The 71269-nt window shown below is 45.9% G+C and overlaps 2 protein-coding genes and 1 long non-coding RNA gene across 4 annotated transcripts; 2 read left to right on the top strand and 1 right to left on the bottom strand.

The window, feature by feature from the left end:
• The first annotated feature begins 20606 nt into the window (after positions 1-20606).
• Positions 20607-40839, top strand: Slc22a8 (solute carrier family 22 member 8). 2 transcript variants are annotated; one of them, XM_055613908.1, is made up of 11 exons: positions 20607-20701; positions 21332-21688; positions 34747-34850; positions 35358-35512; positions 35992-36160; positions 37914-38037; positions 38222-38337; positions 39258-39472; positions 39804-39912; positions 40043-40246; positions 40333-40839. In XM_055613908.1, the coding sequence occupies exons 2-11, from the start codon at positions 21356-21358 to the stop codon at positions 40412-40414; spliced, it is 1611 nt and encodes a 536-aa protein (XP_055469883.1). In that variant the 5' UTR covers positions 20607-20701; positions 21332-21355; the 3' UTR covers positions 40415-40839. The 2 variants fall into 2 exon arrangements, with proteins under 2 accessions (XP_055469883.1, XP_055469884.1); XM_055613909.1 differs by having other exon boundaries at positions 20651-20701; positions 21604-21688.
• A 1526-nt stretch (positions 40840-42365) lies between these two features.
• On the bottom strand, positions 42366-46960 carry LOC129682014 (uncharacterized). Its single transcript, XR_008720902.1, has 3 exons — positions 46916-46960; positions 46404-46493; positions 42366-43511 (listed from the first exon to the last, which is right to left on the bottom strand). It is a non-coding gene; the product is annotated as an uncharacterized LOC129682014 (long non-coding RNA).
• Positions 46655-56609, top strand: Slc22a6 (solute carrier family 22 member 6). The gene is made up of 10 exons (XM_055614243.1): positions 46655-47643; positions 48028-48131; positions 48358-48512; positions 50176-50344; positions 50784-50907; positions 51028-51143; positions 52641-52855; positions 52998-53106; positions 54835-55038; positions 55318-56609. Exons 1-10 carry the CDS (start codon positions 47275-47277, stop codon positions 55406-55408), a joined length of 1656 nt encoding a protein of 551 aa, XP_055470218.1. The 5' UTR covers positions 46655-47274; the 3' UTR covers positions 55409-56609.
• Positions 56610-71269: the final 14660 nt, after the last annotated feature.

Raw genomic sequence — 71269 nt, 5'->3', positions numbered from 1 at the left:
ACCAGAGAACACATCCAGAGAGTGGCCTGTGTTGTCAAAACCCTGAGGGCAGAAAGGAGCCTGGAATGACAGATGGATGGGAGAAGAGAGAGGGGACCAAGGCCACGGAAAGAGTGGGGGAGGGAGGATTTTAAACAGAAACATAACCCGACCTGGCTTCGTCTCTTAGGTATCCTGTCTACCTAACTGAAAAAGACTTGGTGGACAAATTACTCTCAAAGCTGAAGAACACTTTTAGTAAAGTGGCAGGATGCAAACAGTACAAAATTCAGTTACTGCCCTGACCCGAGGGACTTCAATGGGGTTCCTAAAGTAGGAGAATGGAAGGAATGGGGGGAAGGGACGAGAAGCGTGAGAAATGAAGGCCAAGTCTGTTCGTCTGATCAAAGCCTCGTTTATTAGAAATTTTTACCCAACTTCTATAGGGAGAAGGCAGGAAAGGGGGGAAGGTTAATTTACTGCTGCAGGAGATAGGAAGAGTGCTTTCATGGGTTAAATATTGCACCTGCAAGATACCCTAAGAATGTTTTCTTAAGCTATCTCACGGATGCTCTAAAACTAACAGATGGATGTCCTCACAATCTATCACCCATGATTTGGGGTCCTTTTAGGTCTCCACTAGATGACCTTTGCTCACTACTTGGCTTTAGCTTCAGTAAATAGCTTTGTCTCCATTAACTAGCTTTGGCTCACTGTTTGACTTTATCTTCAGAAAATAGTCTTGGCTCCCGGCAAGTTACCCCCATGCACACCAACACCAAACATGCTGTAAAAGACATTGGGGAAAGAATTCCATTCACAATAGACACAAAGATAAAATAAAATACCTAGGAAAAAGCCTAACCAAGGAAAACAAAAGTCACTGTGATGGAAGCCCTAAGATGCTCGAGAAAAAAAAAAAAAATTTTTGAAAAGGACACTTGAAGGTGAAAAGACCTACCATGCTCATAGATCAGAAGAATTAACACCGTGAAAATGGCTGACCTTTCAAAAGCTGTCTACAGAGTCAATGAAATCACAATCAAAATCCGAGGGCCAGAGTTCTCAGACATACAAAAAAAAAAAAAAAAAAAAAAAAAAAAGCTCAAAAGACAAAACATAGCTAACGCAATCCTGGACAACAACAAAAACTGCTGGAGGTATCCTGAATTTAAATTATCCTATAGATAACTGATAACCAAAACAGTATAATGCTGGGATCAAAATAGCATGTGATCAATAGACTAGAATAGATACAGGACCCAGATGAGTTTACACAGGTATAGCTGCCTGACTTCTGACAGATATACAAAAAAATATGTATTAGAGAAAAACAAAAACAAAAACAGCCTCTTCAACAAGTGAAACTGGGAAACCATACATCAGTGTGTGAGATAATGAAACTAAATGTTTACCTCTAACCCCACACAAAACTCAGCACCAGGGACTGGAGAGATGGCTCAGTGGTTAAGAGCAATTGCTGTTCTTGTAGAGGATCTAGGTTCACTTCCCAGCACATTCACAGCAACTCACAACAGTCTGTAAGTCCAGATTCAGGGCATCTGATTCCCTCTTCCGGCCTTCTCGGGTACCAGGCATGCATGCACATACATACATGCAGGCAAACACTCATACACATAAAAATTTTAAATAAATATATAAATTAAAAATAATTTAAGACCCGAACTCCAACTAGATCACAGACTTCGACATAAGTTCTAAAACTCTGAAGCTTCCAGAGGAGAAAGCAGCAAGCACGCTTCAGCCTGTGGACGGGTAAGGACTCTCTGAATAGTACTCCACAGCACAGAAAATAGAAGCAGCAAGCAACAAATGTAATCTCATATAAAGGGCTCTTACAAGCAAAGGAAGCTGTGAGATGAGTGAACAGGCAGCCCACAGAACAGGAGGAGATCTTGGCCAACAATATATCTGACACAGGATTCCTGTCGTAGAAGAAACAAAGACCTCGAAAACTAAACATTAAGAAAATAACCAACTCAACTGAAAAATGGACAATGGAACCGAAAAGGGAGTTCTCGAAGAAGAACTAGAAATGGCTAACCGATATTTTTAATCTTTTCATTATTTATCTTATGTGTGGGGTGTTTTGCCTGCAGGTATGCTGTGTGCCCTGTGTGTGCCTGGCGCCTGCAGAGGCCAGAAAAGGGTATCTGTAGCTCCCCTGAAACTGGACTTACAGATGGCTGCGAGATATCTTGTGGGTGCTGAGAATGGTCCTCAGGAAGAGCAGCCAGTGAGCCGTGTCTTCAGTCCCTAATAAACACTTTTAAAAGTGTTCAACATCCCTGTCTAGCAGAAAGACAGAGATTAAAAGTGCTTTAAGGTTGCATCTCACACCAGTCAGAAGGGCCACCTTTAAGAGCACAAATGACAACAAACGCTGGCACAGAGGTGAAGAAAGAAGAAACCTTCGTACACTGTTGGGGGGGGGGTAAATTGCTGCAGCTATTATGCTGGTCAGTCTAGGTGTTTCTCAAAGGACTAAAGAGAAAGCCACCATATGGCCCCACTGTGCCACTCCTGAACAAATATCCAAGGGACTCTGCCTTCTACTTCAGAGATACCCACATCCCCATGTTTATTGCTGTTCTACTCACAATGGCTAGAAAAATGGAAACAGCCTAGATGGCCATCTGAGGCATGGATAGCAAAATGCAGTACATATACACAGTAGAATATTACTCAGCCGTAAAGGAAAATGAATCACGAAATCTGTAGGCAAGTGAATGGAACTGAAATATATATATACTTGTATACTATATAAGTATACTATATATATATATTTATATATTATGTATAGTATTAGTATCTATATAATACTAAGTGAGGTGACCCAGGCCCAGAAAGACAGAGTCACATATTCTCTCTCATATGCGGATTCTAGCCTTTCATCTTTTGTTGTGTGTGCTTAAATCTGGAGTACATGCGGAAGCCAGGAAACTACAATCAGGTCACTGGGATACGTGCATTAAGGGAGGAAAAGTAGCAAAATGAATGTAAAAGGGAACTACTGGGGGCAGAAAGGTTCGAGCATGAAGCTAGGTAAGGGTAGGAAGTGAGAAGGTGGTCAAAGCTTAACCAGAATAAAGAATGCTTGAAAAAACTGTATAGAAGCCAATGATTTTCCAACCCAAGAAACAAAATTAATTAATGGGGACAGTAGAACACAGGCGACTTGAAAGGAGAAGAGAGGAATGCTTAAGGTTAAAAGTTTAGGTGAGGCTAGGGCTACTGGGGAGAGAACAAGGCAGGGTGGGTTAGCCAAAACTCAGGATACATCACTGATGAAAACCCACTAGTTTCTAAGCTAGTTTTTAATAACATAATAAATGTAAAAAGAAAAATTTGAACAGAAGTACTAAGCATGGGTGGAGAACACTATTCCCAAAGTCATGAGTTATTAAATGAAAATCTCAGTGCCAGGCACAAGATATCTCCCTCAGAGTTGCTAGTCAACAAGGCTCCAGAGATACCCAAAACAACACAAAAAAGTGGCAGGCTATTGCCACTGCTCTTGGCTCCCAACAGAACTAGATGATAAGACGTAACAGAAATGGGTGTCGGGAGGGAGGGGGTCTCTATTGCTAAAGATGCTGCTCATGCTTGTAGGAAACGTAAACAAAATGTACTATCTTTTCTATCAAAGGGTTAAATTAGTCAAAACTCTATTTCAGAAACATTGTAAAAAGACCCACTTAGCAAAATTTCAAATTCCTCTGCTCCAGCACTTCTTGATATCAAAACATATGCTCAAGTTTCATCTCTCCCTAGGAACTGTGCTGTTCCATATGTTAGAATGTGAAGCCTAGCTCAGACCACTCAGAGTGAGGCAAGAAACCATTTACATTAGGAACAAAAACCCAGCAGGACCCCCACACACATCCTGGGTGCGTGTGTTTGCTTAAGGGCAGTTAGGCAATTAGTAAAATGCTTGAGGGCTTTCGTTTGGATCCCAAGAACCTGTGGATTGTAAAACCAGGGTGCAGTGGCATGTGTCTGTAAACCAGCAGCAGAGACTAGCAGATCTCTGACGCTCACTGGGCAGCCAGCCTAGCTGCTTCAAGAGAGACCCTGTCTCAAGGTGGACAGCCCAAGGAGGATAACCAACACTGACCTCTGTCTACATAAACCAGCTCAAACTGCCTGCTCCTCACCACTTCACACCAGACCCTAAAAAGCTAACCTGTAGGTAATTTTCTTTTCCCACTAGGTTATGTTCTTAAGGGATAGCACTGTTTGTCTTCTGTATTTAAGAAAGTGGCAAATCATACATGAACATGCAAACACACACAGGAAATTGCCCATGATAAAAATGGCAAATGTCACTCTGTATTAATTCTATATTTTATTCTGCATTCATTAAGTTTGTAACATTTTACTTTATTCTTTGACATTTTTATACATTTGTACATGTTGCTCATATCCGTCCACCCCTACCACTAAAAAGTTCCTCTTAGTGCCTTCAGCCCTGTCTCATTCCTAGCTTCATGTCTTATTTTGTTTAATTGTAATTAATAACCCCAAGTCCAATTAGTGCTGCTAATATGCTGGGGGGCGGGGCGGGCAACTGGGGCATGGGCAACCTTCCAGAAGAAAGAGAAGTGACTCTCTCCCTCAGCAGCCACCAATTTCAAACTGCTCCTGTGCTGGGGGTGAGACCTCGGGAGCCCCTCCCATCCATGCCGGAATTTTGATTGACTTCATCTTGTGCGGTAACCACAGCTCTTTTGAGCTCCAGGGGTCTGCTATCTGGAGCAGATCCTGTAAAACCTAACGCCCTGGTTTTATCCATCCCAAATCCAAGTCATCCCTCAGCCCTGTTTTGGTTTTTTTGAGAGAGTGTCTTATGTCTGCTCCTGCCACCATTTCCGGAGAACTGGGATTGCAGGCATGCACAGACACCACGCCTTGTTTGCTAGTACATCTCCGGGGCATTCTGCATATCCAGGGTTGGGCAATGATCGCCGCTCTGCATCTCTAGAATGCTGTCATGGGAAACAGAATTCTATGCCTATTAAGCAGCAGCTCCCTTTCTAAGCCCTCTCATCCTGTGTAATACCTCTACTCTTATTCCTGCATATTTTAATTTTTCATTTTCTAGTGCTTCCTATAAGCAACATTATAGTTATCTGCCTTCCTTTTGTATCTTGTTTCACTAAGAAAAATATGTTGAGGGCTTATTAATGTTGTAGCATGTGATGAAATATACATACTTTTTAATTCTTAATAACTAATTCGATTGTACATATATCATAATATGTTTTTCATTCATCTGGTGTTAATGAAGGAACATGATTTTCCAGCCCCGTGGGAAGGCCAGTGCATTGACCCGTGAAGCCACTTGAGGGCGCATAGGGACCACGAGGCCGGCACTCTAGCAAGGGCTGTTGGTGGAAGAGGAACCAAAAGCCTAGCTTTGCACATATTAAGTAAGGACAGAATCCCGCGCGTGCAAAACAAGCTGGCCGTGTCTGGACGTGGACCAGAGAGGTAACCGGTCTTTCAAATCTGTCAATTGAATTCAGCTGGAGGAAAGAGGCACGGAGAAGCCACCCCTGCAATCCTCATCCACCACCATCACCACCACCACCACCCCCCCCAAAAAAAATGGAAAGACTCCACCGACCACCCACAGCTTTCCTGCAAGCTGTCGCCCAGGAGCCGCCCACACACAGGGAGCTCAGAGAGGAGGGTGGGGAGTGAATCCACCGAGGATTGAGCTTGATTCCTGCCTTTCCCCAGCAACCATGCTGTGGCTAACCTGTAGCTTGCACGTTTCACAGATAGGGAATGGGAGCTTGGTGCTGTCAATACAGTGTCCAGAGGAAGTGCAACAGGCAAGGTCTGAATGCCGTCCAAGGTGCTCATGTCAACTTCTCCAAGCTCAGTACCTGAATTTCTCTGTGATGTGAGTCTTGGGCCTCGTTATTCCCCACTTTATCACAGAATGGTATATGGCCCTTGAGATTGATCCACAGGGCCTCTGATAATGTCACCAGAGCTTGCTGCAGCTATTTCTTTGGCAGCCACCTCACATTGACCAGAATTTCCACTAGTGTAAACCCCTCCACACTTCTCACATGTGCTGGTACTGAGACAGCACACACACACACACACACACACACACACACACTGCATCCCTGTGCAGCTGGGTCTTTGGATCTGGGTGCAGGAACTGACATTTATCCCTGTCAAATTCATCTTGTTCATTCATCTGACAAACATTTGTTCAGTGCCCACGCAGTACCAGGTGCTGGTACTGAAATGAGAGACAAGTCCCCTGCCCTTAAGACATTCCCACTGACTTCAATCACGTCACTAGCCACCAGTTACTAAGGACCTACCCTGTGCCAGGAACACAAGGCTAGTATCATAACCATGAGCTGTCTCGTGGCCCCTCACAACCCTGCAGTATAGGCAGCATTGTCTGTGTTTTGCAGACGGGAAAGCTGAGATCCAGAAAGCTTATGTGGGCTGGGGAGATGGCTAGCTTGGTAAGATGCCTTCTATGCAAGCATAAGGACCTGAGTTCAGGTCTCCAACACCCACATAAAAAGCTGGGCACCTCTGTGCTGAAGGAAGCAGAGATAAGTGAATTCCTGAGACTCACTGGCAAGCCAGCCTAGCTGAATAGCTGAGCTTCAGGTTCAATGAAAGACCCTGTTTTAAAAAAAAAAAAAAAAAAAAGAGGAGGGGCTGGGGAGATGGCTCAACAGTTAAGAGCACTTGCTTTTACAGAGGACCTGGGTTCAAGTTCCAGTATCTATGTGGCAATTCACATCCATAATAACACGGTGGTTTACATAGGGGAAAAATGTTCACATACATAAATAAATCTTTTTTTTTTTCAAATGAATAAAGGTGAAGAGTGATTAAGGAAAGACACCTGTGCTTATCAGTAGTTTTGTCAATTTGACACAAAAGGGAGAGAAAAATGCCTCCATAAGCCTGGTCTGTAAGCAAGTCTTTGGGCATTTTCTTGGTTAATGGTTGCTGTGGGAAATCCTAGCCAGTCAGGGGTGGTGCCACCATGGGTCCTGAGCTGTACAAAAGCAGGCTGAGCAAGCCATAGAAAGCAAGCCAGGAAGCAGCATTGCTCATGACCTCTGCTTCAGCTCCTGCCTCCGGGTGTCCTGCCTTGGGTTCCTGTCCTGATTTCTGGTAAACAATGGACTACAACTAAGTAAACCTTTTCCTCCCCAAGTTGCTTCTGGTCATGATGCTTATCACAGCAAAAGAACCCAAATTAAGAACACACACACACACACACACACACACACACACACACACTTATGTGACAGGCAGGCAGTAGAAGCAGCTCAGTAGCAGGGCACATGCCTGATATGTGTAAGGGCCTGGGCTCCATTGCCATCTCTGAAAAAGAAAAATGTTAACTGACTTGTGGGAAGTGATAAAGCAACACAGTGGCAGCACTCAACCCTCCCATTGCTTTGGTGTCTGGTTCTCTCCTCCCACTTAGACACCCTCTCTCCCAGCCTTGGGGTGGCACCAAACTCAATAAAGCTTACTTATCTGAAATTTCATCAACAGTGTTGAAGAAACTGGGGTGAGCTCAGAGCCCTGAAGTGGACTATCAGGCTGAGACCCCATCTATGGTGATAGACTCTGCATCTTTAGCTATGTAAATTCACTAAGCTGCATGCCATGTGCTGTTCTACCACCCTCAGCCCCAGGTTCAGATGCCCTTCTTTGGTCCAGCATCTGTGAGTCTGGACCCCATTGCCAAGTCCTCCACACGTAGACTCCAAGTTTTGTCTGTCCTTGCCTTCATCATGGTCAAGTCGCTTCTACCAATCCACCTCACAAAGACCCCTTGCCTTTCCTAAAGGGAAACCTGAAGCCTAGGGACAGTTGAGTTGGTTCAGAACATCTTTTCTAGCATCTATGGCATCTTCCCTTTGATATCATCTGCTGCCAGCAGCTCAGCTCATCTTTGTCACTCAGCTCCTCTTTCACTGATTTCGCTGAGGGAGACCCACTGTGGAGTAAGCCTGTGCACTAGCCTCCGGCAAAAAGAAAGCAGGCTGGGAAAGCACACTGTTTGTTGGGGGAGGAGAATTGTCAGTAAACTTCAAGCTTCCAGTCAGGACCAAAGATGCAGGGACACGGAGAACCACCACAGGAAATGAGCTTACCACCACACAGCGCTCACAGAAGCACCCACCCTTCTCATAGCCCTTTGGAGCCGAAGCCACTGTTGCTGTGCCCATTTTCACACCTGAGAACGCTAAGACTCTGCTAAGACTGCATTCTAAAAACCACCCAAGGGCTTCCTGGCCCTCAAAAGGATGACAGAGAATTGGGTTCTGCTATCCACGTACTCCACAAGCAAGGGAGGTGACTGCAATCTTAAAAAGACTTTCAGAACCTTGTCTAAAAGCCTCCCACGTAGTCTTTTGTCCCCAGAGCATTTCTATTAAACATGAAACCACCAGATTCCTGTCATGAAACTGAACAGTGACATGTATACCAGAGCCAGACCCTGCCTTCACAGCCTTACAGTCCACAGGAGAAGGCCGGTGACAAGAAAACACATGACTTCAGGCATCCACGGATGCTCTAAAGAACATGCTGTAGCACACAAAAAGATGGAGGTAAGGGCTGCACCAGCCTGGTCTGGAAAGGCCTCTCTCTAAGGAAGTGACATTTAAGGAGCTTGCCTTGGGACCAAAGAATATGAAGATGCCAAGAAGGAGTGTATTCAGTGCCAAATCTACCCATCCCCACTGTAGATGGCATCCCGGAGTGAATTCAAGACCTCAGAGAGAAGGGAAGTATGCGGGAAGGTGTCTCTAGGGGGTCTACCACCTGGCACAGACTCCATAGTTCCTGTTCCCTCCCTTTTCCTTCTGCGGGTTTGTGAGCCCCCAAAGCGATGTTGCATCTTCTTCATTCTTCTGTCCATTTCTTCAATGCTCATTTCTTCAGAAATCCCAGCCCAGATGCTGGATAAATATTTAATCAGGTCATAATCATACCTAACAAGATAAAACTATCCCACGTACCACCAAAAATACATTATAAATTTAGCCAGATCATAATTACACCTAACACAATATAAGTATCGCTCGCACAACTGCAGATGTATTATAAATTTTAGAAAACATGGCACTGTGCCGTGAGAGACATTCTTTTAGCATCTCAAACTTAAGTATGATAACCACTGAGATTCTCTTAACTGGTGTTACATTACTCAATAAAGAAACTGAGGGGCTGGAGAGATGGCTCCGTGACTAAGAGCACTTGTCGCTCTTGCAGAGGGCCCAGGTTCCGTCTCCAGCACCCACGTGGAGGCTCACAGCCATCCTAACTCCAGTCCTGGGGGGTCCGATGACTTCTGATTTCTGTGGGCGGCGTACACACAATGTACAGATACATACATGCATACAGAAAACACTCACACAGTTGAAATTTTTAAAGATCTTTTATTTTAAAAAAGAAAAAGAAATTGAGGAAAGAAAACACAAATATCTGTTCAAACGCATTAAAGGATCTCCTACACTCTGGACATAAAATTTCTTACCTCCATTTCAGAGAAGCAATCCAGTTTCCCCATGGTAATCTGGATCAACCACTCCTCCTAACACTGTTATTCCTTTCTTAGCCTGTTGGCTTAAGGGCATCAGGAGTCCAAAGTGGCCAGTGGGGGGAAGGGGCTCTGAGCTTCCAGTTCAATGGAATATTTGTTGTGTCTCCTGGCAGGAGTGCTCCCTGCTCAGGAACTAAATTTATAGACCAGTAGAACTTAAGGTCGTGGGAACAGGAAGCAAATTTTTTCCTAGTGGGTCACTGAGGGTGATAGTGAGTGGAAGTACTCCCTTTTCCACCCCTTGATTCTTGAACCTGTGAATACTGGCTATCTGAGAAACCATATCACATACTGGGCAGTAAAGGATAACCCACCTCCTACAGAACCCCGCCGCTGCTCTCCACGCTGCTGCCACCTAACTGTCTCTTCAAAAGGCTACTCCTTCTTTCTGTCAGGCCAGCTCCTTCAGGATGGTGTAGAACATGGTAGATTCCAGGATTGTGGGCCCACTGTCGCACTTCTCTGCCCGTGAATGGTGGTCTTGGCAGAAGCACTACATGCAGGAAAGACAAATGCATAACCAGAATAAGTATCTACTGCGATAACGTGGGGTACAGGAACCGTGCCACCAGAAGAACTGGCATGGGACTGGCAAGGTGGAGCATGTTCAAACTCCAGAAATTTCAAACTTGAGATTTAAAATCTCATCCTGAGACAGGCAGGAATGGGATGGCTCCCTCCCTGTTTCCTGTGCCTGCCTCGGAGCATGGAGCACATGAACCTAACCCCCAACCAGGTGGTCACTGGCAGTCAGTCACGTAGCAGGCACCTGGATATATATAGGGCATCACCAGCATGCCAGCTGCAACCAATGGGAGATACCCTCAAAGACCCCTCCTACTGCCCAAGGTTTATAAAACCCCTGTTCACGTGGAATAAACACCTCACCTATCTCACCAAAGATTTTCTGAGACTTAGGAAACACTCATACACGTGAAATTTTCTGAGACTGGCTGTTTCTCATCAAGCTGTTACACTTGGGAAAGAAGGGCTCCCCTTCCCTCCGAAGAATTCATCGCTGGACCCCTGGACTCGCCTGATAGTCAGACTCTTGTCTCGACCACCACAGCCAGTCACGGCCACCCCGGGAGCTGCCTCTGAAGCTCACCAAGGCAGCAAGCTTCTGCAGTTTGTCAGCAATCTGCCATCACCTTCTACTCTACTCGCTGCAAAGCTTATCTGCAGTAGCCGGGCTGCTAGCTGTTCCCCAAGCAGCCAGTTTATTCGCCTAAGTCAGGTCCTGCTCTGCCTGGCTCGGTTTTGGAGCCTCGAGCTCTAGCGGTCACCAGACTTGGTGCCCGCAGCCCAGCTAAAAGAGCTGTGACACTATGTGTTGCAGAGAGGGTCTTTCTCTCCTGCATGCTTATCAAAGAGCTGTGATTCTTTGCGGGATAGATGATCTCCCACACCCCCGGCCGGACCGAAAATCCTGTAGCACGGGACCCCACTCTGCGCTCCATCCTTCTCAGCTCAGAGTTTGGCTGTGCCCGGACACACTCCAGGGAGAAGTGCATGCTTCCTCCCTCCCAACTCGGTGCCGGTGGCATCTCGGCACCTCAGGGAGAAGTGGACACACACAGTAAAGACAAAGCATAGCCCTTTTCATGGAGGAAGTGGTCCAATGTATTCAACCTGCCACCAAATCACTGGCTGGTCACCCCAGGGAATCCTGCCATATCTGGGGCTCAGGGTTGGTCTCTGCTCTTGACAGATCTGCACTCAAATGCGGGTGTAGTCTGGTTAGCTTTGGTGAGTGACAGTTCATGTCGTCAAGTCCACAAATAACTTCCATCTCTTCTACCACCATGGCCTCTTTATCCCTGGGATCACTGGGCAATGGCAAGGCTGGCTGGGGAAAGAGGCTGACTATCCATAGAATGGGTCTTCCTATCTAGTTGACTACTGAACTCCTCTCCTGCTGAACTCACTTTTTGGTAAACTTTTACACAGGACAGAAGTATCTTCACATCCTTTGCCCATTTCGAGAGATCTGTCCACATACTTCTTCCCCGGATGTCTTCCTCACCAATTTTCCAGTCATGTTCTTTCCAAAGTCCCAGCCAATCCACAATTACGTGCCCATGAATCTGTATCATGTCTGGAAACACTAAGACCAATTGATGATCCAGTACCAAAGGTCAATATGACTCATGCCTCTGGGACATTCACTTTGCCCGTGCTGCCCATTACAGGCTAGATCACTGTGGACATTGGTTTGCCTGTGCTGCCCATTTCAACAACTATGAGCACCTTGCCTTTGACAATTCACTGCTGCCACCCGGCCTGCTACTTTGAGACCCAATTAAACCCTTTGCATTTAGTTCGTCCAACTGAGCAGCAGTGTCTCCAACCCTAAGGTCTGGCACAAGAAAAAGGCTTGACAGCAAAACTCTCCAAATGTGCTGCTACCCCCTCACTATTTTGTGTCTTGTTGGATTAATGAGGGGCATGTCTTCTGAGCCTTCACACTGTAAAGGATTAGATTTTGTACAGTGTACTCACCCTGGCATTGCAATTTCCCTGAGCCTTAAAATCCCTAATCAACACTAATACCAGGCATCCCCAACTCCTTTTCAGTAGGGCATCTTTTGACAAATGCTTCAGCCAACCATTCAAACCAACTTTTGACACCTTTTAAACTGTGTGACTTCCATATTAAACTTAGAAGCTCCACTGAAAGGGACTGTATTAATAAACTCAGCTTGATCTAGTTTTATGTTCCTTCCACCATTATCCCACATATCTTCCCCAGACTTCTGCTTGAATGATTAGCAAACTCATTAAGCTCTTTAGAAGTGTAGTGCACCTCTGCATGGACTACACTTTCTATCTTCCCTCCATGAGCCTGATTATCCTTAAGTCTGATTGTAGGGCTAACGGTAACTATTGCTGGGCCCCGAGGGACCTCAGTATTGTCTTGCCTGGATTTTTTTTTTTTTCAGAGAAAGCCACTGCTGGTTTAGCAGACAATGAAGGATTAACTTCCTCAGTCAAAGGCAGAAAGGACAATATTTCAGGACATGGGGGTGTTCGTCTATCTTCTGCTAAGGGTGGAGAGTCCACTTTTTGCAGGTGAGATAAACCCTTGAGAATCTGATGTTCAAAGTTCTCAGCTTCAGCCAGACACAGTGGCACACACCTGTAATCCTAGCACTCTAGGAGGCAGAGGTAGGCAGATCTCTATAAGTTCAAGCCCAGCCTGGTCGACAAAAGTGAGTCCAAGACAGCCAAGACTACACAGAGAAATCCTGTCTCAAATAACAAAACAAAACAAAGTTCTCAGCTTCAATGGGGTCCATATATCTCTATCCTAAGTTACAGGATCCCGTTCTGTACCCATTAACATCCTTAGTTTTACTGCTAACACCATCTGCAGCTGTGAGCTGAATTTAAGCCAATGTTAAAACAAAGGCTTCAGTTTGACCTTCTGCAACTTGAGTTCTGTGGCTGCTGGAGAGAAGATTCTCTTCCAGGGCACACTTGGAAACCTTTAGATTTTATGCTCATTGGGAACCTGTCAGTTTTATCACTGAGCTCCTTGATTTTCACTGTATGCTCAGATGCTAGAAGTTGGTTAATTTTATCATAGAGAACATTCATTTCCTCTGTTACTTTATCCAGAGATTATAGGAGCAACCAACCAGCATTATCATCATTTTCCTTATTTTTCCAACATTTTCAAAAGTTTTGTATACAGAGTCACCAAATCTGTTGTCTCTCACAATTGATGGAAGGATAACCTAAAGCATTTTTTCTTTATTTATTTTTTATTAGTTACATTTTATTAACTGTATCCCAGCTGTGTCCCGCTCCCTCATTCCCTCCCAAACCCTCCCTCCCTCATCTCCTCCCTGCCCCTTTCCAAGTCCACTGATTGGGGAGGACCTCCTCCCCTTTCATCTGACCCTGTTTTATCAGGTATCTTCAGGACTGGCTGCAAAGTCCTCTTCTGTGGCATAGCAGGACTGCTCCTCCCTTGGGGGGTGGGGAGGTCAAAGAGCCAGCCATTGAGTTCCTGTCAGAGATAGTCCCTGTTCCCCTTACTATGGGAAACCAATTGGTTACTGAACTACCACCAGCTTCATCCAAGCAGAGGTTCTAGGTTATATCCATACATGGTCCTTGGTAGGGTGTCAGTCTCAGAAAAGACCCCCTGTGCCCAGATATATGTGGTCCTTGTGGAGCTCCTATCCTTTCCATGTCATACAAACTCCCCCTTCTTTCTTATGGTTCCCTGCACTCTGCTAAAGGTTTGGTCCTAAAGCATTTCTTTCCTTAAGTTTGTAAAATAGTTCACACCATGGACTTTTGGTACTCTCCAGCAACTGTAGGTGTTGGAAAATTGGAAAGCCTATTTCAGACACTCTAAAAATTCATCCTTATATCTTCAGTTGCTCTAGAATCATTTCTGGTACCAAAATGTGTAGGGAAATTTTAATCCAGCAACATGGCTTCTCTGATCACATTCAAAGACCTTCTAGGTCTGTGTGATCTTACTGGAATGAAGACACACCCTTTGTACACACCTTTAATCCCAAACAATAAAGGTAAATTTAGTTTGTAGAAGGAAGCAGCCATGTTTGAAAGTGATGTCTAATTGACAGGCAGAAAAAGTGACAAATCAGAGAAAGATTTGACAGCATAGGCTATGCCCAACTCTCATGAGAACAAAGAAAAAGGAGAGGTGACTTAAAAGGGAGCAGCACAGAGAGATCAAGAGTAAGAGTGAGAAAGAGAGAGAGAGTTTTATAGAGACAGGTTGTAGAGAGAACAAGCTAGATGCAGGTGAAGACATATGAGCCAGAGAATGAGAAGGAGCCAGAAGATTAGAACAGAGTGCTAGAGTTAGTTTGAGGCCAAGCGAGCAGTTCAGTGAGAAACTGAGAAAAGCTAGATTGAATCAGCCAGCATTGAGAGGAATTTGAGCTAGACCAGCTGAGTTGAACCAGCCAGTCAGAATTCAGAAAGAGCTAGAAAGGGTGAGCTTATCAGCAGTAACTCTCAGAGGTTGAAAGCATTCTAGGCCTAGATTAGATTGTATGAAGACTAGAAACTTCCATGTTAGGCCTAGGTTAGCAGACAGAGGCAGTAAGCCTAAGAGATAACAATTATATCAGGAGAATATAAGTTACCTTTACATTCAAAATCTGTAGTAGTCAGAGTTCTCTAGAAAAACAAAACTTAAAAAAAATTTTATATACATAGATTTTTTTCTCTCTCCGTGTGTGTGTGTGTGTGTGTGTGTGTGTGTGTGTGTGTGATTTTATTAGAAAGGCTTAGAGGCTAATCTAACAATGGCTGCTACCAAACAAAGGTCAAAGAATCCAGTAGTTGTTCAGTCTGAGAAGCTGAATGTCACAGCCAATCTTTAGTATACACTGGAATCTCAAAGAAGGAGGCTCTAATGCCAGTGAAAAAATGGACTTGACATGGAGAACAAGTAGGCCAAAAGAGCAAGCTTCCTTCTTCCACGTCCTTTATATAGGCTCCCAGCAGAAGGTGTGATCCAGATTAAAGGTGAATCTTCCTACCTCAAAAGATATGGACCAAAAATGGGTCTTCCCACTTCAAATGATTTAATTAAGAAAAAAATTTTTAAATCCCTCATAGATGCATCCAACTGACTGGGCTTTAATTCCAGGTATAGTCAAGTTGACAAGCAGGAATGGCCATCACTGCCAGCAAGGAGGAGGCAAGTCTAAGGCGGTAGACAGTCCTCCTTTCCTCTCCCAGGAATCACTGCATGGAGCCTGTGGCCCCCACAAGTGATAGGAACAGAGAAGGCAACGGGATTCCAGAAGGTGGGAGGAAGGGTCGCCTACACAATTGGAATTTTTTCGTACAAAAAAGTCCAGATTTCAAGCTATTTTTAAAATATCTGAGGATCTGGCAACCCAAAGCCTGCATATCCCCATGGCAACAGCAGCTGGTGTGAAGCAGCAGCTACCCCCTTCAGACTGGACGTGTGCTTACAGCTCTTCATGGACACAGATGCACATTTATGCACACACACACACACACACACTCTACAGCTCTTCATGGACACATATACACACTCTATAGCTCATCGCGGACAGACGAACACACACAGGTACACAAACACATGCTCACACACTCTATAGCTCTTCATGGATCTTTCTTTCTCTCTAGCTTTTTAAGGACACCTTCCTTTACACACACACACACACACACAGAGAGAGAGAGAGAGAGAGAGAGAGAGAGAGAGAGAATCTGTTGCCAACACCTGACCCACCCAATTTCTTCACATACCCTCCGCCCCTGAGCATTGAAGTCTGTCAACCCTAGCCATAATACCTTTGATGAAAATTATGCTGGGGAAATTTAGACCATGGCATTTGTCCCATCATCTTGGAGCTAAACACCCCAGCCTGGGATCCCCTCACTTGAGTTCTTTTTGTTATAATCATCATTTTTGTTTTGGGTTACTGGTAGTTTTTCGATGTTATTTGTTATTTGCGATTTTTGAGGATTGTTTGGGGGGAGTGTTTTAGTGTGGCTTGTTTGTTGTTTTTAAGACAGAGTCTCACTCTATAACCCAGGCTGGCCTCATCCTCCTGAATGCTGGGACTACAGGTGTGTGACACTGGCACCAGGTCTTCTCCCCCAGATCCTTAGGGTACTTATCCAGTGTGGAACAGGGAAGCCGACTCCCTCCAAATCCATATAAAACTGCCCTGGACTCATCCTCCATCTTCAAGGAAGAAGTGCAGTTTGTGGTGTAAACCAGAAGGGGGTGACTCTCCCTGCCATTCCCTTGGAGCTGCCCATGAAGAGCCTTTCCTAGCCTTAGTCAGCCACCAGGCTCCTGTTGCCATAATATGATCTTAGATCCTGGAACCTGCCCTATGCCACCTGAGGTGACAGCTGAGGCCCAGACTGCATGAGGGACTCAGGCAGAAGTGGCTGGGCCAGAGTCTGTTTAGTACAGTTGACTAGGAAGATCTCAAGAGGCCCACTCACTGCAAAAGCCTGCCAGTCTGTGCCCCCTATGGCAGGCAGCACTCCTGCCCTCTAAGAACCTTTTCTTCCTTCTCTCATTCTATGAGGCCTCAGCTCCCCTGAGACCTGTTCCCTCAGACCTGATCCCCAATGTAAGTTCCATGTGTTTTGTTCTGTGGGTTTATATTATATACCTTATATAAAACCGCAATAACACTACAGCCCCATCTTACATTCAAGAAAACTAAGGCTTAAACGGGTGATTATCACTTAGCTCAAGTCCAGCCAACAAAAGGAAGAGTCAATATCCGCAATCAACCCTAGGAAAGTCTTCTTTCCTAGACTGTGGACTGGGTCTTTACAAAGAAGAGGAGCTGAGTTTTGTTTTGTTTTAATAAATTTTTTTTGGTTTTTCTTTTTTTTAAGATTTATTTATTTATTATGTATACAATGTTCTGTCTGCATGTACACCTGCACGCCAGAAGACAGCATCTGATCTCATTATAGATGGTTGTGAGCCACCATGTGGTTCCTGGGAATTGAACTCAGGACCTCTGGAAGAGCAGCCGGTGCTCTTAACCCCTGAGCCATGTCTCCAAGCCGAGGAGTTGGGTTTTAAGGGCAGGAAACATCCTCTTACCCATGAAGACACCCCACACAGATCACATGTTTTCTTGGAGCTGCTCTGGGACAAGAACTGAATTTGGGGTCTCTAATAAGTTAGTGATTGATCCCACTTGAGAAATACAGATCCTGGCCCTTGGGAGCTGAGCCTTACCATCCTCATCTCTGAGCATTCTAAGCAGCCATGCAGGGGAAGGACACGCTAAGTCCCTGCCTCAAACCCTTGAGAGGGGACAGAACAGGATGGCAGCAGCTACTGGCAGCCAGCCTGGTAATCTAACTGTAAGAGGTGAGAAACTCCCTCTAAGTGAACTGGGTACCACTGAGCCTGATTCAGCCAACTCCTGATTCCTCATGAGGTTCAGGCTTCAGACGCTTCCTTCCTTATACTCCTGGAGAACAGAGAAGACCAACAGATCTCCAGATCCTCTGAGACTGTCAAGGGATGTCCTGGTCCTGAGGCCAAAGATAGAAGAGCAGAGGTTCTGCCCAAGTGAACTTATCCATTTCTCTTTTGTTCTCCACAGCCACCCTGGGCTCACTACTCTTCCCTTCCAACTCCACCTGTTAAACTACCCTATCCAGTCATCAAAGCCTGGTGATGGTTCCTGCGCCTCCAGGCAGCCCATTTTGATCTAGTCCTCCAGCCTGGTCATCTTAGAGCTTGGTCTCCTTTGTGATATAATTATTTCTGAAATGCTGTCCATTCAGAGAAGCACATTGGACATAAGCATAGCCACAGCATGGAAGCCACAGATATTCAAGCCATGGCTGGGAGGATATGTGGTCAGAGAGTACATCGCCACAGAAAAGTCAGTGGGATCCCTACTTCCCCTTTTCAACAGCTCCCCTGCCTCAGAGAAATTAAGATTTAGAAAGGTGCCAAGGAAGCTGGAGATCCAGCCTGTGTTTTTTTGCATTGGGCCTCAATTCTCCACCACACGCCCAAATAAGATGAGGATAAAGGACTAGAGAATTTCTTGTATCCTTCTTGGTCATGGCACACCCCCCTGATGAGACCTGACAGATTACAGGGGAACCTGACCTCAGCTTCAGCTTAAAGGAGACTGAAAGAACTGAAATAAAAAGGAAAAGGAAAAAAAGAGGGGGTGAGAGGAAAAATAGAAGGAAAAACCTATTTCCATTAAAAATGCATGAAGCATATAAGATTTCTTAAGTATCTAATTTCTTTTAAAAAAGTCAATTTGAATGCATTGAATCAGGGAAGAGGCAGCCTGGGAGAAGACACCAAGGAGAAGAGTGAATAAGAAAGGTGAAGGAGGTTTTCATTTTGGCTACCCTCTCTCTCTCTCCCCCTTTCACTGAAGCAACAACTCTATTATATACTTTATGTAGAGATGTTATGTATCCAATATACTGTTGAATAAGAGGTTCTGTTGCTTTTTTTTTTCAAAGCCACTTAACTAATGAAGATAAAAAGCCCAGGAAGAAGTGATTTCTCCCAAGGTCACACAACTGCATCAGACAACCCCCAATAGCCTTGATTAAGGGATCAGAAACCCAGGCACATCTACTGGGGTTTGGGGGCACTGCCCGGATACAGAGGCCCCTCACTGGGCAGTTGGGCTATGTATACTCTGGCTCAACCCCAGCAGCCTGAGGGAAGTCACCAGGCTCCTTTAAACAACATCCCACTGGGACAGGAACAGAGGACAACCCAGGCCAATTAGGAACCAGAAAATCTCTATGAGGGTGAACACCCAGAACAGGGGGTTAGCTGCAGCAGCCCAGCTTGCTGCAAGTCTCACAGTCAAAACCTTCCTAAAACAATCCCTTGGCATCCTTGGAGTATAATTTAATCTTCCTTTGATGACTCCAGATCTCACCCTGCCTCCGGCCACTCAGAGAACATCAATAATTGCTGAGTCCAGGTGGTAAGCAAAGAGGAGGGGCTGGAGCAGGGTTCATCAGCTGACCCTGCCCTGAGGTAGAGTTACAAGCTGGCAGGCACTTCAGCAGAAGGATCCCAGGACTAGCCTGGGGGTTAGATGCCACCTTTAAGAAAGGGGCTCAGGAGGAAAATGGGAGACCTCTACCAGAAAAAAAAAAAAAAAAAAATACCAGAGAACTCCAAGTGGGTCCTTCTCTGGCCCCCAGAGCAGGTGGGACAGGATATTTCCCGGGTTTCAGGAAATAGCAACAGTCAGCCAAAAGCAAGCCAGTCGTGATTTAAAGGCACTGCAGGTAAGGCAACTTTGCTAGGGAAGAAGCAATGAACAATGCCCTGCAGACTTCATAGAAACCCAGAAGTGACAGTGCTTGTTCACAGTCCCAGCACTTGGGAGGAGACTAAGGCAGGCGAAATGCTATGAGTTGAAGGCCAGCCTGAAGTATATAGTGAGATCCTGACTCAAAAACCCAAAGAGGGAAGGGAGGTGGAGAGAGGAGAAGGAAAGTGAGAGAGAGAGAAAGAGAGAGTCTAGATGCTTAAGGACAGAAATGGGCTTGAAGCCATGCCCCTGACCTACTTCTTGGCTGAGGACCCTAAGCAAGTTACTTAATTTCTCAGTCTCCTAACTGATTATGCTAGGCTAACAGTGGGGCTGCCATGAGTGTCAGCCAAATTTCAAGTTGGCCGCTAGACCCTGTCTTAAATATGAGTCTGAAGGAGAAAAGACTAGAACATACCACAGAACTCCCTGCCCGGTTGGCTCTTGGGTGAGACTGAATGTACTTACTCAGTTTGTGTTGGCTTGCTAAGTTTCTGTATTGTACAAGAAATGCATATTATTAGGTAATTAAACCATACTCAGAGAAATAAACAGAGCCATAGGGACTGCAGAGAGAAGCCAGAGAGAAGCATCTGGGGAAGTAAGTGAGTCCATGGACGGAAGAATGGTCACTGTGTCTGAGACTAAGACAGGGATGGCCCTGGTTTTTCCAGGAGTCCAAGGCATGGCACCTCTGAGACCATAAGGACCAGTGCTTGGGACTTTCTGTCTGGGTGCGTCCTAACACTCTCCAGGCACCTACTCAGAGACCCCAGACAGGAAAAGACAGCGCGTTGCAGGAATGCTGCCTCTCACAGCAGTGGCACCTCTCTCATTGGCTGTTCTCCTGGTCCTCTGAACATCAGCTCGGAGGGTCCCTGAACCCTCAAAATGGAATCCCTTAGCAGATCTCTCTTAGGAAACGTGGCCTGGGCCACTCAACCCTTTGTCCAACCAGCAGCCCTCTAGGCTCACTCCCTTCCCCAGCCCCCTCTCCACCCCCACCAGCCTTGGCAGAGGCAGCCCTTTCTTTCAGGAGAGCTGGGCTTGGTGGGTGCACAGCATTCTCCCTGCCGGATGTTAATCCTCCAAAGAAAGTCAAACATTAGCCCAGGAAACAGCTTATGCCTTATATAAGGCCCCCTGGGGGAGACACAAACAGCTTGTTAGAGCTGATCTGTCCTACCACAGCGGCTGCCGGACCCTAGGACAGAGCACAGGCACTGCCGCATCCACCTCCAGCCCCGCTGGATCCAGCAACCCCAGCCACCAGGTGAGATGGGATTGAAAGCCCCCAAGTCTAGCACCCAAGAACACCCCAAAGCCGGGTCCTGCTTCCTCAAGGTAACTGATCAACCCCCTAATGCCTTCGGGGACCTGCTTGGATTCTTCTGGTACTGCAGCACAGGGAACCCACCCCAGGGAACAGCAAGGAGGCTTTGAGCTTGGGGAGATCCTTCCCAGCCCACATGAAGCCATCAGGGAGGTGTGTTATCCTCCCCCTCACCCACCTACAGCCCATGCAACCAACATCCAAGTTTGGACCCCTGCTCCCTACTATGTGGCCTGTGCAGCCTCATGCATGCACATCTATAACAGATAAGCACAGGGCCACATGTCTGCCTTCATACAGCCTTCATGGGCACATACCTCTGCACCCACCCTGGGATTCTAATATCCTCCATGCAGCTGGGTACACCTTACACATCCACACACCAGGGCCCCACATCTTTACACATGCAACAAACAACTCCAAACATGCTCCACACATGTAACTAGGTACATCTTCATGCATGTGGTTCTACAATGTTCCTCAGGCCTACATATCACACACACACACACACACACACACACACACACACACACACACATACCTCTTTTTGGCCTGATGCCTTGCCTACAGTTTTGGTTCATCTTGCCTGGTGCCATGACCTTCTCCGAGATTCTGGACCGTGTTGGAAGCATGGGCCCCTTCCAGTACCTGCATGTGACCTTGCTGGCCCTCCCAGTCCTCGGAATAGCCAACCACAACTTGCTACAGATCTTCACAGCCACCACCCCTCCTCACCACTGCCGCCCACCCCCCAACGCCTCTGTAGGGCCCTGGGTGCTCCCCTTGGGCCCAAAAGGGAAGCCTGAGAAGTGTCTCCGTTTTGTGCATCTGCCCAATGCCAGTCTTCCCAATGACACCCAGGAGGCCACCGAGCCATGCCTGGATGGCTGGGTCTACAACGGAACCAGAGACACGATTGTGACAGAGGTATGTCTGGCACCCTCTCACCCTCTACCTTACCTTAGGTACTCCCACACTGTACAGCACTTTTGGATAAGAGAGGCAGGGGGCCTCCACTTCCTGGGATTGGAGGACAGGGGACTGGGAAAAGAGGAAGGATCCCATGAACTGAATGGTTTGGTTCCTTCATGCTTAGAGCTCAAGCATTTCTCTGACAACCCACAGCACAATATTGGGCTCCAGGGATTCAAAACTCTACAGTCCCTGCTCCTGGTGGGGCGTTATAGCCTTTTTGGGTAGCATCAGTGGATGAAAACACCACATGAAGTGTAAAATGACTTGTTAGCTCTTGCTATGCAGTGACCTTGGACTGTGACCTTCCACTGTTAGACTAGTTATAGGGACAGGAATGAGTGGGCATTGGATGAAGCCACTCTAAAGAAGTATCCCTGGAGCTGAGATTAGCACAACAGGCAAGGGTTAACTAGATGAGGAAGGAGAGGAGGAGGGGGAGGAAGGGAAGGAGAGAAGGAGGAGTTGAGGAACAGTCCATCCGGTGGAAAGCATTTCAGGACTAGGTGGGTAGAGAAGGGATTTCACGGTGCAGAGGCTGAAAGACTCCCGAGCAGATCCAGAGGTCAGTCTCCCACGGAGGCACTTATGGCTTCACTTCCCAGGCACCCTTCTTGGAGTGGCTGATACTCTCCCCTGTCATTTCCAGGAACTAGAGTTAAATCAAATCCTTCAACAAACTGACAGGTCAGTCAGGAGACTGTGATAGGAAGAAGATGAAGAAACAGGAATCGGTGTTTACTGAATGTCAACTGACTGCCAGGCACATCTGGGTGCTCAGCAGCTCTGGTGTGTGGATGCATAGGGCTGTTTTGCTGCTGTTGAGGTTAGGCACTCAGACTGGGGAAGAAAAATGATTGTTCAGTGCTGTGCACACAGTCAGTTTCATGGCTGGAATTTAAGGCAAAATACCCCTAAGTACAAAGTTCAAGGGAAGCCTTGGCCATAAGACTCCAAGGAGGCTTAATAGAGGGAAACCCTGTGATCCCCACAAGTGCAGGATCCAAACATTGCTTCATTAAAAGACCTTTGCTTTGCAAATACACTTCCACGGCTGCCAGGCTATGGGCCTAAGCTTCCTGGAATCCCAGGGAATGCAGTCCCTTTATCTCCATTTCCTCTGTGGGAAGAGAGAGGAATTAAATCCAAGACCATGTACATCATTTATATAATTATCCATGTAGTTAACAAATCTATAAAGCATTTGTTATATGCCAGACACTCTTCTAAACCTCTTACAAATGTTAACAGTTTTGAACTTTTTCACAGCTCTAAAGTAGTTATTTTCAAACCTCATCATTCAGATGGGGAGACTGAAGCCCAGAGAGCTTAGAGGCTTTCTCAGAGTCATACTATGAATAAGCAGGCTCAGGGTCTGAGCATGAGCACTGGGTAACACATTTGCTATACTCATGTCCCCTAGGCTATACCTCTTCCTGCCTGTCACATCCATTATTTTTCTGTCCTGCGTCAAGCATAGTATTCAGAATGTATTAAGTATCCAAAACACTGGGTACATTGGTGTTATAGTGCAGAATGCTGAGACCAGAGTTAAAGAAGACATTAGTCTCCCAGATGCTTACTTGTAGAAGGGACACAGGTTCACCCCTTAGGGGTCCAGTGGTTTGGTAGGATCTGTATGCTTCCTGAGACAGAATTCACTACTGTGTCCCCAGTACCTGGAATAATACCTGGCACAGAGGAGAGACTCGAGGAATAAATATTTATGGGTAGAATAAATAAATGTTAGATAATCTTAAGGTTCTGAAAACCCAGTGAAGAAGTTTCTAACCAGCACAGGGTTCAGGAGGTCCTAGAGGGCTTGTGGGAGTCATGCTTGCTTTGGATGTAAAAGAGAAGTGCGTGCAAGTGGGCAGCACACCCCAGATACAAGGCACAGCATCTCAAATGCAAAATCACAGACACATAAAGACTGAAGAAGAGTGAAGAACAGTCAGGCATGGAGACTGTGGACATGGGGCAGGAGAGGAGAGCAGGAGGGCCTAGTGTGGTCACTAAGGCAAATGTGGCCTATGCCACAAGGGAGGAGAAGCTATTGAATGTGGTAGCCTTTAAGAAGAAGTATGGCAGGTTTGGGTCATCTTCTGAGGAGCCTCACTCTGAGGAACAGAGTGGAACATAGGGAAGGTTTTAGTCCAGCCTCAGGGTAATCTGGTAGCAAGCTGCATAGGACTACAGAACAGAGGTGACACATAGGTGAAATGTTAGATTTAGAAAGCAGAGGAAAATAAGGAATTGGAATCTGTGGTACTTGGGAACAGATAGGGGAGGTAAAAAGCAAATAGGACATCAAAGACATGCCCATAATTTTCCCAGTGTATGTGTAGCTTGCTATGCATCTTCGAAGGCAATAGAAAGGAATAAAAGGCACCGCCCATCACTTCTAAAAACATAGAACTGAAGGAACAAACAGCCTAAAAGAAAAGCTGGGCATGGTGACTGAGGCAGGCTAAATACTTCCAAGCCATCCTGGGATATACAGGAAGATCCTGTCGGGGGTGGGAGATGGAATTAAAAAAGAGGGAGGAAGGTGGAGAAGGAAGTGAAGGAAGAAAAGGCAGGCTTACAAGGAATAACGAAATGGCCTCATCATGAACATGGTGAGTGAGTTTACAAGTGCCAGCCAGATGGGTATAGGTGTGTGCATGCATTCATTTAATTCTCACAACCCTCTCACTTGAGCACCTTGATGATTCTGTTTGGATAGATGAGGAAACTGAAGACAGGTCACTAGCCAACATACAACATTCACAAAGGGTTGAGTGGAGAATTCAAGTGCCTGAGATAGGGCTCCAGGGTCCATGCTCCTTAAGGCTGCACAGAACCTGGCTGGTAATCCATGAGATTGACTATCCACTGTGCACCCCCCTGAGGGTATTGGGTGATCTGATTTGTCCACAGATGCCCCATCTCACTCTGCGGTAGCTCCTCCAGTACAGGGGCAGTATCTCTCCGACCTATATCTGCCCTCGCATGACTAGGGATACAAAAGTGCTTAAATAATGCTAGTGATGAACTAAGCTCCTGCATCTACAGAAAAACCGCAGAGAAACAGCTTCCATTCCAGGTCACTCCTCAAGTCAGCTCCCAGGAGCATGCCAAGAGCAGAGGTTACAGAGCCTCATACCCTATCAGGCATCAACTTACCTCTGTGCCAGGCAAATCTCCAGGCACCATGCCATTCCTTGGGATGATGTGAAGCTGCATAGCACAGGAGATCTGCAGTAGTCCTCATGGAGGTTGCACCCTTGCCCATGTCAGACCTCATTTAGCTCTGCATTAAGCTCTAATTCGCTGGAGACACTGCCATGACAAGTCCATAAGAAGGGTCTCTGCCCTGCCCAGCCACTGGAACATTAATGGCAAAACCCAACTAGAAGAACAAACACAGAGCATTCTGATCCTCTGTTCATTCAGCCATGGCAACTACGAACTCCATGTGCTTGGGGTAGGGTAGAGTGCCGTTCTGCCACCCATGTCATAGAGGCAATCAGGACTTCCCAGGAGCTTTAACTAGGACATTAGGAGGAAACAAAAGCCTTTCTTTTTTTTGTCTGTAAGGGCCTGGATCCTGATCTCTGGGTTCCCTGGAGTATAACTCACATACACTGAAGCTCAGCCTCTGGTTCTCTGGGCCCTGGCTGAGCCTCAAGTGAGCAAAGCACACCCTTCTAAAGCCCCTGGGCTTCCTCTCTGGGCCTCTTACCTTCCTGATCTGTTTCCAGGACCACAAGAATCCCATGATCTCTACCCTGGAGAGGACCTTTGCAGGGCCCCTGGTCAACCACCACTCTGCTGTCTTTCATCCTCATCACCAAATATCCAGATTCAGGACACCTATCTGTCAGTCTCTTTTGTTCAGTCCCAGTCCTGCTTCACAACTCCACTGGCTGTCCTTGGCCCTGCTTCAGGTTCCCTCTTCTTCCACCTCTTTCTCAGCCCCTGATCTCACTCCCCAGAAAGGACTTGGGAGTTTCACACTGCCTACATTTCTAGCCAGCCTGATCCCACTGGCAGCCACTCTGTAAGAAGCTCCTGATAATCTGACAGGGCCTAGAGCAAGTCTGCAGTTCCTGAAATTCAAGCACTCACTCAGTGGATACCTACTGTGCGTAGGCCCCAAAGCTGCGGCCTCACTTTCTGCCTGTTGTGAGCAGGCAAGTCAGGTATTATCCTCACCATTCTATAGAAAATGGACCCTGACCACATCTATCCAGGGCTGGAAATATGGCTCAGGGCTTGGGATCCTACACAGCTGAGATGGTGGGCCAGGAGACCCTGACTCCAGAACCATGCCCTACCTATTGCATCACATGACACATGTAATTGGACATGTGACTATAATAACAATAACAGCAACAACAATGATAATAATAATAATTTCACTGTGACTTGAGTTCACAGTGTCTTCCAGATTTAGGGCTGGGTGCTCTTCATTCCTTAACTCATTCACAGCTCTAAGAAGTAGCCAACAAGTACCTACAGATACAGCTGAGGACTCTGACCACATAGAAACTAAACATCTGTCCAGGGATGAAAACATAGCTCAGTCAGTAAAGTGCTTACACATAAGCATGAGGACCTGAGTGTCAATCCAAGCACCCACATAGAAAATCTGGGTATAGCAGTTCTCACCTGCAATCCCAGCACTGGGGAGGCAGAGACAGAAAGATTCCCAAGTCAGCCAATTCAGCTAACCAGCCAGCAAGCTCCATGTTCAGTAAAAGACTGTGTCTCAAAAAGTTAGTGGAGAGCAATTGGAAAATACCTTTGGCTTTCACATGTGTGCACACAGATACACACACACAAACATCTACACCCATACAAGTGCACATGCACACAAACTATACACAATCTGTCCCAAAATACACAGCTCCTAAGCAACAAGATTTATGTCCTTTTGATACTTGCCAAGATACTTGGCTTGTCCTGGTTGGTCTTCATGACCCCGAAACAGGTTCCATCAAGGGTGTGAAAATGCAGAGGGCCAACTACCCTAAGGTCTGAACTGGCTCCAAAAGATCCTCAGGAAACTTTCATTCTGATGCATAGGGACATTATGTGAGACGTTGGTTAAGTCAACTTTGTCTACGTGCAGCAGGAAGCCCTTCCTTTGCTTTGACTGTAGTCTGCCTCCTGCATGCTTGTGGTGATTATTTATCATCCAGTCTGCTTACTCTCTGAGGGACCTTCCTGGCCACTCTTCTTGCTGCCCTAACTCCTAAACCTGTATCTTCGGACCTTGACCAGACCAGTGGGCTCTGACCATTACACAATGCCAGACTGAGCCATGCTGTCTAACAGAACAAGAGCTCCCATGCTTAAGCCTTCCTTCTGGCAGAACACAGCACACTGTGGGGCATCTGGGAGTTGTGGTCCTGATCAAGGACATTCAATGGGAGATCTTGCAGACCTATGCTTGAGTCACTGCCTTGAAATGATCCAAGCCATGCTTGGGCAAGCTGTTTATCATCGGAGCCACAGACTCTTTGTGAAAATGAGGCCATAGCAGCACCAGCTCTGTGATACTGTTCTGCCATGGCTTGCCCTTCTCTTTCCTCTCTACCGCCTTCCTGTCATACTGGGCCAGGCAGAAAGACAAGGCTGAGGTTTCTGTCCTTTCCTTCCAGAACCAGTTCCTTAGGGCTTGGTTATGCTATAAGACTGGGGAAAGAAACCCAGTGCAGGACTAGGCTATGAAGAGCAAGAAGACTGTGCAGAATAGGCAAGAGCTGATGGGAAATACAAGTCTAGGCCATGCCCAGGGAAGGAGAGAAGCACCAAGAAGATAACGTCTGGCTTTCTCCAATTAGCACGTAACCTTTCCCATCTCTTTCCCATCTCATTAGTAAAAATAGGCAATATTTTGTTCATTTATTATTCATTAAATGAGTACTAACATATATTATAACCAACTACTCTGATAGTTGCCAGAGATAAACAGTCAAGTGAAATGTCTTCTGCCTCAGAGTGGCTATAGAAGGTAAGAAGGCGGAACAAGGAAACGGGTAGCTATGAGGCTTTTTCTTAGCATTTTCCCTGCTGGCAGTAAAAACAGAGCTGGGGAGACAAGGGGCACCTTACCTATACTGGGAGCCAGACTTCTTAGACATTCATCCACATCACATACATGAATTGACCACCAGAGAAGCCCCTGACACTCAGAAAAGATTATCAAAGGGCAGGCAACATTCCTGAGCAAGGCGACCCTGACACATGAAAAACAGGAAAGGAACCTTTTTTTTTTTTTTTTTTTAGACTCAGAGTAAAACCTTATTAAATCCAAGGACTGCACCAACCTATGGAGGCCCAATCAAAGGCAGCACAGAAAGCACTCCTGAAAGCTTGAATAGTCAAGCCTTCGGCTACAGGCTCTAACAGGACCCTCTCAGGGGCTTTGCACAGGCGCCCCACAGAAAACATCCAGGATGCTCTCTAAAATCTTCTTCCCTCAGAAACTTGGGGTGCCTTTAAGAACCCATCCAGTTCTTTCGCACCTGCTTCCCTCATCTATTCCAAATCCCTTTCCCATCACCACCTATCAGGCCAATAGATGTCTCACACATCACAGAGTCGTGGTTTATTCATTTCCAGCAAATTTCCCCAAACCAGGCAACATAGAGTTAAAGTTTAAAGCAACATAGAGTTTATTATCTCACAGAACTGGAGACTAGAAGTGCAAAGCCCACAGCATCGGTATGCTCTCTACAAAGAATCCTCCCTTGTCTCTTCTAGTTCAGGTGGTTGCTAGCAAGCCTCTGCATTGCAAGAATTGTGGGTCCACCACTCTAAGCTCCACCTCCATCCTATCCCATCTATGCCTCTCTCTTCTCTTCCTACAGTACTCCTTCCTGCCCAGTATGGCCTTACTGTAACTCAGCTAATAATAACTAAACAATTGGCTTTCCATTCTAGGCGATTACAACTTCAGTGTGTTCCTTTTGAGGGGATACAATCAACTTACAATGGTTGTGGGTCTCAGACCTGCAATCTATAGGTTGTGTTGCTCTGCAGGGCAGTCAGGGCCACATTTTTCTGATGAGCTTTGTTAGTCATGAAATTTCTAAAATCAATTTACAATGTGATTGAAGTTTGCTTTATTTTTTAATATTTAACCACAGGGTACCTATTTTGAGCTTCTAATTTTTACTGAAGGACAGTACTACCATGTTGTAATTTTCCAACCAGATTGTAAACATCGGAGGTTTCTTTCCTCACTAGCACAGAGTTGGTGTGCTAGGTACTACCCATCCCACCAGACACAAAAGAGGCAGATTTTCTCACAGACTTTGGAATGTACACCATGTGGCCTCTCAGGTAGACGTGGAGGGTCATACGAACTCCATTTTCATCTGCCACTTTTTGTGGTTATAACAAATGCTTCAACAATAAGTCACAGCTTAACTATTACTAATAAAGGAGTTTCTTCTGTAAGAGTTCTGAAAGAAGGACTGTTTCAGGCTGATGGTTAGATCTGCTCCAGAGGCCAACCAGTGACCCCCACCAGCGGCAGCTCCGCCACCTTCAGTACTTGCCTCCCGGGATTGTTCCAGTCATCACTCTTCCCTCCCTTAAGAAAGGAGAGAGTGTGTGTAAGCCCGGCTAGGAAGTCCCTGCTAAGACAATGAGGTAGAAGTGCCACCTTTCGTTCCCACTTACCAAGAACCACATGACTCCCAGCAACTACCACATCATAGAAGGATTGTGCTTTTTACTGTGAAGGGAGGAGTAGAGCTAATTTATGTGGACAGTAGATCATTTCTTTAGATTTTCCTGAAAGGCTTAAGATGGCATGTCATAAAGTACCTGTCTTTAGAGACTCCCGTCATGCTTCTCTTCCTCCTGTATTCCGTCACTTCCTCCTATATTCTGTTTCCTCCTCTGCCCTCACACTGCGCCACATAAACCCCCTTCCCTGTTAGAAATCCTGTCTACCCAGAGTAGGGGATGTGTTGGCTCAGCTGAAGCTACCTGGAAGACTTGGAATCCTCATCCACCCCCATCCTGCCTCACTTCCAGAAGAAAAAGGTAGAAAAGAACTCCTTAGGCTCCATGATCTCTCCTCATACTTTACTTCCGAAACACTCTTGAGAGGCATTTCTAGGGAACATTCTTCACTTCATTACACAAGTAATTCAGGATGTCTGGAGCAAAGAATGTGTGCTGGGATTAGTGGGAGATTAGAGCAGGCAGGTTGACCAAGCCAAAGCATAGCAGGCTTTATAAACCTCACAGCAAGGGAGTGAGTCTCTTTACCTAGCCGACAAGAGAGCACCAAACAATATTCTTAGCAAAGTAGAAACCTAAAAGCCATTCATGTCATTAAGGAAAGAGTAGGGAAGACTTGTTAAAAGCTTCGCACAGTAATCTGCTCTGAAACTGTTTCCTGCCCTGTAAAAATGAGAACATAACATGGTTGCTTAGAGGGTTAAAGAAATTAAAGTACAGAAAAGCTTACCTAAGGACAATGCTTGCTACAGTGAGCCCTCTGTAAACATCAGCTGTCACTATTCATTCAAGGGCAAGAGGAGGAGGCCTATATTAAGGCAATTGTGATGAAAATAGAGGGGCTGGAGAATAGGCTCAGAGGTTAAGAGCACTTGTTGCTCTTGCAGGGGACCCAATTTCTTTTCTTTTTTTTTTTTTTTTTTTTGGTTTTCTTTTATATATATATATATTTTTTTTTTTTTATTAATTACACTTTATTCATTTTGTATCCCCCCATAAGCCCCTCCCTCCTCCCCTGCCGATCCCACCCTCCCTCCCCTTTCTGCATGCATGCCACTCCCCAAGTCCATTGATAGGGGAGGTTCTCCTCTTCTTTCTGATCTTAGTCTATCAGTTCTCATCAAAAGTGGCTGCATTGTCCTCTACTGTGGCCTGGTAAGGCTGCTCCCCCCTCAGGGGGAAGTGATCAACGAGCAGGCCAATCAGATTATGTCAGAGGCAGTCCCTCTTCCCATTACTATGTAACCCACTTGGACACTGAACTGCCATGGGCTACACCTGTGCAGGGGTTCCAGGTCATCTCCACGAATAGTCCTTGGTTGGAGTATGAGTCTCTGGGAAGTTCCCTGTGTTCAAATTATCTTGTTCTGTTGCTCTGCTTGTGGAGTTCCCGTTCCCTCCAGCTCTTACTATTTCCCACTTCTTAGATAAAATTCCATTCACTCTGCCCATCAGTTGGCCATCAGGCTCAACATCTGCTTTGACAGTCTATACTGCAGAAGCTTTCAGAGGCCCTCTGTGGCAGGTTTCAAGGTTGTTTCCTGTTTTCTTCTGGCTTTCAGAGGCCCTCTGTAGCGGGTTCCGAGGTTGTTTCCTATTTTCGTTTTCTTCTGATGTCCATCCTCTTTGCCTTTCAGGATGGGGATTGAACATTTTAGTTAGGGTCCTCTCTTTTGCTTAGTTTGTTTAGATGTACAGATTTTAGTGGGTTTATTCTATATTGTATGTTTATATGAGTGAGTATATACCCAATTTCTGTTTCCAGTATCCACATGGCAGTTCACAACCATCCATCCAGAGGTTCTGAGGATCCGACATCCTCTTCTGACCTCTGGAGGCACCAAGCACACATATGTGCACATATATGCAGGCAAAATACTCATAAATAAATCTGAAAAACAGAGATATCCAGATCCAAAAAAATGAATGCAGCCGGGTATGGTGGCACACACCTTTAATCTCAGCACCCAGTAGGCAGAGGCAGACATATTTCTGTAAATTCTATGACAGATTGGCTTATGAGTTCAAGGACCTCCAGGGCTTTATAGAGAGACCCTGTCTAAATATATATATATATATATATATATATATATATATATATATATATATATATATATAAAAATATATATATATATTAGAAACTTGATGATCAAGTGATTGTGGGGTGGGGTGGGGTCTCTGGAAACACCAGGACCAGCAGAGTTTTGATCTGTGTGAAGCAAGGAGATCCAGTTCAAAAGGACTCAGTAGCTGGTGTTGGTTCAAAGTTTATTCTAAGCATATTTAAGTACATTAGAATTTTGGAAAATTTTTCTGGTGTCAATTAACTCAATCTTGTGTGCACAATAAAAATTAAGTAATGACTATATCTAACTCTTTGCAAAATACATTTGGTCTCTTCCATAAAGATGAGTTCTACAAGTGGACTGAGAAACAAGGCTCAAGATAAGGGCAGTGATTCTCAACCTTCTTAATGCTGCGACCCTTTAATATAGTTCCTCGTGTTGTGGTGACCCCCAACCATAAAATTATTTCATTGCCACTGTCAAAATTATATATGGTAATTTCATAACTGTAATTTTGCTACTGTCAGGAAACATAATGTAAAGTCTGATATTCAGGATATCTGATATTTGACCCCTGTGAAAGTGTCATTTGGCCTCCAAATGGGTCACAACCCACAGGCTGAGAACCACTGGTCTGGGGAGAAATGTTCTGCCCAGTTCGCGAACCCCAAAAGACCAGGAATAAACAGATTCCGCTGTAAATACATGAGGTTCTTTTTATTGTAAATGACAAGCTGCAGCTTGGGCCCACACCCCCACTGCGAAAGCGGTGGGAGCCGAGCACCCCATGCTCAGGTTTGTTGGGTGATTTAAAGATTCAGCATGCCCAAGGCAGGGGCGATTCCTGCCTGACAAGCATCTATTGGTCAAAATGCTACATTTTGAACTGATTGGCTATAGGAACCCCGTGACCTGGTGTCCCTCCCTAGGGGGATGGGCCAGTTTCCTAGCAACTGTATGGGGGGGGAGAATGCAGTAAGGCTGTCCTTCCCCTTAGGGCATTACTAGACTTCTCCACCCACCTAGTTCAGGCCTTAATAGCTGATTTTTTTTTAACTTTTATTAATTACATTTTATTCATTTTGTATCCCCCATAAGCCCCTCCCTCCTCCCCTCCCCGTCCCACCCTCCCCCCCCCAATAGCTGATTTTTAATCTTTTGGTCTCTCAGAATGAGTAAAGTAAGCCTAGCAGTCTGGGGAAATCAGGTGTGGCCTGGCCCTGCAGAGAGCACAGGTCACCAGGCTATTACTACATGCATTCTCAGCCTTCTGGGAGAAAAACAGGCTATACTCTTCTTCCTTTGAAGAGACAACCCTGCGTGTTTAACATTCCTGGTTTCCCTACTGCATACTGTGAGCACAAGAACATCGTGTCCTCTACAGGGTGGAAGAGAAAAGGAGGAGTCAAAGAGGGACACCAGCATGCTCTCTTATAAAGTAGAATTCTTTTCTATTAATTTATTTTTTTTATTAATTACAGCTTATTCATTTTGTATCCCAGCTGTAGCCCCCTCCCTTTTCCCCTCCCAATCTCACCCTTCCTCCCTCTTCTCTTCTTGTGTCCCTCCCACATAAGGTGGAATTCTTAGAAGTAGAATATAGAATCGTATTTGTCAGAAGCTGGGACTAGAAGATTGGTATGGAATGGACACAGGGAAGCTACTCATCAATGGATACTCAGTTTTAGCTGAATGAGAAGAATAAGCTTTGAGTTTTATTGCACAGCAGGGTGACTATAATCTTAATAATGGATTAAATATCAAAACAACTAAGAGGAAACTTTAAAAGAATCATCATCAGGGCTGGAGAGATGGCTCAGTGGGCTAAGACTGCTGTCTGCCCTTCCAAAGGACCCAGGTTTAATTCCCAGCACCCAATGACAGCTCACAATTGTCTGTAATGCCAATTCCAAGGGATCTGACACCTTTATACTACTGCACATAAAATAAATTTTAAATAAATTATTTTTAAAAAAAGAATCATCACCAAAAAAAATATGAAGTAGGAAAGGTGATGGATGGGTTTCCTTGGAGTGTGATTTATTCTTTCCACATGTATCAAAAACATGGCAGTGTTCTTCTCCACACATGTAACATAATTACAATTCATCAACTCAAAATCATGTAAATTTAAAAAAATAAATCTTTTAAAAAGACAGGGTTGCTATTTGGCTTGCATGGGACCTTACAAAGAATGGAAATGACAAGTCCTGTTAAGTCTGGAGTGTTCATGGGATGTCATCCAGGTAGTGTTTTCAAGTAGGCCTCAGGCTCTGATGGTCTGAAGGCCAGAAGAGAAGATGGGCTGCAGAAAAGGGTTTGGGCTCTTTGGCATAAAGAATAATATAAGCCTTAGAAACCGGTGGCATTGTCTGGGGAAAGTAGATGGAGAAAAGGATCCAGAGGGAGTCTTGGGAAACTATATGGGCTAGCCAGGGAAAAAGGAGACAGGGATGGGAAGGCATAAAGCAAGAGGAAAAAGGATCCAGGTGGAGGGAGGCTGCCAAGGACTAAGGCAGGTCAAGAGGCAGAAGGTCTGTAGTATAGGTGATAAAGAAACTGTGGGTGACTTTGGCGAGCACAGTGTCAGTGCATTTATTGGTCAGGACAGAACTGAGAACTGAGTGAAGAGGAGGATGGGTGGTAGCAAGGGTACTTTCCTGTTCAAGAGAATTGGAGAAAGTGTAGAAAGGAAATTTTATGCAGAAAACTGATGGAGGGGAGTTAAGAGAAAAGAGAAAGGAAGGATACAAGGGAGGGAAAGACTAAAAGAGTGGACTATAAGAGGAGGAGAGGTCAAGGACACAGGTGAAGGGACTAGCCTTGAATATATGGGGGAAAGAAGAGGGAAAACTGGATGCTGCAAGACACAGATGAACCATGGAAGAGGATAAGAACAGGTCGATGGAGCAGCTAAGCAGCCTCTGTAAACCATACAACAGGTCACACACACTTGAGGGATGTTGTCATTACACAATCGTGGGTCAAGGGCCCAAGGAACCCCCACAGGCAGAAAGAACTGGAGCTTGGGAGTCAAAGACCAGGCTCATGGAAGCCAAGGCATGTGAGTGCCTGTGTGTGTGTGTGTGTGTGTGTGTGTGTGTGTGTGTGTGTGTGTGTTGTGTAGGTGCAGGCTGAGCATGGCTAGGGAGACTGGACTGTGTTGAGCTGAGCTGGCCCTACCTTACTCTTGTGCAGTGGGACTTGGTATGCAGCTCCAACAAACTGAAGGAGATGGCCCAGTCGATCTTCATGGCAGGCATACTGATTGGAGGGCCTGTGTTTGGAGAACTGTCAGACAGGTGAGGCTTGGAGCACATTCCATGTATATCCCCTCCTGACTCTGTTCTACTCATGTACCCCAAAGAAGAAAAAGCTGAGGAAGGTGGGAAGGATGGCCCTCTCTGGGCAGATACCATTCCCTTGCCAGGCCATAGCCTTCTCTGTTCCAGAGTCCTCACTTGAATCATCTGGCTCTTGACCCAGGTTTTTGAACACAGTATTGTGCCTGCATAGTGTAAAGCCAGAGCAGATGAATTGCTTAGAGATACATGGTCTTTTGACCTCTGCTCAGTCAGCTAAGCTGAAATGGAGGAAGTAACTCATTAACTCAATGCTCCTACTGCAAATTTGTTGAATAATAGCAATTACCAGCAAGGCTCTGTCTGGTGAGGGAGTTATAAGTTCTACCTAATGCATGAGTGAGGCTTGGGGGTTGCCTTCAGCCCTTTGCCCCAAAGCCTGCAAAGTCACTCAATTTGGCAGACACACAGTGGCTAACCTGGCCCTTCCTCTCTTCTGAGCTGCAGGTTTGGCCGCAAGCCCATCCTGACCTGGAGCTACCTAATGCTGGCAGCCAGTGGCTCAGGCGCTGCCTTCAGCCCCAGCCTCCCTGTCTATATGATCTTCCGATTCCTGTGTGGCTGCAGCATCTCGGGCATTACTCTGAGCACGGTTATCTTGAGTGAGCCACAGTGGGGGCCTGAGGAGCAAGGGATTGGGGAGCACCAGCCAAAAGCTGAGAGAGTGGGTTTGAATCAACCAAAAGGCCCTACTTTTGATTTCTCAAGACCCTTCTGAGTTTAACAGCAATCACAAACTTAATGATAGCAGCTATGACGCTATAGGCCTTGCCTCAGGTCTAGGTACTCTGCTAGGCATATGACCTTATACAGCACATACACAGAACAGAGTGACAGATGATAAAGTTGAGGTGGAAAGTAAGGGAATATTCCAGTATTGAGACATATTAAAGGTGAGTTGGGGAGGAAAGAAGCCCAAGTTTGAGTCCTATTTCCTTGAGTTTCAGGGGCAATATGGTGATAATTGAACCATTGGGATCAGATGAGGGTAGCTCCTGGGAGGCAGAAGCTGATACCCTTTCACAGAGAGGTACCTGGGACCTGACAAGACCCTAATCTTGTCCTTGGACTCTTCCCACAGATGTGGAATGGGTACCCACCTCAATGCGGGCCATCTCATCAACAACAATTGGATACTGCTACACCCTTGGCCAATTCGTTCTATCCGGCCTAGCCTATGCCATTCCTCAGTGGCGCTGGCTACAGTTAACCACGTCTGTTCCCTACTTCATCTTCTCCTTATTGTCCTGGTATGTGGCCCTCTGCTGTCCTCCTCTATCCCCAATTCCACCAGGGACAAATAAGGGTTCCATGCCTATCCTGATTATCCAACTCCTCTGTGCCCAGCTCCCAGAGTCAAGGAAGGTCTTCCAGCATGGAAGGGCTACATGTGCTGAAGCATACTGTAGGACAGAGCAGGTGTGGGAAGCACTAAGGGCTGCCTGTGGCTGAATAAGGGGCATGAGTTGAGATGGATGGGGGTGGGCTAGCGATGGATGGTCCATCGCTAGCACAGGTAGCCAGGAAAGCCTCAACTTCATATGGAGGCAGATGGAAAAGTATAGAAGGTGTCTATGACAGGCCTGGTGCAAGTTTGTGGGAAGGAAAAAAAAAAAGGCCCTGAAACACAGTCACACAGACCCATATGGTAAGGCTAAGGACAGAAGGAAGGGTACTATGCAGGCTAGAGGATTCTTGGGGAAGAAATCTAAAAGACATTTTAAAAGAAGTTTCTACATAATTGGGAGATTTTTTAGATTTACAGTACAAATGAATATCCAAAGCAGAGTCTCAGCCTGGAAATCTGTAAGAACTGAAGTGCTTTGGTGGAAGACCCAGAATGGGCTGAGAACTCATTATCAACCTGTTCAACCCAAAGCCACACAGAAAAACAGGAAATAGCCTGCATAGCTTGCTGTTGAAGCCCAAGCACTGGACATCACAAGCATTCCAAGGAAAAGCTGTGAAACCTTAGCATAACTATTTATAACTAAGCACAAGGCCCCATTCTGAACAATAATTAATGTTGTCTCTTATCCTTGTGGTGTTTGATAGGAGCATTATTGTCCCTATTCAAAGATGAGAAAACTGAGGCTTGGGGAAGGTTATATGAAAAAGTACAGACTTGATATGGAACTTCAACTTAGATATGAACGTATAACTGTCAGAATAAACAGCAGTCTGAAAGTGAGAGAGAGGAGGATGAGGATGGAGTGGAGACAGAAACACATGCACAGCCAGGGGTGGAAGCAGTCAGCGTCAGGAGACAAAATGGGCAGATAGTTCACAGAATACAGTTGTGAGCTCAGGGCCCTCCATTCTGTGACTTGGGGCAGGACTCACACACTCTGAGCATCAAGATTTTTCTAGATAAGGTGGGGATGATGCTGAGGATTCCGTTAGGTTTTATGGGGCTGGCCTACAGGAAGGCTTGCTGATTGGGAGCAGTTGCTGTCATTACTCTCAGGGAGACAAGTCCTGGGCTCGGCTATGAAGCATGAGAGGAACTCCTTCACAGTCTTGGTGAGAGTAGGACTGCCAAGGTAGAAACAGGATCTCTAAGTCCATGAGGAACAGACTCAGAAAGCTGGGAGCAGGGGTCTGAGGCCAAGTAATCAATGTTCACCCTCCAAAGGCCCTGAAGAAATCCAGACCAAGGAAGGTTAGGGAAGCAGAGGTAAATGACCCTCCAGCTGTCCAGCCTTTGGTATGCTATCCCCTCCCCAAGCACCACCTACCTTAGCCTAGCCCCTGGGGCTCTTAGCTAAGGAAGACATCCAACAAGAGACCTAGATTGAAGACAGAGGAAGGCTTTTTAGATGTGGGGCAACCCAGTACTGAAATTTGTACTAACTGGAGGCATCCCAGGTACAAAGACAGGCCAGTGTGAAGTTCCATGGAAAGGGCATGAGATTTCTGGACCTCCTATCCCAGGGACTCCATGCAGATATCTCAAAAGAGACTCTGGAACAGGAGCCAGTATGTCTTGACTCTGGCCCCTAGGTGGGTACCAGAGTCCATACGCTGGATGGTTCTGTCTGGAAAGTTCTCCAAGGCTCTGAAGACACTCCAGAGGGTGGCAACCTTCAATGGCAAGAAGCAGGAAGGAAAAAAGCTCACCGTGGAGGTAGGTGGGGAAGGATTGCGGTTGGGGCCCAACCACGTCTACCTTTCTTGCCTCTGTTTCCTTAGTTTACAGCTATATCCCACCGGCTCCTCCAATTAATCCTCTAGAAGAACTAGATCTGAACCTCCTTCCTTTCCACCAAAGAGGCCCAGTAACAACACTCCTCTTTCTCCCATGTCCCAAGGAGCTGAAGTTCAACCTGCAGAAAGATATTACCTCAGCCAAGGTCAAATATGGCTTATCTGACTTGTTCCGAGTGTCCATCCTGCGCCGTGTGACCTTCTGTCTCTCCCTGGCCTGGTAACCTGCCACCTCTCCCTACCCATGCCTTGCACAGAGTTGTCCATCAGGGCAAAGCCTAGGCTACCAGCAAGAGAAATCAAGGAAATGCCTCCTAGGGGCCTCCAAGCCCAGCTTCAGTCCCAGAATCAACTGAGAGGGTCTGCCTCCCTCTGTGGTTGCACTACCCCACAAAGAGCAGGTGCTCTAGACCCTTCAGTGCACATTCTGGTGACAGCACTCTCCACATAATCAGCCTCTCTGTCACTGAAGCCTTCTAGCCTAACTCTGCCTTCTGGACCCACACAGAGCAGAACTGGCCCTGCAGGCTTCAAACTTGTAGGAAGCAATTATGTGCCCCCCCCCCAAGTCTCGTCTTCTGACTGATTCTACATCTTCCCCAAACCTTTTTGTGACCTGGTTGTGAAACCATTTTCCATCCTAGTCTTCCCCAGGATCAAATTTGTTCCACACTTTGCCATAATTCTGAGAGGAGGAGTTACCCACTCACTGTTTACAGCTTGACTGTCACCTCTGCCTCTCTGGATATTGTACTTTCAGTGAACAAAAATAGATCATTTCCTGCCTCCTCTGGTCTCTGAGAATCCCTCCAGTCCTGTTATTCTATGGAGCCAATCTTGGGCCCCTTTGCCATGAACACCCTAGAGCATGCCAGACATGACCAATCAACCCCAGCACTTTTCATTGAACTCAGACACAATCTCACAAGACTCAAAAGTATACTCAACTGTAATTAATATATAAAAAATAAAAATTTAATTTAAAAAAGTGGACTCAAGCAGCCTGTATAGACGCCACAATAAAAAAAACTATTTGCCATCCTGGTAACCCATGAATTGCTCTGGGAAGAGACCTCAGCTTGGCTGCAGATTCTGACCAATGGCTCTCTCTCTCTCTCTCTCTCTCTCTCTCTCTCTCAGGTTTTCTACTGGTTTTGCCTACTACAGTTTGGCTATGGGGGTAGAAGAATTTGGAGTCAACATCTACGTTCTCCAGGTCATCTTTGGCGGGGTCGACATCCCAGCCAAGTTCATCACAATACTCTCCATAAGTTATCTGGGCCGGCGGATCACTCAGGGCTTTGTTCTGCTCCTGGCAGGAGGGGCCATCTTGGCACTTATCTTTGTGTCTTCAGGTGAGAGGTTGAGGTTACCTAGGACCCTCTGGAAGAAGCTGTCACAGTCCGGAAAGTGAACTCCAGCTTTGTTAACCCTCCTCCAATTCACTGTGCTGGCCTTGAACAGATCCCTACCTTTTATAGGGCTCAGGTTACTCTTCTAGAAAACAATTCAACTGGCCTACATGACAATGCATTAGGAGTAGCAGATGGGTTCTTCCTCACCTTTCCCTTCTCATATGAGCTTCTGGGCAAGCAAAGCACAAAGGAAAACAAAGTCTGCTAAGGAGTGAGAACATTCAGGAGCTCATAAACACCGATGCCTATCCCCCAACCCCTTCCCATGCAGAGATGCAGCTTTTGAGAACAGCACTGGCTGTATTTGGGAAGGGATGCTTGTCTGGCTCCTTCAGCTGCCTCTTCCTCTACACAAGTGAGCTCTACCCTACGGTCCTCAGGTAGGTGATACAGCTGGGTCAGGGGCTAACAGATGGAATGGCCTCCTCCTGCCATCTATCCAAGGGTCACAGGATTGTCCTTTAAAAGCTGTCTGCACAGGCTGCTAATTCCTTCTCTGAACCCTCCCAGACAAACAGGTATGGGTATTAGTAACGCGTGGGCTCGAGTGGGAAGTATGATAGCCCCACTGGTGAAAATCACGGGTGAAGTGCATCTCTTCATCCCTAATGTCATATTTGGGAGCATGGCTCTACTAGGAGGCAGCGCTGCTTTCTTCCTGCTTGAGACCCTCAATCGGCCCTTACCAGAGACTATTGAGGATATACAACATTGGTGAGTTGTCTGCCTCTGGCTCCCAAGGCTTCCCTTTGAGCAAACAGGCCAGAGCTCCAAGCTTTTCCTAAGTTCTATATCCCTAGGCACCAGCAAGCCGAGAAAACCAAGCAGGAGCCAGAAGAAGAAAAGGCATCCCAGACAATTCCTCTGAAGACTGGTGGATAGGACCCCAGCTGAGAACAAGAGAATCCTCTTTCTTGTCCTCCAGAGACTGATCCCAAGCAGGATCCTTCCAGGGCTCCTCAGACACCTTGGATATTGGGGAAGGCCCTGGGTGGCCCCAATCTTCTAGAACAAAAACTTCTGAGAGTTCAGTAAAGTTATTCTACCATCAGCACCTCTACCATAGCCCACAACCCAGACCTGGCCTGTTCACAGCTCTAAACACAAGGCTTCTCATACTCACCCCTGCACTCATCCTCCCTACAACCCAGGCCTTGCCAATTCTTCTACCTACCCTTTCTGTACTGGCCACTGTCCTCCACTGTCCTAACTCCTTCTCCCTTGAGATTCCCTAGAAGTTCTGATGGCTTCCCATTTCCTTTGTAAAACTCTTTCCTTGGTGGGAAATTTCAATAAACTAAATGAGTAACTCAGGTCATGTTTCTTGGGAAAACAGGTGGGGAAAGAGGGCTAGTGATGATGTGGACATGTGAGCACACACACACTGGGCACTGGGCTGCATGCAAGCTGGGCTACTCTGACCACATACATGTGTCCTAGTGTGTGTTTTCAGGATAACTGTATACTACCACAGGCTGGATTGTCTAGACAACAAAAATGTATTGCTCACAGTTCTGGAGTCTGGGAAGTCCAACCAAGGTCAAGTGATCAGTGTTCAGTGTCTGGTGAGTTATTGTATCCCCACAAAGCTGGTTCCCTCCAGCTATTTCATCAGGCACTAACCCATTTCCTGAGAGTAGAGCTGTGTTAGTCAACTTTCTAACATCATGACTGAATACCTGAGGTAAACAACTTAAAAGAAAGGCTTTATTTGGCCTCCCAGTTTGAGGTTTTTGGTTCATGCTCACTAGGCACTGTTTCTTCAGAGCCACAGCGGAACATCATGACAAGAGTCACTTCGTCCTTCTCCAAGGGTTTGTATTCCCAAGACCTGCTAATCAAGGAGTTCCAGAATCCTACATGAGACCTTGCCTTAGTTAAGGTTTCTATTGCTATGGTGAAACACCAGGAACAAAAGCAACTCAAAGAGGAAAGGGTTTATTTCATCTTAGAATGCTCAGGTCACACTTCATCACTGTGGGAAGTCAGAGCAGGACTCAAAGCAGGAACTGAAGCAGAGGCCATAGAGGAACACTGCTTACTGGCTCATTCTTGGCTTTCTCAGCCTGCTTTCTTATAGAACCCAGGACCACCAGCCCAGGGGTGGCACTGCCCGCAATAGGCTTTTTTCTCCCACATCAATCATTAATCACAATACCCCACAGGTTAGCCTACAACCAGTCTTATGGAAGCATTTTTCTCAGTTAAGATTCCCTCCTTCTAACTTCTGTTAACTTGACAAAAAAAAAAATGAGCCGGGACACTCAGCTTGGATCAGCTCCATTCAAGCACTCAGCAGTGGCTGTTGGCGATCATATAAGACAACGCCAACCCATTCTATGGATTCTCATTATCAACCACAGAGCTAATCACTACTCCTGAGTATGTATTTAGAGATCTGAGAGGGTGCTTAATCAACATGAAAAGGATTACACTGCGCGCTGCCCCCACCTTTCAGTGATTTCTCACGAGGATAAAGCAGCAACCCTCTTACAAGACCCACCAGAATCAGGTCCCAACCTGCTGCAGCGATTTCAGTTTTAACACTCCACTTTCACACGCTGAAATCCATCCTCCACTCAGTTTCTTTGTGTTCATTGCTGCTGCAGCCTTTCACTCAGGACTAGAATTTTCCTGTCGGACTCCCACTGCACTTGGCCCTCCCATAACTTAGCTTGGGCGTCTCAACTTGTGTAATTTCCTCCCAAAGGATTTCTGAGGCTCAAAAGCCTGGGTTAGGTGCCCTACAGATTGTATGGTGAATTGAGATCATGGTTGAATCTTGGTGTAGATTTCCCCAGAAGCAGACCCCAAGACAAGGATTTGAATGTAAAGTAGTTTATTGGGCAAGGGCTTCATGAAAATAGGAAGTCGGGAGCAAGCTTGAGAAAGGAAGCAAGAGCCAAAAGGAGAGGGAGTGAAAGGACAGAAGGATCCCTCTGCCACCCACCTCAAACACCACCCACACCAGCCTGTCACCCAGCTTCGTCAGAAGCTGCCATTTACACTTGGTTTGGATGCAGGAGTCTCCCTTGCCAACCTTTAGACAATTTGGGGCGACCTGACTTTTGTAGTGAGATTATTAGGCTTCATCTTAAAACCTGATGTCTACTGATGAGGTTTCAACCTTGGAGCCTAAGAATTAGCTCAGAATGGAGCCAGCAATACCTCCTACTTGGTCTCCACCAGACAAAGAACTGGGCTCAGTGTGAATCACTGGCCCTACCAGCTCCCCATCTATTAGTGGCCCAGAATTCAGGATGGCTCCTGGAATGCCCTAGCCATGACCATTCCTGCACCGCTCCAGGGTGCAGACACACAGCAAGGAAAAGGAAAACGACGAGAAAGCACTTCTCATTGTTGCTGTTAGGATTTATGGTGAGACACCAAATTCCTGTACGCATTACTGCTGTTCCTCAGCCCTTCCTGCTTCCTCTATTCCCTTCTCTCTGTCCCTGAGCAGGGACAAGTGCCTCAGTGAATTGCCACCCAATATGGAACACCCTCTGAGTCACCTCACAGGTGAATGATCTCATATCTGGTTTGTGAGTTTTTGCTGTTTTCTTGAGACAGGGTCTCATGTAGTCCGGTTTTGCATCCAATGCTCTGAATAGCCAGTTGAGGACAAACTTGAACTTCTGGTCTTCCAGCTTCTACCCCCTAAGTGCTAGGATCACTTGTGTGCCACAGTGCCCCATGCTATGTGATCTGGGAATCGAATTCAGGACTTTCTGCATGCTACGGCAGGCACTCTATCAACGAGCTACACCCCCAGTTCACATCTAGCTTTTAAACAGCAGTTTTAGATGGGCGTATACTGCCTGCGGGCTGGGGTAGCCGAGATCAAGGCACAAGGTTCACTTTGGCTCTGAAATTTCCGGCTCAGATGCTGGCAGGCAGCTGGAGTCTTCTGAACTCTCCAGGTCATTTCGACCCCTTGCTTCCAGAACATGATTTGATCCAGAGTGTCTTCTTTGATCTGTAAATTATTTATTTGAAAGGTGTCACAAAGTAATAAAAGTCACATGTAGCTCCACACTTTGAATCCCATTGACTTAACAGACTATAGTTATACAAAGTCAGCACTTATTTCAGAAAATCTAGCCTATGTAAAGGCAACTCATGCGGTAGGGAGAACGTAGGAGGCAAAAGAGGTGAGTTTAGGGCTTGCAGTGTGATCATCTGAAGCTCTGGCTCCTGTCTGAGCCTCAGCCTCCTTATCTGTGTCATGGGATGTTCTCAGCTGAGTGACATCTCTCAATTCCAGTGGTATGTGGTTCTGAGAAAAATAATAATAATAAGCTTCTGCCCATATCCAGACTCCCAGAGCTGACACCCTCCCACTGAACATAACTGGAATTTAAGCCAATGCTCCATTTAACACAGAGGAGTCCCATCTCTAAATTTTTAATGGCCCACAAGGTCAACAAGAGACAGTCCCCAGATCTGAAAATCCTGGGATCTTGCCACAGTTCAGTTCCTGGAGTTTCCAAAGGAGCCTTTTATAGACTCAGCCGGACATGGGACTGGTCAGGAGCTATGCTGGCTAGTTTTATGTCAACTCGACACAAGCTATAGTCATTAAAGAGGAGGGAACCTCAATTAAGAAAATGCCTCCCTAAGATCCGGCTGTATGAAAGCCTGTAGGGCATTTTCTTAATTAGTGATTGATGAGTGAGGGCCCAGCCCACTGTGGGTGGTGTCATCCCTGGACTGGTAGTTTGGGGTGCTATAAGAAAGCAGAATGAGCAAGCCACGAGGAGCAGGCCTGGAAGCATCACCCCTTCATGGCCTCTGCATCAACCCTGTCTCCAGGTTTTTGTCCTGCTGTCCTTCAGTAATGGACTATGATATGGAAACATAAACAAATAAATTCTTTCTACCCCAAGTTACTTTGGTCATGGTGTCTGTCACAGCATTAGTAACTCTAACTAGGACAGGAGCTAAGAAAGAAGTTCTTATCCAGAGCTGGATTAGGCACAAGCTTGGAGAGGGAGGGTATTTGCAGGAGATCGCTCTACTACCCTCAGCACTCCACCTACTTCCCTACGACAGCTCTGAGTCTTGGCAGGGAACTGACCCCACAGGCTCTAAGCTGTTTGTCCAGCTGTCCTCGCCTCCCCAGGCCACAGGTTTGTATATATTTTGGCCTGGAGAATGTATCAGGCATCTGGACACCCATTGAGCCCAAGCTGGAATCAACACATGCTGGGAGTGGGAAGCTGGTATGAATTACAGTCGCCCCGGCTCTCTTCTCTACATACAAAGTTAGCTTACCTTCAAAACCCCTTTAGAATGGCAGCAGACACACCGTAGAGCCACAGTTAAGAGTTCAGCTTTTGGCCACACATAGAGGGTCCAGGCCTATAATCCCAGCACTTGGGAGGCTGAGATCAGAGAACTGTGAGTTTGAAATCAGCCTGGGATATAAACCCCTGTTGGAGGAGGAGGAAGCTAGCTTTGAAGTTAAGACCGTACTGTAACATCGTGTGTCTGAGGACCTAAATAGACAGTAAACCCCTACCCAATTTGATGCATAAAAGTGCAGTTTGCATAAGCATATTATCTGGCCTTTTTTTTTTTTTCCTGGTGGGAAGTTCTTTAAGATAGGGTCTCATGAAGTACAAGGTGCCATCAAACTCACAATGTAGCCAGGACTAAGTTTGAAATCCTAATCCTCTTGCCCAAGCTGGGTTTAAACTCCTGAGCTCAATCTTCCTGCCTCAGGCTCCACAGGAACTAGAACTATGGACACAGACCTAGATACTTGGATAAAGGCTTCTTTAAACTCTTTACCTTTGTTGGCTCGCTTAACCTTCCAAGAACAAAATAAAGGGGACATGAAAATCATCTCTGTCTTGAACACAGGCACAGAAGTAGACAGGAGTTAATAACTTGCTCCTGGTCAGACAGCGTAAGAAGACAGGAAAAGAAATGACTCCAGGCTTCAATGGTTTTATACCAGACGCATCTTGCAAATCAAAGCCATAGAATAGCAGCCTGCCCTAAGCCTCCCCAGTCTGGAATCCAACCAATCGGATCCAACAGAAATATCCAACTATTGGTCAAGACTGCCTCTGATTGTGAGTAACCAGGGTAAAGGAGCCAAAAACTGTTGAGGGAATTCTAATCAGGTCCTAGACTTGTACTAAAATAAGATAGGTTCATGCTCATTTAAAAAAAAAAAATAGAAGAGGGAGATGGAGAGGTGACTCAATGCTTAAGAGCACTGGATGCTCTTGCATAGAATCCTGGTTCAATTTCCAGCACCTACATAATGGCTCACAACTGTCTCTAAGGCCAGGTCCAGGAAATCTGACACCCTCCATTGGTACCAGATATGCATGAAATGCACAGATATGCATGCAGACAAAAACACCAATACATATGAAATAAAGTAAAATAGTTTTTTAGAAATAAAGAAAACACAAGAACAAGGGAAAATTTTTGAATCAAGATAATTAAAGGAGGAAACAGGGCCAATAAGATGGCAGGTAAAAGCACTTGCTGCCAAGCTTGATGATGAGTTCAATCCCCCAAAGCCCACATGATAGAGAGAATTCACTCCTACAAGTTGTCCTTAGACTTCCATGTATAACTTGTATCGCACACACACACACACACACACACACACACACACACACACACACACACCAGTCAATTACTTAATTAATGTAAATAGTGTGATTGTATACATTGTAATACCAGCACTTTGGAGGAGGAGCCATTCAAGACCAGCATTGGCTACATATTGACCTGAAGGCTATCCTGAGCTACATAAGACCCTATCTTTAAAAACAAGAAAAAAGAATAATCAAGAATATGAAATCTGATAATCCAGAAGAGTGATTCCCATTATGTCTAATTTTACCTTTGGTCCCCATGTCTTCAAGAGCAACTTCTGACCCCTGTTGTTTCTTCCAGCAGCACAAAGCCACGGTCCTGCCAGACATGAGCTGTTCTTGAAAGACCAAAGACCAGGATTGCTCAATTTAGCAAATAAGAATACAAGATTCCCAGTCAGATCTGAATTTCAAATTAATACATAATTGATTTGGTATATAAACATGGTCTATGCAATATTAGGGCTACATCAATTAAAAATTAATCACCAATATGTTCGGGTTCAATGGGACTTGCCATGCTTTCTCTGGTGTTATCCTGAAGACAGACTGTGGTGTTCACAGAAACCCCTCAGGAGGCCACCACATTTCCCAGAGCCCATACTCCTCAATAGAAGAAAGACAGAAGGTCCCACCTTGTCCCCTTCTGCATCCAGATGCCCAAATGGCCTCCCCCAGTGAATCCACTCTGAGTCTCATCCACCCTCTCCTGCCCTTTATACCCACTTGGAGAGATTCCACTGACACAAGGAATACTCACAGGGTTAATCCTTCTGACACCAAGTCACACTTTAACTCATTGTCTTCAGGACAAAGATTAAAAGCTGCCTGCATAAGAGTCAGGGCTCCAGCAGACCCTGAAAGCTGAGCTGTCCAGACCCCCGAAGAGAAGAAAAGAGGCAAGGGCAAGGGAGGGCCAGAACCAGGGGAGAGAGAAAGGAGGGGCGACCCACTAGCCTGCTGTCCCGCCACAGAGCCGGCTCAGTTCCAGCTCCAGGAGTCACTCAGCTGCAGAGGCAGCGGCAGCCCCACTCCTCAGGCAAAGGGCAGCAGGCAGACAGACAGAGGTCCCAGGACTGGAGGTCCTCAATCCCTGACCACTCAGCCTGGCCCAGCCCCATGGCCTTCAATGACCTCCTGAAGCAGGTGGGGGGCGTCGGCCGCTTCCAGCTGATCCAGGTCACCTTGGTGGTTGCTCCCCTACTGCTGATGGCTTCCCACAACACCTTGCAGAACTTCACTGCCGCCATCCCCACTCACCACTGCCGTCCACCTGTCAACACCAACCTCAGCAAAGATGGAGGTCTAGAGGTCTGGCTGCCCCTGGACAAACAGGGACAACCCAAGCCTTGCCTCCGTTTTACTTCCCCACAGTGGGGACTTCCCTTTCACAATGGCACAGAGGCTAATAGCACTGGAGTCACAGAGCCCTGCATTGATGGCTGGGTTTATGACAACAGCACCTTCCCTTCAACCATCGTGACTGAGGTAAGAATTTGGGGCTTTCTGTCCATGTGACACCACTTTGCCTCTCACACAGACACACACACACACACACACACACACACACACACACACACACACACGGGGATTGAGGGAGGAGGGAGTAAGAGTGTCAAGTTCTCCAGGAGCCAAGCTCAGAAGATGAGATAAAAAGATTCAGGAGGATTGTATTTGTAGAGATGGTGGATGTGGAAGCTACTGAGTGTTTCAAGGGTTCTTAGCTCAGAGGAAGTGTGAGACAAACAGCAGAGGGAAGTATGACTGAAAGAGGGTGGACATGGATCCCAGAGGACATTCCTAAGAGAGGGTGAGGGGCTGCCCCGCATCCAAGCTCTTCTCTGCCCAACTCTGGCTTACCTCTCCCCACAGTGGAACCTTGTGTGCTCTCATCGGGCCCTCCGCCAGCTAGCCCAGTCCCTGTACATGGTGGGAGTGCTGCTGGGAGCCATGATGTTTGGCTACCTGGCAGACAGGTCAGTCCTGGGTAAGCCAAAGGGCTGGGCTAAACTGGGATTGGGGGGCCCTGGCTGGATTCAAGGCAGGGGTGGCTGGTTTAAGTGCAAGATTAAGTATTCTTCTTAGGTCCTCAGAAGACTGCAGCCAGGGCCCTTATCCCAGGCAGTTACTCCTCTTCTATGTACCTTAGCCTGGTTCCCAGCAGTCCTCAGGCTCCTCACACAGGTCTTCCCTTCCCCACAGGCTGGGCCGTCGGAAGGTGCTGATCTTGAACTACCTGCAGACAGCTGTGTCAGGAACCTGTGCAGCTTATGCACCCAACTATACAATCTACTGCATTTTCCGGCTCCTCTCGGGCATGTCTTTGGCTAGCATTGCAATCAACTGCATGACACTAAGTGAGGACTGCTCACCTATGTCCCCTCTCACCTCCCAGTCCCTCCGGCCTCCTCCCCGAAGCCCTCCCCTCCTATACCCCACCTTCTCTCAACCCAAAACCTCCCTTAGATCTGCATTTCCAGTCACCACAACACTGCCTTCCCCAGCTCACGCCATCTTGACTCCTCACTTAGTAATAAGATTGCAGACTCCGTGGTCACAGTGACCAAGACAAGCCAGGTACAGGAGACCTTAGGAGTAGTGAAGACTATACCCAAAGGAGACCCAAAGGCTAGAGAGACGAGCTATGCATGGTGGCATGCACCCATAATCCCAACATTCAGGAGTCAGAGGTGGCAGGACTGTCCCAACCATGAAGCCAGACTAGTCTATTTAATGAGCTCCAGGACAGTCTGGGATAAATACCAAAGAATACCAAAGGGGATGGCAAGATGTGTCAGAGGGTAAAGATACTTGCCACCAAGTCTGATGACATGAGTTTGATCCCCAGGACCAACATTTCAGAAGAAAAAATCAACTACTGCCAAGTTAGTTCCCCTCTGACTTCCACACATTTGCCATACCATAAGCATGCACACACACACACACACACACACACACACACACACACAAAGAAAGAATAATAAATAAACAAATGTATTTTTTAAATCCTACTTAGATATACCAAAGGCACTCCCAGTCAAGAAGTCATATCTCACTGTTTTTGTTGGTGGTGGTGTTTTGTTTTGATACAGGGTCTTACCGTATAGCTTCCAACTCGTGACGTTCAACTTCCGGCTCCCAAGTGCTGGCATTACAGGCATACACCACCACACCCAGATATCTCTCACTTTTTTAAATATAAAAATCACAATTATTTTAACATTGCCGTTAGTCTAATATTTCTAAACAAGGATGGGCCAGCATCGTATGCACCAAATACACTTAGTGACTAAGAACAGTGAGTTCATGGACCATCAGTGTGCTTCCTCTAGTAGGTTACACACACACACACACACACACACACACACACACACGCACGCACGCACTCACGCACAATTTCCCAGATAATGAATCTGAGGCTAGGAAGAAGAAAAGAAATTTACCTGTGGTCATCCCTCAAGCCCAGAAAGAAATCCATGGAACTAGCTAGGCCTTAGATAGAAGTGGGGTATGCCTAAGGCTCCAGCTGCAAAGTCAATATAAATATTCACTTGTATCCCAGCAGCAGAATCAGAAGCCCACCGGGAATCCAGCCCATCCTCTTGAGACCTTAGCAGAGCAGTGGTCCCCTTCCTACCTGGACTGATGCTCCAGAATAGAAAAAGTAGTGCTCGGACCACTGAGCACTACTCAGGCCAGCCCAGGACTGAGGGAAAAGGAAGTGGTTTCTGCTGAGAACAGACTGAGTGGTCAGAGAAACTCTGCGGGGAAAGGGGCTGTAGTCAGGCCTTTGGGGCAGGGCCAAAAAGCAGCAGGAGCATGGAGAAGGCAGTTCCTGGGGATCCTGAATCTAACTCCCAATTCCTACCCCCACCTAAGTCTCCACTCTCCCTACCTTGGCACCCAATCTCACTCATATGTCTTCTACAGAGCCTTGGGGAAGAGCATGATCGGGAGGGAGCAAGAGAGGGGCCTCTTCCCAACTAGCAGCCTGGTTACTCTACTCTAACCCCTTTCCAGATGTGGAATGGATGCCCATCCACACCCGCGCCTATGTGGGCACCTTGATTGGCTATGTCTACAGCCTGGGCCAGTTCCTCCTGGCAGGTATCGCCTATGCTGTGCCCCACTGGCGCCACCTGCAGCTTGTGGTCTCTCTGCCTTATTTCGTTGCCTTCATCTACTCCTGGTATGTGGGATCTGTGGTGGGAAGCAATACCCAAAGGCTGCAGGGCTACAAGAGACAGGTGATCGCCCAGAGCAGGGCACAAGCTTCCCCAGAGAATCCATCAAGCCAGAAAGCTGACCCTGATCCAATGCTTCTATTGAACAGACTCTGAAGCCAAGGCTGTGGGGGCAGTTTTGTCCTGGAGGAAGGCAGCAGTTCTCCAGTACCCCACAGTTTGACCTTCCTGCTGGCACTGCTCTTACCTACCCAGCACCCAAGAGCTGAGCTTCTGGGATGGGGATGAGTCATTATCAAACTGGCCACTGTCTTGTCCTTAAAGGGGTCTTGGCAAGAGCCCTGGTCCCCGAAACATAAATAAAACCCTACTGCATATCTCTAACCCAGAAGACTGAAACTGAGACCAGGCCAATATCCACCCTCTCTCCATCCCCACTCCCAGGTTCTTCATTGAGTCAGCTCGATGGTACTCCTCCTCAGGAAGGCTGGACCTCACCCTCCGAGCCCTGCAGAGAGTGGCCCGGATCAATGGGAAACAGGAAGAGGGAGCTAAGCTGAGTATAGAGGTAAGACAACTTTGTTCCTAGCTGCCACCTGGGCTCCAACCCAAAGCCCAGGACTCAGGAGTTGGACTGAGAGGATCCCCTAGAAGAATCTCAGGCCCTGAGTTATGCCCATCCCATCAGGTGCTCCGGACCAGCCTACAGAAGGAACTGACCCTAGGCAAAGGCCAGGCCTCAGCCATAGAGCTGCTGCGCTGCCCTACCCTTCGCCGCCTCTTCCTCTGCCTCTCCATGCTGTGGTAGGCTCAGAAAGACACCCTCATGGACAAGCTGATGAAAAGACAGAAAGCAAGCTGGGGGAGGGCATGGATAAACCAGGTGAAAAAGGCAGGTGAGGGGGAAGAAAAGTCAACAGATCTACTATTAGGAGTAGTGAGGGCCCTAAGGAAACAAGAGTCCTCCAGCTCAAGCCAGTGCCCATGCTCAAACTGGTCCCTCATCTCCCAGCTTTTCTCACCAGACTTGTTCCAGTATAGACCACTTCATCAAAATCAATGGTCTCCAAAGATTCATACTGTGAGGTCAAGCCAGTATGTTTTGAAAAAGACTTTACTAGCCAAGTATGGTGATGCACACCTGTACTCTCAGAACTTGGGAAGGCAGAGGCAGGTGGATCTCTGTGAGTTCAAAGCCAGCCTGAAAAAAAAAAAAAAAGAAAAAAGAAAGAAAAGAAAAGAAAAAAGAAAGGGAGGTAGAGAAGAGAAGACAAGAAAAAGAAAATAAAAACACTTTACTGCTATGATGGTGCCTAGGGAAAAAGCACCACATCATAAGAGAACCCACACTTATCCCCCAAAACACACTTGGGACAGAGATGGTATAAGCCCAAGTCTCCTTTTCCCTGCACAATGTTCCCGTTATCTCTCTCACATGCATCACCATGGTAATCCCATGACAGTTAAGTGGAGCATAGTCAGAAGAACAATCTTGCCAAAGAATTCTCCTCTTCCAGTTTTGGGTGTATTCTCTGTAGTTCTATCCCAAAATATAAGTTCTGTGAACCCCTAAATATTCATCCCAGAAATACAGGAAAATCTCAGAAGATGCCGGCTGTTACAACACCTTGATGCGGCTTACACAGTAACCTGCCCTCCCTGAGCCCAGCAGATAAGATAAAGACTAAAAGTGTATAAACCCTACTTAACCACTAAGTGAAAGCTTCCCGGTACCCTGGGGTGTCTAGTTAGCACAGGATTGGAGGACTGCCCCAATCCTGCAACCTCGCAGTTTGAATATGCAGTTGTTAAGTGTCTGAAGAAGCAATAACCAAAGCAGATCCTAGGTCCCAAAGCAGGATATCCTACACATCACTGTGTTTATGAGTGTATAGTATATCACATACATATAATGTATACATATGTATATTATGAATCATATCATGAGCATCCTTAGTTTTTTGTTGTTGTTTTGTCTTCTTGGGTTGTTTTTTTGTTTTGTTTTGTTGGTTGGTTGGTTGGTTGGTTGGTTGGTTGGTTGGTTGGTTGGTTGGTTGGGTTTGGTTTGGTTTGGTTTGGTTTGGTTTGGTTTGGCTTGATTTTGGTTTTTCAAGACAGGGTTTCTCTTGGCTGGCCTGGAACTCACTATGTAGACCAGGCTGGCCTGAAACTCAGAGATCTACCTGCCTCTGCTTCCCTGAGAGCTGGGATTAAAAGCGTGTGCCACCACTGCCCAGCTAACAGCACCCTTGTTTAAGCCTATCTAACCAGCTCCACCTTCCTCTCCATCTCCCTCACCAGGTTTGCCACTAGCTTTGCCTACTATGGGCTGGTCATGGACCTGCAGGGCTTTGGGGTTAGTATGTACCTTATCCAGGTGATCTTCGGTGCCGTGGACCTGCCTGCCAAGTTTGTGTGCTTCCTTGTCATCAACTCTCTGGGCCGCCGGCCTGCGCAGTTGGCCTCTCTGCTGCTGGCAGGCATCTGCATCCTGGTGAATGGCATAATACCAAAAGGTGAGCGCACACCAGCATGTTGGCTCTCAGTCTTACCCACCATACCCCTTCAGACATAACCCAACTTCTCAGAAGAAGAAAAAAGCCAGTACCTCCAACCACAATCCGCAAGCTCCCACTCTCCTTACTCCTTTCTCTCTAGACCAGACGATCATACGCACCTCCCTAGCTGTGCTAGGGAAGGGCTGCCTGGCTGCTTCTTTCAACTGCATCTTCCTGTACACTGGAGAGCTATACCCCACAGTGATCCGGTGAGTGGGAGCCCAGTGCATGGAGGGTCTAGGGAAAGACAGTCTTTTACCCACATTAAAGCCAGAGTCCCAGAGCAAATCCCAGTATCCAGAACATCTCCTAAAAAACATCCATCAAGGCAGGATATATAAAAAACCACTCAGTTACACATATCAGGGTCTGGCTGACAGAGGCTGTCCACCTCTTGTCTGACCCTAGAGATGATGTAGAAGTTGTTACCAGCTGTAACAGGGTATGGTGCCACATCTCAGAGGCAATGAGCTGAAGACTCCAGAACCAAGTTACAAGCTGTGACGGTACCTAAACTCCATCTTAAACCAAGTAGTACATTTGAAACTAAAGTCATGAGCATGCATGCAACTTCCTACAAGAACCACTCCTGACAACAGGCCAGCCATATGCATGACTCAGCACCACTTTATAGTGAGATAGGAGAGGCATTAAGAAATAAAATAGTACATCTACTTTAAGAATTGAATGCATGCATCACATGAAATGTCAAAGACCTGAGAGGTCACGGTGCCGAGATAAGAACAATGACGCATCCTGGATAATATCTCATGCCTTTACAATGTCTAGACAAAGTGTGTGCTGTGTACCAAGTGCTCAGGTAAAGCATGATTGTGTATCAAGTACTGTCTTAATCTTTTCACAAATATTAACTCACTTCTTTCTCATAACAGGTCAAGGTAGGCACTATCATTTTCCAGTCACACAGGCAAAAACAGAGACATAGAAAAGTTAGGTGTCTTCTCCGGGATCACACAGCTAGCAATGGAGCCTGCAGGGAAGCGCAGTGCAGTTGCCTCCTGAGTCAAAGTTTTTAACCTCTTCTCTCATGTTCTTGCTTAGCTGGATTTATTTTTAGATTTATTTATTTTTATGTTATGTATGAGTGTTTTGCCCAGGTGTATGTATGTACAGCATGTACATGCCTAGTGCCCACTGAACCCAGAAGAGAACGCCACATTCCCTGCAACTAGAGTTACAGATAATTATGAGCTGCCATGTAGGTGCTGAGAATTGAACTTAGGTCCTCTACAAGAGCAGCCAGTGTTCTTAGGCACTCAGCCACCTCTCCAGCTCCTCACAGAGAATGTTCTTAACACACAAGCAACATATAGCTTCCAGGTCCCTTCCCCTGGGGACTCTAACTAGGTCTCTGTGAGATGGGACAGCTGTTAACACATAAGGTATGCAGGTGTGCTGGGGTGTAGCTCAGGGACAGAGCAGCTAGCTTACCGGTGTGAGGTCCAGAGTTCAATCCCTAGCATGGCCAGAAAAAAAGAAAAGGAAACAATCAAAATAAAAAACATTCCAGAATCCCTGGTCTTACCCAATGGTCTCATGTGACAGCTGGAAACTGAAGCCTAGAGATGTAGTGAGGTTGGCTGAAGGTCACACAGCAGCTTAAGGACAGAGCCAGAACTCAGTTTCAAGTCTCCCAGTTCTCTGACCACAGCTGTTCTCAATTTCCCTTTTTGTTTAAAAAGTCACCACAATGGCCTGGGGATGCAGGTCAGTAGTAGAGTGTCTGCCTGGCCTATGCAAGGCCCTGGCTTTGATTCCAGCACAAACAAGAGCCAAACACAAAAATACAGAATCATTTACTGATCAGGTAGGAAAGAGGAGTCACAGAGATGTCCCAGGCTGGCAGAACTGCCCTGCTCTGAGTGTGGCCACTGGTACCCACGCCAGAGCTCTAACCAACACCCACCTGACCACAGGCAGACAGGCCTAGGCATGGGCAGCACCATGGCCCGAGTTGGCAGCATCGTGAGCCCACTGGTGAGCATGACTGCGGAGTTCTACCCCTCCATGCCTCTCTTCATCTTCGGCGCCATCCCAGTGGTCGCCAGTGCTGTCACTGCCCTCCTACCAGAGACGTTGGGCCAGCCACTGCCGGATACAGTGCAGGACCTGAAGAGCAGGTGGGCACACTCCAGAGAGGATCAGTGACTTATGCCAGGTCACCCACACAGGCTGGGGCAGCTCGGAGGCTCAGACCCAGGCCTCCTCTTCCACATCAGAGCTTTGTCCCTTTGTCTTCAAGTGGAAGATTCCCATAATCCTTCTTGAGACTCTCAGCTCTGGGAAAGAGCAGTTGCTATTTGGGAGCAGGTGGCTAGTCACAGCTGAGAGGAGAGCCTGCCCCATCTCAGACCCATATGGGAGGCTTCAAACCCAGATATCTGCTTTCCTTTCCCCAGGAGCAGAGGAAAACAGAGGCAACATCAGCAGGAACAGCAGAAACAGATGGTGCCACTCCAGGCCTCAACACACGAGAAGAATGGACTCTGAGGATGGAAAGGGCTTCACAAGTACCACAGGGGTAGAGTTCTACAGCTCCTGCCATCTACATGAGGAGGGGGAATGAATGGAGGAGCCGGACCATCCAAGTGTGGAGGCTGCCATTCAGAGAACTGCCTCCCCAAAGGTCACTTCAGTAGACCCAACTAGGAACAAAAAGTCTGACTATGCATAGCTTCTTAAGCAGAAAGCACTCTTCATCAGCCATCTTCCAACTCAGTGGTCATTCCCCCAGCTCCACTGCCCTCCACCTCCAGGACATTGCAAAGAATCTCAGACAATTAAAAGATTATATTCTCCAACCTTGGTCACTCTCTCTCTCTTCTTCCCTGCCCCCACCTCTCGTATCCAATCATTTCTAAAGCTAAACAACCTTAAGCCCCTTCCCTTCCTGGAAATCAGAACTTGATAAGAAACTGAAATGAAAGCAGCAATCAAAGGCTCTGCTTTGGGCTCTTCTCCTGATATTAGAGCAAATGGAAACTTCTAGCAACAACAACAACAAAAAAAAAATGATTGTAGGTGCAATGCTTCCTGCAAGTTCAGACCACTCACCAACCTAATCCTTCCTGTGTTTTCTGAGTTTTTAATGTTGCTCTGTTTCCTGTGTGCCCAGGGGCTGGTGGAGGAGAAGACATGAGGGCTGGATAGTAGTGAACAGCCAGGGAAACCCAACATTGAGTGCTAATTATGTGCCAGGCCATTCTTAAGCAACTTGAATATATTAACTCAGTTTCTCTTCTCAGCCACCCTCTGTAGGTAGATATTGTTTGAGGGTAATTTGGTTTGGTTTCTTTTTGTTTTTGTTTTTGTTTTGTTTGTTTGTTTGTTTGTTTTCCTGATACAGGGTCTTATCTAATTAGTTATTTTGTCAATTTGACACAAGCCAGAGTCATCTGAGAGAAGGAAAACTCAATTGAAAAAGAAATGTCTCCATAAGAGGCCTGTAGGGCCTGTGGGGTGTTTTAGGTAAGCCTATGGGGTGTTTACTTGATTAACGATTGATATGGAAGGATCCAGACCACTGTCAGCAGTGCCATCCCTGGGCTGGGTTCTATAACAAAGCAAGCTGAGCAAGCCATTGGGAAATAAGCTAGTAAGCAGTGTTCTTCCATGGCCTCAGCTTCAGTTTCTGCCCTTTCTCACAGTGACAGACTGTGACCTGAGAGCTGTAAGATTAAAATAAACCCTTTCCTCCTCAAGTTGTTTTGGTTATGGTGTTTTGTCACAGCAATGGAAATACTGAGACAGGGTCTCATGTGTCCCTGGCTGGCCTTGAACTTCAGTAGCTGAGGATAACTTTGAACTTTGATCCTTCTACCTCCACCTCCCAAATGCTAATATTACGGGTATGTGCCACAATGCTCAAATCTGAAAGTATTTCCATTTTATTCTTGTCTTAGTGTCTTTTCAGTCAGTGTGTCTGTGACCCGAGCAAGATGACAAACTCCAGAGAATTCTCAACAGCCTGGTCTTGATAGAGTGCTTCCCAAAAGCCACATTCTCAAGGAGTCTCCCCATGAAGCCAGGCCTTACACAGGCTTTAGACAAATTCAAATCCTTTCCTTATATACTTTCGTCCCCCTCCCCAGAAGTTTCATGAACCTAGAGAGATTTAGAGGACAGAGCCTTCACCAGCTAAGCTTCAAGTCTTATGGGAGGCTGGACAGAGGAACCCACAAAGATGCCCACAGCCAGCATCTTGGGACCTTCAATTATATTGCTGAAACAGAAAGAGAATCTTGCAGCTATGACTAAATTAAGGATTCTGTGGTAAGGAAACTATACTAAATTATTTTGGTTAGTCCAATGTGATTGCAAGGGTAGTTAAACATTTCAGTGGACAGTAGAGGTAACAGCAGAATCAAGAGGTTGGAGTGACTCAAAAAGGGACACAAAATAAAAATCAGTTCAAGACAAGACAGACAATAAGCTTCAATTAATTGTTACTAAATTAAAGTAACTTCATTTTCAATCAAATAAATACATTCAGCATTATCCAAAAAAAAATTTTTTTTGAAGTAATGTGGGCCTCCAAGCTAAGTAATGACAATTCCAGAAGCTGAAATGAAAAGGAAATGTATTCTTCCTTGAAGCCACTAAAAGGAACATAGCCCTGTTGACATAGCAACCTTAGATATGCAGCCTCTATCTACATGAGAATAAATGAAACTGTTTTAAGCTTCTATATTTTCAATGATGTCTTACGAACAACAACAGGAAACTGATCTGCCATTTGTTAGCTTCCTCCAAGAGACCCAGTAGAGACTCTATTTTCCCATGTACTGTATTTTTACTTGGGGCAAAACTGTAATGCCTAGGTAGGAAAAGGGTCCTGTAATCAAATTCACAGGGTTTGCTTTACTCCCTGTTCCTGTAGATATTTTGGAACTCCTAGACTCCCCTTTACTAAATTCTCACCTGCCTGCTACTAAACCCCACACACACTCCCCCAACCCCCTGCTTAGGTGTTTCAAAACTGTTTTCATCATAGGTATGGAGCAAAAGAGAAATACTGTACCAGGGATGAAAATGTAGCTCAGCCGGGAGAGTACTATCCTAGCAGGCATGAAGTCCTGAGTTCCAGCCTCCACATTAGCAAACCAGGCCTGGTGGTATACACCTATAATCTCAACACTCAAGAGGTAGAAGTGGGAGGAGCTAAAGTTTAAGGTCACCTTGGGCTACACAGTGAGTTTGAGGCCAGCCTAGAATTGAAGATGTGTGCTGTCTCAAGGGGAGAAAGAAAAAGAGATGAGCAGGGGTAAGAAAAGGAAAAGAAAGGAAACACTGGGTAGACCTGTGCCCCATTGTGCCTCCTCTTAAGAAAACCCTCAGGGGATATCTCCATGCACCTCAGATTGTGGTTAAACACCAGTAGCTGAATCTGTTGCTAACCGATAAAGTGCTAATCTGCATGATCCTGAGGCTCAGTTCCCTGCACCAGCTCCAATCTGTTCTCACCCTGTTTTGCTTTAAATCCCTCCCCAAGAGAAGCCCACACCAGCACTGTGATGTAAATCACGTCTGTAAACACCCAAGTCAGCTATGGTTTAGATGTAAGTGGTGAGTGGTGCTAGATGTTCAGATGGAATGACTGCAAGTATGGCAGTCACTAGCGAAAGCAATGGCTGAGGGGGCCAAAATGCAGCATAGCAGAAAGCTAGAACTACCTCTGGGCTTGATGATGTCCTTGGCACATAAATTTAATCAATCCCAAAGCTACTTACTGACCTCCACTTGAATTTTCCACTTGCAATTATACAAGGACCATGGCTGTTATTCTAAAAGCATTGAGAATGGGTTCCAACCATCACGAAGAGCAGGATCTAAGACAACTTTTCTACTGTCAACAACTAGAAAACTGAAGGAAATGTAGAAGAAAAACTAATGGAAATGTAGTTCAGACACTGGATACTAGGTAGCATGAGGCCGACTTGCTGTATGAAAGGGAACAAATAGGGCTGGAGAGATGGCTCAGTGGTAAGAGCACTGGCTGTTCTTCCAAAGGCCTTGAGTTCAAGTCCCAGAAACCACATGGTGGCTTACAACCATCTCTACTGAGATCCAGTGGCCTCTTCTGGCATGCAAGCACACATGCAGACAGAACACTGTACAGATGGATAGATAGATAGATAGATAGATAGATAGATAGATAGATAGATAGATAAAATGTTTAAAGAAAGAAAGGGAACAAATGATATGAAGGCTACCCTCATCCAGGCTCCCTTCCTGAGAGCAGGTTCTGGACCTCAGTACCGAAGCGGGGTCCAAACAAAGTCAGGCAATCAAAGTTGAAAAGAGCAAAAGAGAAGTGCAAGGTAGCCAAGGAAATTTGCACAAGCGAGAGCTAGAAAGCTTCTAGAGATGAGAGAGGTGTGTAAGCACCGGCTTCCACAGGTTTAGAGTCTAAGGAGGATTCCCAGTGGCAGAGATGTAGTAACTCGGTAGGTAGAGGGTTTATCTACCTCAGTACCAAATACAAACCAGGCATATTGGCTCATGCCTGTAATCTCAGCACACAAAAGAGCAGAAGTTCAAGGTCATCCTCAGTTATTTAGAGAGCTTAAAGCCACAGTTGGCCACATGAAACTGTATCAAAAAATAAATAAGTAAGCAAAAAGACTTTCTAGGGCCAGTAAAATGGCTCAGTGGGTAAAAACACGTATCACACAAATCTGACAACATAGATTCTATACCTGGAGTCCACTATAGAAGCAGTAAACTGACTCCTGAAAGTTATGTTTTGACCTCTCTATGTGCACACGAGTACACACAGAGAGAGAGAAAGAGAAAACAGAATTAAATTTTAAAAGAGTTCTTGGAACTCAGTAAAGAGAACTCAAACACCCCAATTCAAATACAGCCAAAAATCCTATTTTTTATTTTCTATAGAAGATACAGGAACAGGCAATAAGGACAAGAGATGATCAATGGTTATGAGGAAATGAAAACTGGACCACAATGAGATGCTGGTTCACACCCACACAAACAGCTAACATGTAAAATTCTGGATTCTGTGCAGCCATGCCATGCCCTGGGCAGCACCTTGGGACTCTTTAGGATCCTCACCAATGTGAAGACTCTCACCAGATGTGACCCCTTGACTTTGGACTTCCCCTTATTCCATGTGACCAAGATACAGCCAGAAGAGACCTATCCACAATGAACTTTGACTCAAGGGACAGTGACTTGAAAATGGAGTCCAACAGGGAACTCCCCCATGGTGACAGGTCCACAGCTCAACTGCAGACCCGGGTGTCTTCTCCGGACTAATCTGTAGGTCACACTACTTGGCTCAGTTTTCTCTATAACTCTCCCAAATGCCCAGTGGGCTATCAACAAATGTGTTCTCTCCTTAAAAAATAAATTGATACTGACCATACTGGTGTACTGAAAAGAGGAAACAGAAATCCAGTTCTGGTGGAAACCTAAGTTTGTAGCCATTTATTAGCAATGGTAGCAATAGTGAGCCAAAGTAAACCTTTGCTCTTTTTGAGTTGACTTACCTCAGGTATTTGTTACAGTGACAGAAAGCTGACTAATATACAGGTTTCCAAAACAGAATACCAAGGACTAGATAGCTTATTCAACAGAAAAGTACTTTTTCACAGTCCTAGAAGCTGAAAGTCCATTATTAAAGAGTCAGCAGGTTTAAGCATCTTCCCTTGGCTACCTTCCCAGTGTGTCCTCACATGGCCTCTCCTCCACACGCACACATCCCTACTGCTTCTTTTTATAAAGATATCAGACATTTGGATTAGGAACTTAAATAGAATATTTCTTTATTATTTGACAATTCCACACATGTAAATAATTTTCCTTAATCCTATCCACCCCAACTCCCTGGTCCCTCCCACTCTGCCCAAGTACCCCCAACATGTTCCCCTTTCAGTTCCTCAACTTCAGTAAGAACAGGAACCCTGGAGGCCTGGCTGCCTCCTGCATCCTCTTCTCTCCTCCAATGGGAACAATCCTTCCCTGATAACACAGAGGCCAGGAGCACAGGAGTCATGAAGCCCGGCTTGGATAGCTGGATCTTCCTTCCCTTCCTTCCTTTCCTTCCTCACTTAGGTGAGGAAACCTAAGACGCTTTCCATCCTCCGTGCCTGAATCTGTGTCAGTTACCTTCCTTGGTGTTGTGTCACGGCGACTGACAAAAGAGAAGAAAGGGTTTATTTTGGTTCACAGTTAGAGGAGATACAGTCCATCGTGGCAGGCCACAGCAGCCTGGGGTAGCTGGTCACAATGGCATTTGCAGTCAGGAACCAGAGAGAGAAAACTGCCTTTACTCCAGTTTTCTCCTTTTTATTCAGTCAGGAAGCCCAGCCCACGGAACAGAGCCACCCAGATTCAGAGTAGGTCTTCCCACCTCAGTCAAATATTTATGGAAATGCCCTCACAGAAGCACCCAGAAGTTTATTTCCTACGTTTTTCTAACTCCAGCCAAGATACCCATCAAGATCCCTTGCCCCGTCCCATTTTGCCCTCTCCACATACAGACACAGACTGTGTGACACTGACTTGAGTTTGTCTGAGTGGGGAAAGCCCCTGAAGCTACAGTGTTTGCCCCAAGCACAGAGATGTTTAAGTTGAGAGGCTCTGTGGGTGGGGGGTGGGAGCATGGTTTTCCCTGCAGGAAGCAGCTCTCCACCCAGCCCACACCAGAGAAAACTGCAATAGCAGCCAAATACTCACCTTCACCTTCTCAGAATGCCAAAGGACCCTGGGGAATCAGACAAGTCCCCAAGGTCGGTAGGTGGGTGCAGAGGAAGGAGAACAGAGGCTGGAGGCTGGAGATTCTGAGCTCAGAGTTTTAGAGACAAATGCAATTTCCTGAATTCATCTAGAAATTGCTCTCAGTAGCAGGGACCAGGAGATGGAGCACAGCCAAGAAGCTAAGATGGGAAAGACAACAGAGCTGTGGGGTTCCTTTCATCTTGGTGATTTAGTGCCTCTCCCCTCAAATAGGCACACACACATATACACACATACAGTCACATATACACATAGACACACACAAACACATGCACACACACCCACACAGGATTGGATCATGATGGCCACTGAGTGGCTCGTGTTCCATTCTGAATTTCAGAGCTGTGATACCGTATTCTTCACCTCCATTCGTGTCAACGGTTTTTTGGTAAGCAGAAACGGCCCCTCTCAAATCAGCCCGTGGGTAACGCGGCATAGCTTCAGATATGCAAAAGAATTCAAGGCACCTGGAGAGACTGTTCAGTGGTTAAGAGCACCTGCTCAGGGCTGGAGAGATGGCTCAGTGGCTCAGAACACTGGCTGCTCTTCCAGGGGACCTGAGTTCAACTCCCAGCACCCACATGGCAGCTCACAACTGTCTGTGATCCAGCTCTAAGTGTTTTGACATCCTCACACAGACATACACGTGCAGGCAAACGTCAATGCACACAAAACAAAGAGCACCTGCTCTTCTTCCAGAGGACCCAAGCTTGGATCCCAGCACCCAAGTCAGACATCTCTCCGTGACTTCTCTGTGAGTGCCTGCACTCACCTGCCAGAATTGTCTCGCATTGCACCCTCATGCAGACTCACCTACAGATAATTTAAAATACTAAAAATAGATGTTTTGGTTTGTTTGTTTGTTTGGTTGGTTGGTTGGTTGGTTGGTTGGTTTTTAAGACTTCAAGAACAGGTGATAAAGCATATCCAGGACTCTCGGAAACTGGAACCAAGAGCTGGAACACCAAAGGTGTTTCTGTTTGCTCCCTCTGCTCCTCCTCCACTGCCTGTCTCTTCTGTGCACTCATTTTGCAAAATGACCCCCAATCCTAGCTCTGCTCCGTTTCTCAGATATTCTTGCTTACCCCACCATACCTTACCAACCTTCCCAGTTCTATTTTCCCTCTTCTTTTCTTCTTTTTTTAATTTTTTAAATTTATTTTGTAGTGTATTGTGGTGCAGGGGAAGAGGAGGGCACATGTGAAGGTCAGAGGACAACTCTGTAGAGTTGGTTCTCTCCTATCTTCATGTGGATTCTGCAGACTGAACTCAGATTATCCTGGCAAACGATTTTTTATTTCCTGAGCTCCCTTGCCTGCCCCTCCTTGCCACACATACACACACACACACACACACACACACACACACACACACACACACCTTTTTCAAGTCCAGGTCTCCACTTTCTGCTTTCCAAGAGAGACTATACTCTCCAAACTGTCAACCATCCTGCTGAGTTTCTGTCCCAAACAGCAGGCAGTTTGATCTGAAAGCTCAGATTTCTTACCATCTAAAGAATCTGAATAAACGAGCATTTTGGATTCCCATATAAATGAAGACTTGATAATAATCTCCTTAACATTTTTTTTAGATTTAATATCTTACCAAGATTGATACACAGTTACCCCATTCCCTGAGACAATTCCAAACATGTCTGTATGGATGCCAGGAATGATCCAATCCTCTTCCAATGGACACCATGGATGGGGCTATCAACCACCACCACATTTGGGTGTAGACCACTAGAAAGTCTATTTTATAAACACAGTTATGATACTTTTTCCTTAGTCCAATAATGTCAAAGCCTGTGGCTGCCTCCCAAGAACATCTCACTAGGGTAATAGTCAGCTAACACGCATAACCCAATGTGAAGCTGGACCTTCTGCGATGTTAAGCATGAAATGGCTCACAAACCAGCAGGAGCTACTTAAGCAAGAAACATAATTGCAATGAAGACATTTCACCCAGGACCACATGGCTGTGTCTGGTAAATACAACAAACCAAGTGGTCATCTGAGAAAGACAAGTCCCAGAATGCCCTTGGGAAAAAAATAAATAAAAAACTCTTAAATGTGCCAAGACCTGGGAGGGATGACTCAGCAGTCTACATGCAATCCAAAATATAACAACAAGAAGAAAAAGTTGCTAGTTGTAGGTTAAAACAGCCCTAGGCCAGCGAGATGGTTCAGTGAGTAAAGACGCCAGCTGCCAAGCCTGATGATCCATGTTTGATCTCTGGAACCACATGGTGACGGGAGAGAACTAACTCCTGTAAATTGTTCTTGTAAATGAAAAATGTTAGACAGGAAGCTAGAGAGATGACTTTGAATCCATACAAAAGATGTGTCTCATGGCATTGACACCTATAACCCTGAGTGCTGGGAGAGGTATAGAGGCAGGAGGCTCCCTGCAGCTCATTAGCCATGGAGTTGAGCCCAATTCAGGTTCAATGAGAGACCCTAACTCAAACAATAAGATGGAGAGATGGCTCACTAGCTAAGAGCCCATACTGCTCTTGCAGAGGGCCTGTTTTGTTCCCAGTATCTACATCAAGTGGCTCAGAGTTGCTCCTGAAACTCCAGCTCTAGAGGATCCGTCACCCTCTGCTAGACTCCACAGGCACCTGTACTCACACATTCATATGCCCACACACATAAACATATAATTCTTAAATAATTAAAATAAGTCCTTAAAAAAAATAAGGTGGAAAGGACAGAAAGACACCCAGTGTCAACCTCTGGCCTCCACATTCACACACACATGTATGCAGACACACATATATACACCAGAAAAATGCTGGGCAATAAACAGCAGCTTCTAGCTAAACCGATGTTGATCAGGACTCTTGGTTTGTACATGGTTCCATGGCAATTCTAGCTATTTTGAGCATAAGTGGGATGTATAATGGCTCCTGTAACCAAACCACAGGATGGGCCAAGCTGAAACCACCCTAGAGACAATGGGAACAAGGACATGGATGTTACCAGCATTCTTGCTGGCCTTCCTCTCTGCTTGTCTTGCATGCTGGGCACATCTACTGAGCACAAGTGCTTTGTGCAGTGGCCACTTGTCTTGTCATTTTGGGGTCATTCTTATCAACTTCATGACCAAGACAAAAAGGGGAGTCTATCCCAACTCCAACTGTGGGTGTGCGTGCATGCATGCTTGCGTGTGTGCGTGTGCTTGTGTGTGCTACATGAGAGTGCCCAAGGAGACAAAAAGTTGAATCATGTCTTGGAGCTAGAGTTTTAAACAGCTGTGAAACATCCAACATGGGTCCTCTGGAAAAGCAGCAAGTGTTCTTAAACACTGAGCCATTTCTCCAGCCCATTAGTTCTCTTCTTTAACCGTGTAGGTTCTGGGAACCAAACTCAGATCCTCAGGCTAGACAGCAAACACCTTTCCTCTCTGAGCCATCTCTTCCACTTCAGATTTTCTTCTCATTGTGTCTGACTTCTTGTCTCTGTCCTACCTCCTTTTGATCCGTATCCTTTTGTTACCCTGTTCCTGTTCAGAAGATCATTAACCCAGTCCCCACAGTGTACAGTTGTGGTCCATTCAAGTGTTGTTAAAATTAACTCTCAGTTTTCTCTGACACACCATCACAATATCTTTTAAATAAAAGCTGTATCAGACAGTATGTAGACTTACATAACTGCAGCTATTTGGATAAAATTAAAAAAAAAAATCCAGTTGTAGTTTGAAAGAAAAATGTCTCCAGAGGCTCATGGATCCCAGGTGGTGGCACTATTTGGAGAACTTGTGGAGCTTTTAAGGGGTGAATCCCTGAAGTCCTTCATGGGTGGGTCGGGGGGGGGGGGGCGTTATGGTCGGGCTTTGAAGGTTTAAATCTACTTCTTGTTCTTTCTCTGTTGTTTCCTGTATAAGGATAAATGGTGATCTCTCTGCTTCCTGCTGCTGCTCCATGCCTTCCCCACAATCATGGATCCTATCTCTCTGGAATCATAAGCCAAATACACACTTTCCTCATTAAGTTGCTTTTTGTGGTGATACTTTATCACAGTGGCAGAAGAGGAACTAATACAATCCCACTGTTCCTTGAACAAAACATGCAGGTGTCCATATCCCAAATTCTGCATCATGGGATACAGTTGCATCCACAGGATACTGGAAAAACTCACAGTGGGGCTGGTGAGTGTGCACACATGAACACCTGAGTTCAGATCCTCAGCACCCATGTAAACACTAGGTGTGGACAAACACATCTATAACCCCGGTACTAGGATAACAGGGACAGAAACTAGAAGTTTACTGAGGTTTGCTGGCCAGTTAGCATAGGTTAAAGGGGCGGTAGAGGTTGGGGGGGCTGGGGGGGACAAGCTCAAGGCTCAGACAGAGACTGTAGCTCAATAGATAAAGCAGAAGGTGATAGAACAGGGCACCCAGCATCCTTCCCCTACCCCAGGTACTAATGAATGGACACACATATATGCCACACTGTAAGTGTGTACACCACACAAACGATTAATGAATGAATCAAATCCCACAATAACAACATTTACAAACAAGGATTTCCCTCCAAATATATGAAGTTCATCAAGTAACTTTGCCTGAAGGGTAAATTCATCTGGACATATAATAGCACATCTACTGGAGACTCTCTGGCCCTCCTGGTCATTCAGGATCCTTTCTGTCCATTCTTTGCGGACTTCTGTTGTTTCTTCCAGACAGGGCCTCACTATGTAGTCCTGGTTGATACAGATACACCTGCCTCTACCTCTCAGGTACTAAGAGCCTTGTCCTTTTGTCTGTTAACAAAGAAAATGATAGCTTTACAATCCATCCAAAAGGACACAGAAGTAAGTTCTTAATTTTAGGGAAAAAAAATGACATGTCTCTTCATTTCAATTTAAAAATAATGGTACATCCTTTGGCAGTATAATTTTCTGTAGGCTGTGGAGCTATTTGATTACACCTAGAGAGGAAATAATCTCAGAATTATTATCTTGGTTTAAAAGAACAATAAAATTATTCAGTGATAAAAAGAACTGAGCTACCAAGCTACCATGAAGAGACATGGAGGAAGTTTAAATGCATATTACTCAGCAAAAGAACCAATCTAAGCGGGCAGGTGTGGTGGCTCAGGCCTTTAATCCCAGCACTTGGGGAGGCAGAAGCAGGCATATCTCTGAGATCGAGGCCAGCCTGTTATGGTGATACTGTCTGAACTTGTTTTTGTAAGCATTCACATGAATTAATTCTATCATTTCAAGTAAGTCTAGGACAGTCAAGGCTACAAAAGCCTGTCTCAAAAAAAACAAAAAACAAAAACGAACAAAAAAAAAAAAAAAAAAAACACCAAAAAAAGAGAGCCAGTCTGAAAAAGCTATATGCTATATAGTTTCATACATACATACATACACACAGATATACATGTATGGAGTTCTTGTCATGACTTCTCTCTGACTGGATTATGGTCTTTTATTTTTCTTTCCCTCCTCCTTCTCCTCTCTCCTCTGACTCCTTTTTATTCTCCTGGTTGTACTGCCTCATCCTTCTCTCTGTCCCCATCCCTCTCCCTTCACTCCTTCCAGCTAGCTCTCTAATTGCTCTCTCTCCCCTCCCCATCCCTCTCTCTAGTTTTCTCCACCATACTTTTACATTGGCACAAATTCGACCATCCAGCTCCAACTTTAGATGTCCTTACAAGTCCTGCTTGTCTGAGTCATATTTGCAAATTCATAAGAATGCAATTCCCTAGACCAATCCTGGAGTCAGATGCCTTTAGTTGTGTCTAAAGAGAGACAGGTGCATTGGTATAAGAATACTTACTGCAGATGCCCGGGGAGAGTGAGCAGTTAGAGCTCAGAAACAGCAAACAGGCTGAACAGACACCCCAAAAGGCATCTTCTTCAAGCAAATGATGATAAGAAAGATCTGTGGCGGGGAGAAGGAGGGAGGTACTCCTTATGTGTCAGTTTTAGAGCAAGACCCAACCCAGCCATGCCAGGGGAGAAGAGTGGGACTTTCCTGTAACCATCTTAGTCTCTTTGACGCCAGTACTTCCTCCCTGACAGGGAACTCTTGGGTTTGCACACCATCTTCCCCAGCTGAATTACATCACTTCCATGGCAGGGCTGTTCTGGGATGACTTCAGCCTGAGAGTTTGGCAGATGGGTGATGGACAGGCTGAAGGAGCAAAGACTGTTATGGTGATACCGAATGAACTTGTTTTTGTAAGCATTCACATGAATTAATTCTGTCATTTCAAGTATTTAGTGCTGGCCCTGAGAGCTTGAGCACAGGAGAGCTGGCCCTGTCACTTGTCTACCATGACATTTAAGGGGGAGGAAGGTGTGTGAAGGGAAGATACCCCTCCTTACCTCTCACTGTCTGCAGCACTCTGGCCCAAGTTCAGCCCAAACACCTATGTCGGGCAGCTCACAATGCCTGTGACTCCTAGAGATCCCCTGTTTCATCCACCCCAGTGCTGGAATAACAGGTGTGTGCCACCTCATTCGGTTGAAAATAAACACTTAAATATACTGTTTCTTTTGAAAATAGAAGCTCTTTTGTTACTTTATATAATTGCACCTATCCTCTTTCCCTTCTGATTCTGGGAAGCAAACCCAAGGTCTCATGTGTACTAATCCAGTGAACTGTCGCCAGGCTTCATCACCAACCACGCTGCTTTAACTGTTTCTTCTTCCTTCCCTTACTCCTCTTCCTTCTCCCTCCTCCTCCTCTTTTTCCTTCTCTCTCTTTCTGTCTCTCTCCCTTTTTCTCTCTCTGTCTCTCTCTCTGCTGATTGTTAAACCCAAAGCCTTTCACAGGCTAGGTAAATGTTCTACCACCAAGCTACAACCCAAAGTGTCACATTATTTACCCCAGGTGGGCTTGAAATCCACAAAACTTGAAATCCTCCTGCCTCCAACTTCCATTACAGGTATGTGACATCATGCTCAGCTTTTTTTTTTTTTTAACTCACTTTCTGTGTTTTAGGTTATGTTCAGAAAGGCCTTCCCAGGGTTGGCAACATAGTAGAACCCTTATGTGAGGCCCTGGGTTTGAACTCCATCACCCCAAAACAAAACAAAATAAAAACAGGAAGAAATTTCCCTCCCCTTGAATTCAAAACTATTTACCCACACTTCCTTCAAAAGCACATTTGAGATTTTAGGTTTTATCATTATATATATGAAATTTAACATTCTGGCTTTGTTTTGTTTAAATTAGTTATTTGCTCAAAATCCATTTACTAAATAGCCCCACAATTCTGGGCTGGCATGAAATGCTGTCTATCCATCACATAGTTTCTAAATTCAGCCTCACTGAACAATGTGTCCATTGCAGCACTCTGACGGAGTCTTCTTGCAAAAGGGCAAGGGCACTCTGAGTGGATGAGGGTACCTCACACACCTTTATAAAGTTGTGTTTATCTGGAGAGGAGTGTGCCTTATATAAGACTGTCTTCCTGCACACAGCTTTTTGCTGTGCCCTCTACCAATCCTGAGGCAAAAAACAGCCCTTCCTCTTGTCAAAAAAGAGAAAATCTGTCCCACAAGTGTCACTAAACATCATTGACTTTGCCAGGACTCCACAGGGAGACAAAGGAGATGTGTGCAGCATACTGCTCAGTGAAAAACGCTGAACAGACATCTGTGTTCTCCTTCAGACCCATCCTTGGAAAACAGCCACCGATTCTTCTCCTCTTCTCTGTCCTCTTTCCCTCAGTAACCTCTGAAGTCTCCTCCATTGCCTACAAATTCAGGTGCCTATACATTTACAAATATGATTCAGAAACTTAAAAGTTCTATTACAAATGAAATCTTTGTTAAAATTCATCACTTGTTACTTGAGTATCCTAAAAGGACACAGGCAGGCAGGTAGACACACACACATTCACAAACACATACATAAATAGACACACTCACATACATACATACACACACACACACACACACACATACACACACTCACACACACATACCACCAAAGAACTAAAAGAAATAGCAAGGAAGGAGCTAGAGAGACGGCTCAGGAATTAAGAACACACACTGCTGTTGCAGAGAAGCAAGGTACAGTTCCCAGCACCCACGTGGTGGCTCACAGTCTTCTGTAACTCCAGATCCAGAGAACCTAACACTCTCTTTTGGCCTCCTAGGGCAACAGGTATGCACACGGTATACATACATATACACAGGCAAAACACTCATACACATTAAAAATAAATAAATTAGCAGACTGGACATGGTGGAGCACACCTTTAATCCTGGCACTTGAGAGGCAGAGGCAGGTGGATCTCTATGAGTTTGAGGCCAGTTTGGTCTACAAAGAGAGGTCCAGGCCATCTAGAGCTACACCTGTCTCAAAAAGTAATTTTTTTTCTAATAAAAAAGGGGGGTGGAGAAAGTATAGAAAAGCTAGGCCAATCCCCTGGAGAACAGGAGCCTAGCTGGGTGGGGTAACCAGCTCAGCACAGGGACAAAGCACATGTGAGCTGCCTGTGTGCAGCCTCCTCAGCAGCAGAGTCAATTGCTCTACAAGAGACTAGAGACTTCACACATTTGCCGCTGAAAAAGAAAAAAACAGAAGACTTTAAAATACCATTACCTAGAAAGAATGTGACCACTTACCTAGTTAAGCCAACAAAATCGATAAACAATTAAAAGTAATGAAAGAGCCACGCAAGGATATTGGATTGAAAAATCAAATTATCAGAACAGCAATGGCAGTAAGTTGAAACTACTGTCTAAAAACATAGTTTTGAAAATTAAGATACTACTCAGAGCAGCACCCAAAGCTCAATGGCCATTAAGGACACACAAGCCATCCAGAGAGAAAAAAAATTAAAGACTTCCTTATGATCACAAATACCATCTCAGTAGACAGGAAACACTTCATACTCATCTTTGGAATGACTTCCTGCTCAAATTTAATGTGTGATAATCAGAATTTTACTTGGGATTATTTTTAGGAACTCAGAAACTTTTATACTAAAATTTAAATTTTACATTGAAGAATAAGGAACCAAGATCGTCAAGTCAATTCTGAGCAGAGATATAAAAACGCAGCCAGGTGTCCAGGTGTTATGGCTTCTATGCTCATAATCCCAGAAGTTTAGGAGGATAGGAGTTGGGGAGCAAGGGCAAACTGAGATTCAAGACCAGGCTGGGCCAAGGAGTTCAAGGCCCTCCCTGGGCTATACCTGTCGCAACAGAGCTAAACAAGAAATAAAAAGACAATACTAAACAATTATTGTTTTTAATTATGTGTATGTCTATGTGTGGATGTGGGAGTGTGTGGAAGCTCATGGAGGCTAGAAATGATGGATCCCCTGAAGCTAGACTTACAAGGTTGTGAGCCACCTGATATAGGTGCTGGGAACCAAACTTGGGTCCTCTGGAAAAGAGGCAAGAGCTCTTAACACAAAGCTAGCTCTCCAGTCCCAGCTCTACTCTCTTTTAAGACATGGGACAAGACTAGGGTATACCCCAGTGGGTGCAGATCAGTGTCTATCTTATCTAAAGTCCTGATTTCAATATCTAGCATGCACAAACACACACAGAAAGACAGGCAGGCAGACGGACGGACAGATGGACAGACAGCTAGAGGATACTATTTAAAATTACT

Source organism: Psammomys obesus, unplaced genomic scaffold, assembly GCF_907164565.1.
Source record: "Psammomys obesus unplaced genomic scaffold, mPsaObe1.curated_primary_1811, whole genome shotgun sequence".
Taxonomy (NCBI): Eukaryota; Metazoa; Chordata; class Mammalia; order Rodentia; family Muridae; genus Psammomys; species Psammomys obesus.
This window is presented reverse-complemented; position numbering and strand designations above follow the sequence as displayed.

Coding starts and splice junctions, on each gene's coding strand:
- Slc22a6 (XM_055614243.1), top strand. CDS start 47,275: ATGGCCTTCAATGACCTCCTGAAGCAGGTGGGGGGCGTCGGCCGCTTC. Junction 47,644..48,027: donor CTTCAACCATCGTGACTGAG/GTAAGAATTTGG, acceptor CTCTCCCCACAG/TGGAACCTTGTGTGCTCTCA. Junction 50,345..50,783: donor GTTGCCTTCATCTACTCCTG/GTATGTGGGATC, acceptor CCCCACTCCCAG/GTTCTTCATTGAGTCAGCTC.
- Slc22a8 (XM_055613908.1), top strand. CDS start 21,356: ATGACCTTCTCCGAGATTCTGGACCGTGTTGGAAGCATGGGCCCCTTC. Junction 38,038..38,221: donor GAAAAAAGCTCACCGTGGAG/GTAGGTGGGGAA, acceptor CCATGTCCCAAG/GAGCTGAAGTTCAACCTGCA. Junction 38,338..39,257: donor TTCTGTCTCTCCCTGGCCTG/GTAACCTGCCAC, acceptor TCTCTCTCTCAG/GTTTTCTACTGGTTTTGCCT.